Raw genomic sequence first — 72089 nt, forward strand, 5'->3', positions numbered from 1 at the left:
CTTGTCTGGAAGCAAGACATTGGTGTCCGTGATGTGGCTGGTTTTCCCTTTGTAGTCTGTAGACCCTGCCACATCTGTCTTGTGTCTGACATGCTGACCACACCGCTTGCGTAGCGTGCACGAGCTTTGCAAAATAAATGTACACATACATGTTATCCAATCATTGCTCCAACACTGCTCGCGAGTGTCTGCGTAGCCAGGCTCTAAAATAGAACTTTGTTCTATTTGTGGCGCTTGACACGCAAGTCCCGCCTCTCCCATCTCCTCATTGGTTTTTAGGAGCATATACACACGTGCCATCTTCTCATTGGTTTTTAAGAGCATATACCCATGTGGGTGATTGAAAGATGAACTGAGGTCCACAATCCAGTCCAGTTGGTAGTGCACCTTAAAACTGTCTGTCAACCGCCATATAAAGTCCAAAAAAGAAGAAGCCCGAAGGAGGAGAGATTACTAGAAATTAACTGTGGGATTAATTGTAGAGGATTAGAGGACCTTGTGCATTTCAGGTAAAATAACAACCCGATGTTAATATCCCAGGACAAATTAGCTAACAATAGCAAGCAGCTAGCTAAATTGCCATACATGTCTTTTTGAGCTGTCCCCAAATGAATATAGCTGGTTCACAGTTCGTTTTGACATTTCAACCTGTGTCCTGATCGCGTCTGGTGTTGGTAGACAAAATCAAGAAGCGCGATGGCAGAGGCACGAGAGCGGTCAAGTCAGCGGTTGAATTGCGACTCCAATTTGTCTCTAATGATCATGAATATTTATAAATACGCCTATTTCAGTAAGTAACTGTGATGATTGGACTATACCAAAGAAAATCTTCCATCAATCTAGAAAGGAGGTGTGACCATTGAGTCGGTGTAGCGTATGTCTGCGTAGAAAGAGGCATTTCAGTTCATTTCAGAAGAGCCCGCTGTTAGTAATCAAATTGAACGGGATGGACGAGGAACAAATGGGGCCACAGACCTTTCTCTATGGTGAGATGTTTTTTTTTTAAGTAACATTATTTGGTGTTTTCAGTATAGTTTCAATTCCATGTCAACTATTTAGGAAGAAAAAGAGCTGTTCATCAGACACCAACATCGCACGAGGTAGCTACATAGCCAGCACAATGGCTAGCTACAGTAACTAACGTTAGTTAGCTAAAATTAATTGGGTAATGTGAGTTTCGTCAATGTATGGTTCAATAACGTTACGATTTCTGAATAGAATGTTATTAGTCACAATGCTTGGGAATGGAAATAATGTACCCAGTTGTCAGCTTGGTAGTTATCCACGAGACATGGACGGTATTATAGTAGTTAGCTTGCAAACCATCTTGAGACCTTTTTAAGTAGTTCGCTAAATTGAGCAAAATATGGGTAATGCTTTTAGCATATTGGTTCCCTGGTTGATTTAATTTGTTGTGGTAGTTGGGCCAGACTGATATGTTCACATTGCTCGACAAAGTTGACATTTACAGGCGAGGTTCCACAAACTACCGGGCTAGCTAGTTGGCCCTCCATGCGTCTGAACACGTGTTTTAAAGATGGCGCACAAGGCCGTCTAGAAATGTGCTCGTGCAGCAAGATGTTAACTTCTTCAGGCTGCAAGCCCGACATCGGGATCAATATGACAACAGCCTGTCCAAGTGCAGAGCGCGAAATTCAAAATCTATTTTTGTAAAATATTTAACTTTCACACATTAACAAGTCCAATACAGCATTTGAAAGATAAACATCTTGTCAATCCAGCCAACATGTCCGATTTTTTAAATGTTTTACAGAGAAAACACCACATATATTTATGTTAGGTCACCACCAAATAAAAAAAGACAGAAAGACATTTTTCACAGCACAAGTAGGCTGCATTTAGCATGCACAAGCCAACCTAACTAACCTAGAACCAACCTAAATAACCTAGAAAAAACTACCTCAGATGACAGTCCTATAACATGTTACACAATAAATCTATGTTTTGTTCAAAAAAAATGCATATTTTAGCTATAAATCAGTTTTACATTACTGCTACCATCATAGTTACAGTAAGAAATCGCACGGGAGTAGCCAGAGAAAATACAGACACCAACGTCAACTACCTTATTACACTTCAGAAAACATTTCAGAGAAATATATGGTGGATAGCTAATGAAAGAGAAAGATCTTGTGAATACAGACAATATTTCAGATTCTTTAAATGTTTTACAGCGAAAACACCACATATATTCATGTTAGCTCACCACCAAATACAAAAAGAGAGACATATTTTTCACAGCACCGGTAGCATGCAGCTAGCATGCAGCTAGCATGCAAAGCCAACCTAACTAACCTAGAACTAACCTAAATAACCTAGAAAAAACTCCCTCAGATGACAGTCCTATAACATGTTACACAATAAATCTATGTTTTGTTCAAAAAAAATGCATATTTTAGCTATAAATCAGTTTTACATTACTGCTACCATCATAGCTACAGTAAGAAATCGCACGGCAGTAGCCAGAGAAAACAGACACCAACGTCTACTTCTAATTTCACATCAGAAAAGATTTCAGAAAAATATATGGTGGATAGCTAATGAAAGAGAAAGATCTTGTGAATACAGACAATATTTCCGATTTCTGAAGTGTTTTACAGCGAAAACACAATATATCGTTATATTAGCTTACTACAATAGCTAGCACACAGCAGCATTGATTCTAGTCAAACGCTAGCGATAGCACAGTTCGACAGATATATGAAAAAGCATCCCAAATTGGGTCCTTATCTTTGTTGATTTTCCATCAGAATGTTCTCCAAAGGGTCCTTTGTTCAGAACCGTGTTCATTTGGACCTAGAACGAACGATGTCCCTGTTGAATTAGCATGACACACTGGCCATGCCATGCTAACCTCTCCGTCTTGACAAAATTCTTGCGTCGCATCACGTCTAAAGTCCAGAATAAATTTCAATAATATAATTAAAGTATATTGAAAAAACATACTTTAGGATGATTTTGTGACATGTATCAAAGAAAATCGAAGCTGGAGGTCATATTCACCTATAACGAGTGTTTTCCAGGAGCGCGGTCCAGTTCCTACTTCGCGCCCAGAAAAAATTATAAAGTGCGCACTTATCACTCAAAGAGGTTCCTTTCAGTCCCTGACAGAGATAATCAAGTCCTTTTTTCTCTCACTTCCGCATGACAACCAGGGGAAGATGTGTGACGTGTTTGTACAGTCCCAAGTGCCAAGGCCTTTTATAGAGAGTATCTTGAAGAGAGACATAGCTTCTTGGAAAATTCACTTTTTCCAGAAAATGGGCTGTAAAAAGAGTTATGTTTCACTTAGAGAAATAATTAAACCTGTTTTAGAAACTAGAAGGTGTTTTATATCCAAAGGTAATAAATAATATGCATATTGTACGAGCAAGAATTGAGTACGAGGCCGTTTGAAATGGGCACCTTTTTTCTGGCTACTCAATAATTTCCCTTGCAGCCATAAGAGGTTAACGTTGCCTAAGTTGCTAGTTTTGGCTAAAGCTGTTTTAACTAGTTACCTGTGATAATTTATCCACTTTCATTAAGTTACATGTTATTGTTCGACTTGGCATTAACTGCTAGATTATAATGGTGATTGGACAATTAAAATAATACGTGAATTCCAAATGGTACATGTGATGTTTTTGTAAGTAGTTTGACTCGCATAATCTGTTCATAGCAGCATGTCTAAGAGCTAGTTAGTTGCATTGAACACGTTCCCTTTGTCAGGCTTCACAACTCTTCCAACCACGTGAGTATGTGACCCATATTTTGGCCTCACCTCAGTCAGATCTATCTGGGAGATGTCCAGTAATGGGCAACCTTATCCACAAGTTACCGGTTTGGGTGCATGCTTTTCCTCCAGCCAAAGCAGAAACGCAAGTGTTTCAACATAGCATAGTCTTCAATTGAGTCGTTATTAGTTGCATCAGTCGTTTTACTGGCTGGAGAAACGCCTGAAGACCCACCATTTTTTATTACAGGATAATAAATCGCCCAGCATTATCCCTTAGTTGACGGCAATGTAGTATTTCCTCATATGTAATTGACCCGTTTTTTTCAATAGGGTGCGAGTTGAAATCTGGAAAGGATGTTGTCTTCAACCCAGAAGAGGATGACTTTGAGCACCAGCTAGACTTAAGGATGGTGAGTTACTGGTGCTTATTTTATATAATATGAGTTGATGGAAATATTTCTCTGTTTAACCATTTCTAGTTATAGGTATGATAAACAATTTATGAACTTGGTGTCTCCTGTTGATTGGTCTTAGGTGTGTGTGGACCCCAGCACCAAGGATGAGCTGCATGTTGTGGAGGTGGAAGGACAGGATGCAGAGGGTGAGAAGGTGAAGGCTGTGCTAGCTGCACTGAAACCCTCCACCTTGCCAAGTGTGAGTAGTCAGTCGTCAATAGTTCTAGTCTATCCCTGAGTGGGAGATGGTGGTTGTATGGTCTGTATAGAGTTCATGCCTATTGAACAGTTAATTGTGTGTTGCAGGTGTGTCTTAGTGGGTTCGCAATCACATCCCCAGCAGTTTTCCGTCTCAAGGCTGGTTCTGGTCCAATCCACATCAGTGGCCAGCACCTTGTCAGTGAGTATGGCTAATCTCAGGACTGTGTTACTCCCATGGTATCTTTGGTGCTGCCATGGCCTCTGTAGTCAGATGATACTTGTTGAGATTTACTCATGTGTTTTCAACACTGCATACCAAAAGACAGACTGAGAAATGTCAATTGCAGATAATTATTTGATTAAAAAATATATATCTTTATTAAAGTTGTCATATTCTATCTACTCAAAGTTAACTTGTTGTTTTTCCACCAGTGATGGGAGGAGACCAAACTTTCGATGAGGACGATGATGAAGAGGAAGGGGTACAAACATCCAAGAAAAGGGCTGCATCATCAGTACCAGCACTTAAATCTCAGGTTGGTCCCGGATAATGGCCTTTGATCCAACACGCCAACTGGGAAATAACCTGCGTTACAAAATGTATATATCTGGTGCCCTAATATCGCATGGCCTCCCTAGTCAAAGATGATCTTTGTTGAGCTGATTTACTGATGCATTTTCAACACTGCTTACCAAAAGACTGAGACTGAAGAGGGTCATGTCCATTTCTGAATGTTATCCACTCTTGCTTCACACATCCTCAACTTATGACACTTACCATGTCCTTCCCTTTCTCCTTCTCACAGAAGAAGATGAAGATGGATGACGATGAGGAGTAAGTGTAGTGTTTGACTGACTAACCAATGTTCCATGGTGAGGTTTAATCTAAAGAGTTGATTTGTAACATCTCTTTAGGGATGATGATGATGAGGAGAGTGAGGCTGAAGAAACTCCTGTTAAGGTGAGTGCATTTATTTGCGCAATTGTAATGTCTACCACTTCTCTCTCCCGGATCCGGGATCCTCCTCAAAAAAGCTGACTAGCCTAGCCTAACGGGACAGGGATATCATATAATATAATTTTCATGAAATCACAAGTCCAATACAGCAAATGGAAGATAAACATCTTGTGAATCCAGCCATCATTTCTGATTTTTAAAATGTTTTACAGCGAAAACACAATATGTATTTCTATTAGCTAACCACAATAGCCAAAGACTCAACCGCATATTTTCACCATGTTTCTACTGCATGGGTAGCTATCACAAAACCGACCAAATAGAGATATAATTAGTCACTAACCAAGAAACAACTTAATCAGATGAGTCTTATAACATGTTATACAATAAATGTATGTTTTGTTCGAAAATGTGCATATTTGAGGTATAAATCATAGTTTTACATTGCAGCTACCATCACAAATAGCACTGAACCAGCCAGAATAATTACAGAGAGCAACGTGAAATACATAAATACTCATCATAACATTTATGAAAAATACATGGTGTACAGCAAATGAAAGAGAAACATCTTGTGAATCCAGCCAATATTTCCGATTTTTTAAAAGCGTTTTACAGCGAAAACACAATATAGAATTATATTAGCTTACCACAATAGCCAAACACACAAATGCATTTATTCAACGCAAAAGGTAGCTATCGCAAAAACCAGCAAAAGATATAAAATTATTCACTAACCATGACCAACTTCATCAGATGACAGTCTTATAACATCAGGTTATACAATACACTTATGTTTTGTTTGAAAATGTGCATATTTAGAGCTGCAAACCGTGGTTATACATTGTGAATATGTAGCATCGATTCACCAGAACGTCCGAAGCTATTTTGGACACTCACCTAATCTGACCAAAGAACTCATCATAAACTTTACATAAAAATACTTGTTGTATGGCAAATGAAAGATACAATGGTTCTTAATGCAACCGCAGTGTTAGATTTTTAAAAATAACTTTACCATAACAAACAGCTTGCGTTATTGCGAGACGGCGCTCGCCAAAACGGCAGAGAATAGGAGTCAACATTTTCCACAGAAATATGAAATAACATCATAAATTGTTCTTACTTTTGCTGAGCTTCCGTCAGTATCTTGTACAAGGAGTCCTTGGTCCAGAATAAATTGTTGTTTGGTTTTAGAATTAGCAACCTTAGCTAGCCATGTGGCGCGAACATGCCCATCTCGTCTCTTGACGCATAGAACGGAAAATTCCAAAAGTCCCAATAAAAGTTGAATAAACTGATAAAACTCGGTTGAAAACCTACTTCATGATGTTATCACATGTATCAAATAAAATCAGAGCCGGAGATATCCGCCGTGTATGCCGAACGCTTATCAGAAGACAATGTCGACGTACTTCGCGCGCCAGAGAAGACAAATTTCCGGACCTGTCACTCCAAAAGCTCTTGTTCAGCCTCAGATCAAGCTAGACACCCCATTCCACCTTCCACTGCCTGTTGACATCTAGTGGAAGGCGTATGAAGTGCATGCATATCGATAAATATAAGGCAATTGAATAGGCAGGCCCTGGAACAGAGCATCGTTTTGAGATTTTTCACTTCCTGTATGGAAGTTTGCTGCAAAATGAGTTCTGTTTTACTCACAGATATAATTCAAACGGTTTTAGAAACGAGCGTGTTTTCTATCCAATAGTAATAATAATATGCATATTGTACGAGCAAGAATAGAGTACGAGGCCGTTTAAATTGGGCACGATTTTTCCCCAAAGTGAAAATAGCGCCCTCTATCCTCAACAGGTTAAGAAGACTCCGTCCAAACCTCAGACTCCTGCCCAGAATGGAAAGGGCCCTAAAGCCAACACACCAGCTGGCAAACAGGTAGTCCTCTTTACACATCTTCTGCCCTACAATCACATCGTTTCTAGTCGAAGATGATATTTGTTGAGCTGATTTACTGATGCATTTTCAACACTGCTTACCAAAAGACTGAGACTGAAGATGGCCACTCCTGTATCTGAGTATTATTGTAGTGATGTATGTTAGTCATAATACATGTCTTGTCTAACAAGTTCTCTGATTTTCAGTCAAAGATGCCTGATGGCAAGGGTGACAAAAATGGCCAGACCCCCAAAGCTACCCCTAAAACACCTCAGACCTCCAAACCAGTCCTCACCGTCCCTGAGCTGAAGGCCAAGATGAAGGCGACTGTGGAGAAGGTATGTGTTCTGTCTTTATGTATATGTTTTTATCTGGAAATACACTTGCCTAAAATGGAGATTGGATGAACTGATCTAGCTGATGTATGTTAAAGAACTGTTAACCAAGAGACTGGCCGAACACAAGACTAAAGGGACACATCTGAATACCTATAGTAATGTCATATATTATTTCAGGGAGTGAACCTGCCTAAACTCCAGCCCAAGTTCGAGAGCTTTGTGAAGAACAGCTTCAGAGTCACAGATGCCAAGGTATGGTAATGCTCCTCAGGAACGTTGTGAAATTTGACCTGTCTAGAACGCAATGTGGTTCAATTGGATGTTTGTGAAATGACAACCATAGTGCTGTCGGAAAACATCCCTGAAGAGCAATGAAGACAAACTTAGTTTTGATCAGCAGTGAGAGAAACACCAGTACCTCTAAGAACTTCTGAGCTCTCGCGATGACATTATGATTTATGCTTTGGTCAATGTTTTCCCATCTTTTTTCAGGCAATAGCTGAACTGTGGAAGTGGAGACAGACTGTGGAAGACAAAAAATAAATATTTTTGTTAAACCTTTTTTGATTTGTTATTTTGCAACACCCCCCCCCCCCCCCCCCACCAACTTTGACCTGCTCTGGCCTCTCCTGGCCCTTCCCATGTCTGAATCAAACTTCTGCAGTCCGTCCAGTCCCCGGTGTACTGCTGTGGCACACTGACTAGTATGGCACTAATGACTGAACCCCCATCACCCCTGACCCTACCAGCACCATGACCCTCTCAGAGGGTGGGAGGGGTGATACTATTCCAGCTCTCATGTGGGTGGACCTGGGAAAACCCACTTGGAACATAACATTTTGTAAATGTGTAAAATGCATCCTTGCTACTGTGTTGAATGTAGCATTTTAAAGTCTGGTCAGTTGGTTTTGAAGGACTGTCCCTCTGGCAGTTTGGAAGGTATCTGTTCATGCATGTTCTTTTTGGGGGTATGTTTGTAAATGGGTCAAGTGACTTGGTGGCAGTTCATGTCATCCATAAACTGTTGGGTGTCGATGCTCCTGTCCTTCCAGAGGGTAGATTCCTCAGGTTCTGAGATGTTAACATTGAACACTTAAATTAAGACAATGACTGGTCCAATCAGGTTTTAAGTAATGCTCACGGTTTTATTATTTTGCCGTAGAGTGAAGCAGCTAACGCACCGGTGTCAAATGTCATCTGAAAGTTCATAAATAATTATATTGTATCATACCTGCTTTGTGACCTTGTAACTTCTGTTCTATTGAATTGCTATACAATGTAAAATTTAACAGCTCTAGCCACATGAAATATTGTGATCTGCAATAAAAAATATTGGGGGAACACTTGCCTTTTATTGACTACATGGTACAATATTGTGACCCCTCTATCTGCATGGCTGTTAATGAGCATAAGGATTAATGATGTGGATGGTGTTCCAGTTTAATACCATAAAGACTTAGTCTGAATTACAAAATACATTATGGTTGATAAACTATTGACAGTTGCCTTTTCTTTGTTGGGGAAGCCTGCCCATAGCAACCGCAGATAACTACGCAATTTGTGATTTCGGCTTTTTATTAGTTCTGTATGAGCAGGGAAACTCTTTAGCACCCCCACCCTAGATCATGGTCTGCACTGTCTCACTAGGGGGGGGTCTGTGCTAGGTCTCAGTTGGTTTTCTGCATACACCATCACTTGTCACGTCCTCAAAAGGTCTCCACTGTTATGCAGATGGTTTCCAACTTTGTCTCACCTCAGGCTAAATGTCAATCTGTGTCTGGCAGACATTGCTGAGACTAGACAGCGCTGCTATTCCTTGAAGGCCTGCCACCTCCAGGACCTCTCCATTACCTCACCACCATGGCCTTTTTTTGCCTTTACCTCCCTTATCTTACCTCATTTGCTCACATTGTATATATACTTTTCTGCTGTATTGACTGTTTATTCCATGTGTAACTTGTGTGTCGAATTGCTATGCTTTATCTTGGCCAAGTTGCAGTTGCAAATGAGAACTTGTTCTCAACTAGCCTACCTGGTTAAATAAAGGTGAAATAAAATTGTGTCCACCTCCCTGACTGAGGGATGACACCCTTTACTGGACAAAGTCAGTAAGTTTGTAGGTTTGGGATGTCAGTCTCATTCCCCTACGGGTCAGTATTGACTCTGGCCAGCAAAGGGGCTAGTGTACAAATCATCCCTTTGCCCGGCAGCCTTGGTTGTTGCATCCTTGGTTGTGTTGCATCCCCCCCAGACCTGGAGACTTCCTGTATTAATTAACCTTAGCAGTTACCTTGACAGCTGCTTTGCACACTTGGCATTCTCTTAACCGGCTTCACCTGGAATGCTTTTCTAACAGTCTTGAAGGAGTTCCCACATATGCTGGGTACTTGTTGGCTGATTTTCCTTCACTCTGTGGTCCAAAACGTCCTCAATTGGCTTGAGGTCAGGTGATTGTGGAGGCCAGGCCATCTGATGCATCCCTCCATCACTCTCCTTCTTGGTCAAATAGCCCTTACACAGCCTGGAGGTGTGTTGGGTCATTGTCCTGTTGAAAAACAAATGACAGTCCCACTAAGTGCAAACCAGATGGAATGGTGTATCACTGCAGAATGAGGTGGTAGTCATGCTGGTTAAGTGTGCCTTGAATTCTAAATCAAATCATATTTTATTATTCACATGCGCCGAATAAAACAGGTGTAGACCTTACAGTGAAATGCTTACTTACGAGCCCCTAACCAACAGTGCAGTTTCAAAAAATACAGATAAGAATATGAAAAATAACAATATATACAGGGGGGTGCCGGTATAGAGTCAATGTGCGGGGACACCGGTTAGTTGAGGTAGTATGTACATGTAGGTAGAGGTAATTAAAGTGACAATGCATAGATGACAACAGAGAGTAGCAGTGGTGTGGAGGGGGGGGGGGGGGCAATGCAAATAGTCTGGGTATTCATTTGACTAGATGTTCAGGAGTCTTATGGCTTGGGGGTAGAAGCTGTTTAGAAGCCTCTTGGACCTAGACTTGGCGCTCCGGTACCGCTTGCCGTGTGGTAGCAGAGAGAACGGTCTATGACTAGGGTGGCTAGAGTCTTGGACAATTTTTAGGGCCTTCCTCTGACACCGCCTGGTATGGAGGTCCTGGATGGCAGGAAGCTTGACCCCAGTGATGTACTGGGCCGTTCGCACTACCCTCTGTAGTGCCTTGTGGTCGGAGGCCGAGCAGTTGCCATACCAGGCAGTGATACAACCAGTCAGGATGCTCTCGATGGTGCCGCTGTTGAACCTTTTGAGGATCTGAGGACCCATGCCAAATCTTTTCAGTCTCCTGAAGGGGAATAGGTTTTATCGTGCCCGCTTCACGACTGTGATGGTGTGCTTGGACCATGTTAGTTTGTTGGTGATGAGGACACCAAGGAACTTAAAGCTCTCAACTTGGTCCACTGCAGCCCCGTCGATGAGAATGGGGGCGTGCTCGGTCCTCTTTTTCCTGTAGTCCACAATCATCTCCTTTGTCTTGATCACGTTGAGGGTGAGGTTGTTGTCCTGGCACCACACGGTCAGGTCTCTGACCTCCTCCCTATAGGCTGTCTCGTTGTTGTCGGTGATCAGGCCTACCACTGATGTGTCATCGGCAAATTGAATGGTGGTGTTGGAGTCGTGCCTGGCCGTGCAGTCATGAGTGATCAGGGAGTACAGGAGGGGGCTGAGCACGCACCCCTGAGGGACCCCTGTGTTGAGGATCAGCGTGGCGGATGTGTTGTTACCTACCTTTACCACCTGGGGGCGGCCCGTCAGGAAGTCCAGGATCCAGTTGCAGAGGGAGGTGTTTAGTCCCAGGGTCCTTAGCGTATTGATGAGCTTTGAGGGCACTATGGTGTTGAACGCTGAGCTGTAGTCAATGAATAGCATTCCCACATAGGTGTTCCTTTTGTCCAGGTGGGAAAGGACAGTGTGGAGCGCAATAGAGACTGCATAATCTGTGGATCTGTTGGGTCGGTATGCAAATTGATGTGGGTCTAAGGTTTCAGGGATGATGGTGTTGATGTGAGCCATGACCAGCCTTTCAATACACTTCATTGCTACAGACGTGAGTGCTACGGGTCGGTCGTCATTTAGGCAGGTTACCTTAGTGTTCTTGGGGACAGGCACTATGGTGATCTGCCTAAAGCATGTTGGTATTATAGACTAGGACAGGGAAAGGTTGAAAATGTCAGTGAAGACACTTGCTAGTTGGTCAGCGCATGCTCGCAATACACGTCCTGGTAATCCGTCTGGCCCTGCGGCCTTGTGAATGTTGACCTATCTAAAGGTCTTACTCACTCATCAGCTGCGGAGAGCGTAATCGCACAGTCTTCCGGTACTGCTGGTGCTCTCATTCATGTTTCAGTGTTATTTGCCTCGAAGCGAGCATAGAAGTTGTTTCGCTCGTGTCACTGGGCAGCTCTCGTCTGTGCTTCCCTTTGTAGTCTGTAATGGTTTGCAGGCCCTGCCACATCCGATGAGCATCAGAGCCGATGTAGTACGACTCGATCTTAGTCCTGTATTGATGCTTTGCCTGTTTGATGGTTCGTCGGACGGCATAGTGGGATTTCTTATAAGCTTCCAGGTTAGAGTCCCGCTCCTTGAAAGCGGTAGCTCTAGCCTTTAGCTCAGTGCGGATTCTGCCTGTAATCCATGACTTCTGGTTGGGGTATGTACGTACGGTCACTGTGGGGACGATGTCATCGATGCACTTATTGATGAAGCCAATGACAGATGTGGTGTACTCTTCAATGCCATTGGAGGAATCCCGGGAACATATTCCAGTCTATGCAAGCAAAACAGTCCTGTAGCTTAGCATCTGCTTCATCTGACCACTTTTTATTGATCTAGTCACTGGTGCTTCCTGCTTTAATTTTTGTTTGTAAGCAGAACTCAGGAGGATGGGATTATGGTCAGATTTGCCAAATGGAGAGCGAGGGAGAGCTTATTATGCATCTCTGTGTGTGGAGTATAGGTGGTCCAGAGTTCTTTTCCCTCTGGTTGCACATTTAACAAGCTGATAGAAATTTGGTAAAACTGATTTAAGTTTCCCTGCATTAAAGTCCCCGGCTACTAAGAGCGCCACCTCTGGGTGTGCGTTGTCTTGTTTGCTTATGGTGGAATACAGCTCATTCAATGCTATCTTAGTGCCAGCCTCTGACTTTGGTGGTATGTAAACAGCTACAAAGAATATAGATGTAAATTCTCTCGGTAGGAAGTGTGGTCTGCAGCTTATCATGAGAAACTCTACCTCAGGCGAGCAATAGCTCGAGACTTCCTTAGATATCTTGTTTGGGATAGGGGGCAGCATTTTCACGTTTGGATGAAAAACGTGCCCAGAGTAAACTGCCTGCTACTCAGTCCCAGAAGCTAAGATATGCATATTATTAGTAGATTTGGATAGAAAACACTCTGAAGTTTCTACAACTGTTTGAATGATGTCTGTGAGTATAACAGAACTCATATGGCAGGTGAAAACCTGAGAAAAATCCAACCAGGAAGTGGGAAATCTGAGGTTTGTAGTTTTTCAACTCTTGGCCTATCGAATACACAGTGTCTATGGGGTCATATTGCACTTCCTAAGGGTTCCACTAGATGTCAACAGTCTTTAGAACCTTGTTTGATGCTTCTACTGTGAAGTGGGGGTGAATGTGAGGGGATTGAGTAAGGTCTCTCCCAGAGTGAGACTAGCTGACCATGCGAGAGTTAGCTTGAGTTCCATTGCATTTCTGAAGACAAACGAATTCTCCGGTTGGAACATTATTGAAGATTTATGTTAAAAACATCCTAAAGATTGATTCTATACTTCGTTTGACATGTTTCTACGGACTGTAACGGAACTTTTTGACTTTTTGTCTGCTCCTAGTGATCGCGCGTCATGAATGTGGAATACTGGGCTAAACGCGCTAACAAAAAGGAGGTTTTTGGACACAAATGATGAACTTTATTGAACAAATCAAACATTTATTGTGGAACTGGGATTCCTGGGAGTGCATTCTGATGAAGATCATCAAAGGTAAGTGAATATTTATAATGCTATTCTGACTTCTGTTGACTCCAAAACATGGCGGATATCTTTATGGCTTATTTGGGCTCTGAGCGCTGTACTCAGATTATAGCATGGTGTGCTTTTTCCGTAAAGTTTTTTTGAAATCTGACACAGCGGTTGCATTAAGGAGAAGTATATCTTTAATTCTGTGAATAACACTTGTATCTTTTATCAATGTTTATTATGAGTATTTCTGTAAATTGATGTGGCTCTGTGCAAATTATGGCTCTGTGCAAATATATGAACTTGATTGAACAAAACATACATGTATTGTGTAACATGTTGTCCCGGAAGTGTCATCTGATGAAGAATATCAAAGGTTAGTGATTAATTGTATCTCAATTTCTGCTTTTTGTGACTCCTCTCTTTGGTTGGAAAATCGCTGTATGCTTTCTGTGACTAGTTGCTGACCTAACATAATGATATGTTCTGCTTTCGCCGAAAAGCCTTTTTGAAATCGGACACTGTGGTTGGATTAACGAGAATTGTATCTTTAAAATGGTGTCTAATACTTGTATGTTTGAGAAATTTGAATTATGAGATTTCTGTTGATTGAATTTGGCGCCCTGCAATTTCATTGGCTGTTGGCGAGGGGTTCCGCTAGGTCCTAGACAGGATATCGTGCACCAGCTGTTGTTTACAAAAATACATAGATCGCCGCCCCTTGTCTTACCAGACGCCGCTGTTCTATCCTGCCGGTACATCGTATAACCAGCCAGCTGTATGTTGATATTGTCGTCGTTCAGCCACGACTCCGTGAAGCATAAGATGTTACAGTTTTTAATGTCCCGTTGGTAGTTTAATCTTCCCAATATCTCGTCCATTTTATTGTCCAAAGATTGCATGTTTGCTAACAGAATTGAGGGGAGTGGGGGTTTATTCAATCGCCTCCGACTTCTCAGAAGGTAGCCCGCTCTCCGGCCTCTCTTTCTCCGCCACATCTTCATGCAGATCACTGGGGTCAGGGCCTGTTCCCGAGGGAGCCGTATATCCTCCGCCTCAGGCTCGTCAGATTCGTGAAAGAAGAAAAAGGATTCTGCTAGTCCGTGGTGAGTAATCGCAGTCCTGATGTCTAGAAGTTATTTTCGGTCATACGAGACAGTAGCGGCAACATTATCTACATAATGAGTAAAAAAATAAGTTACAAACAACGCAGATAAACAAACAAAAAAACAAAATAAATCACTGACAGTGTCACCAACAAAGCACACCCACACCATCACACCTCCTCCATGCTTTACGGTGGGAACCACACATGCAGAGATTATCCGTTCACCTACTTTGCGTCTCACAAAGACACGGCGGTTGGAACCAAAAATCGCAAATTTGGACTCATCAGACCAAAGGACAGAATTCCACAGGTCTAATGTACATTGCTCGTGTTTCTTGGCCCAAGCAAGTCTCTTCTTCTTATTGGTGTCCTTTAGAGTGTTTTCTTTGCAGCAATTTGAGCATGAAAGCCTGATTCACACAGTCTCCTCTGAACAGAGGAGGTTGAGATGTGTCTCTTACTTGATCTCTGTGAAACATTTATTTGGGCTGCAATTTCTGAGACTGGTAACTCGAATGAACTTTCCTCTGCAGCAGAGGTACAGTTGAAGTCGGAAGTTTACATACACTTATGTTGGAGTCATTAAAACTCGTTTTTCAACCACTCCACAAGTTTCTTGTTAACAAATTATAGTTTTGGCAAGTTGGTTAGGACATCTACCTTGTGCATGACACAAGTAATTTTTCCAACAACTGTTTACAGACAGACTATTTTACTTATCATTCACTGTATCACAATTCCAGTGGGTCAGAGGTTTACATACACTAAATTGCCTGTGCCTTTAAACAGCTTGGAACATTCCAGAAAATTATGTAATGGCTTTAGAAGCTTCTAATAGGCTAATTGACCTCATTTGAGTCAATTGGAGGTGTACCTGTGGATGTATTTCAAGGCCTACCTTCAAACTCAGTGCCTCTTTGCTTGACATCATGGGAAAATCAAAAGAAATCAGCCAAGACCTCAGAAAAGAATTGTAGACCTACACAAGTCTGGTTCATCCTAGGGAACAATTTCCAAACGCCTGAAGGTACCATGTTCATCTGTACAAACAATAGTACGCAAGTATAAAAACCACGGGACTACACAGACGTCTACTGCTCAGGAAGGAGACGCGTTCTGTCTCCTAGATATGAATGTACTTTGGTGCAAAAAGTGTAAATCAATCCCAGAACAACAGCAAAGGACCTTGTGAAGATGCTGGAGGATACAGGTACAAAAGTATCTATATCCACAGTAAAACGAGTCCTATATCGACATAACCTGAAAGGCCGCTCAGCAAGGAAGAAGCCACTGCTCCAAAACTGCCATAAAAAAGCCAGACTACGGTTTGCAACTGCACATGGGGAGAAAGATCGTACTTTTTTAGAGAAATGTCCTCTGGTCTGATGGAACAAAAATAGAACTGTTTGGCCATAATGGCCATCGTTATATTTGGAGGACAAAGGGTGAGGCTTGCAAGCCAAAGAACACCATCCCAACTGTGAAGCACAGGGGTGGCAGCATCATGTTGTGGGGTGCTTTGCTGCAGGAGGGTCTGGTGTACTTCACAAAATAGATGGTATCATGAGGCAGGAAAATTATGTGGATATATTGAAGCAACATCTCAAGACATCAGTCAGGAAGTTAACTTCTTGAGTATCATTGGGAAGCTACTGTCCCACCTGGCCAACATCCGGTGAAATTGCAGAGCGCGAAAAAAGCATTACATACATTTTCAACCAAGCAGAGGCATCATGAAAGTCAGAAATAGCGATAAAATAAATCACTTACCTTTGAAGATCTTCATCTGGTTGCAATCACAAGGGTCCCATCTACATAACAAATGGTCCTTTTGTTCGATAAAGTCCTTCTTTATATCCCAAAAAGTCAGTTTCATTGGCGCGCTTGACTACGTAATCCACCAGGTTCCCTCGTTCAAAATGCATACAACTGAATCACGTAAGTTACCAATAACGTTCCTAATCAATCCTCAGGTATCCTAATATGTAAATAAATGATACAATTTAAGACAGAGAATACCGTCTTAATAAGACCATTGCCGGAGATAAATAACGAAGTGCACGCCCTCACCAGAACGTGCAACAAACACTACAGCCAAAATGAGAGCCACTTAGAAAAACTACAAATTCTAGCTAATTTTTCAAAAAACAAGCCGAAACTCTTTCTAAAGACTGATGATATCTAGTGGAAGCCCTAGGAACTGCAATCTGGTGATCTTCCTTTTATATCCCCATTCCCAGCCCTTCTAATCAGTGGTGAGCTGAAAAACAAAATCTGGATGGATTGTCCTCTGGTTTTCACCTGCCATATCGGTTCTGTTATACTCACAGACATTATTTGAACAGTTTTGGAAACTTTAGAGTGTTTTCTATCCAATACGAACAGTTATATGCATATTCTAGCTTCTGGGCCTTAGTAACAGGCAGTTTACTTTGGGCACCTCATTCATCCAAACTTCTGAATACTGCCCCCTAGCCCGAAGAAATTAAAGCTTGGTCGCAAATGGGTCTTCCAAATGGACAATGACCCCAAGCAGACTTCCACAGTTGTGGCAAAATGGCTTAAGGACAACAAAGTCAAGTAAATTAGTAAATTACCCATCACAAAGCCCTGACCTCAATCCTATGGAAAATTTGTGGGCAGAACTGAAAAAGTGTGTGCGAGCAAGGAGGCCTACAAACCTGACTCCGTTACCCCAGCTCTGTCAGGAGGAATGGGCCAAAATTCACCCAACTTATTGTAGGAAGCTTGTAGAAGGCTACCCGAAACGTTTGACCCAAGTTAAACAATTCAAAGGCAATGCTACCAAATACTAATTGAGTGTATGTAAACTTCTGACCCACTGGGAACGTGATGAAAGAAATATAAGCTGAAATAAATAATTCTCTCTACTATTATTCTGACATTTCACATTCTTAAAATAAAGCGGTGATCCTATCTGACCTAAGAGGGAATTTTTACTAGGATTAAATGTCAGGAATTGTGAAAAACCGAGTTTAAATGTATTTGGCTGAGGTGTATGTAAACTTCTGACTTCAACTGTAACTCTGGGTCTTCCTTTCCTGTCGCGGTCCTCCTGAGAGCCTGTTAAATCATAACGCTTGATGGTTTTTGCAAAAGCACTTGATGAAACATTCAAAGTTCTTGAAATTCTCTTCTTATTTGAGCTGTTCTTGCCATAATATGGATGTGGTCTTTTACCAAATAGGGCTATCACCCCTACCTTATCACAACACAACTGATTGGCTCAAACACATTAAGAAGGAAAGAAATTCCATAAATTATGAAGGCACACCTGTTATTTGAAATGTGTTCCAGGTGACTACCTTTCATCTTTATTTAACTAGGCAAGTCAGTTAAGAACAAATTCTTATTTACAAGGACAGCCTACCCCGGCAACGCTGGGCTAATTGTGCACCGCCCTATGGGACTCCCAATCATGGCAGGATGTGATGCTGCCTAGATTTGAAGGTACTGTAGTGACCCCTCTTGCACTGAGATGCAGTGCCTTAGACCACTGTGCCAATTGGGAGCCCAAAGAGAATGGTTGAGAGAATGGCAAAGCTGTCAGAGTGTGCAAAGCTGTCATCAAGGCAAAGGGTGTCTACTATAAAATATATTTAGACTTTTTTGGTAACTACATGATTCCATATGTGTTATTTCATAGTTTTGATGTCTTCGCTATTATTCTTCAATGTAGAAAATAGTAAAAATAAAGAAAAACCCTGGATTGAATAGGTGTGCCCAAACTTTTGACTGGTACTGTATGTTATAATTTTGTTTGGATCACATTCATAATGGACACAACACTCAGACCTATCCATCTCCCTCAGGTCAGCTGAATGTGAGTCAGCAGCACTCAGGGAGAGGGGCTTGAATGGGGAGAGTCTTTTTATGGTCTCTGTGGATCTCCTCACCCCCTGTAAGTGCCTTAGATCTGTCGAATAGGCAAAATCTGCCCTGGTCAATGTGTTGTGTCCAAGAGAGCGTTAGTGATATGGATCTTTATGGTGCAGTTCAGTTTGCATTGTAGTTGTGTGTAATGACCATGTTGTGCAGATATTACATTGTATATGTAAACAACACAGTAGCTATGGAGACCAATAGAACGACACAGGAAAATAAAGAGAGTGATTCAAAGCAAAAACAAGATAATACTTTTTTGTCATTAGGTTTTGGTTAGTTATTTACATATTTATCAAATACAATGTATAATACATAGGGAGGCATCCTGTTATCATCCATCTATTGCACTACCTCAAACATTCTCAGATGTCTCATAGGACTCAGGTCTAGTATGCCACCCTCATGCCCGTCCCAGTGAATGGGTCTAGCCTGACATGAATTAAACAGCTTCCTCTTACTGGATTGCTTCTTGCCCCGCTGGCAAATGTTATTCTTCTAAAATAGCCCTTGAGCTGTGTATTAACCATTCAATTAAATATATATATTTATCTATATATGTATTGCTAGTGTTCCGGGTGGATCCTGTTTAAGAAGGTAGGGGTTATCTAGTTTTGGATGTCCAGACAAGCAGTCGATCCTACAAAATCTCACTTGTAGATATCTGGTTTTATAGTTTCCCTTCTTATTTAAATGTAATCACTGTATGACCCCTAATTGAGCTTTAGAGTGATAATAGATTGGAATTGAAGCCTGTACGTGTACCTACATTCAGTGGCTTTCTAGGATCAGTGTTGCCTATTTCCGCCAATACAAAAATCCTTCTTACTAGCAGTCCAGAGAGGAAACAATTAGATTTATTTCAAGATGGAAAAGGAGCGGATGATTAGATTGATTCCATGCAACAACAAAGGTTTATATATTCTCAAAATATTAGTGTATTCTCACTCTCTCTCTCCATTTCCCATCAATTCTCTCCTTTGCAGACTGGTCAGCTTTTAGATGTAAGGGCACAGAGATGGTAGTGTAACTAGTGGTGAATGAACAGATGGGACGTGGGAGGAAGAAATTTTCCAATCTGTGCTGCGTCAGTCAGTCAATATGTCCATTTGGAATTATGGGGCTGGCTCAGTGATGCGTGTCACATTCATCGCCACAGGTCATAAGCTACCACCCATGACTTATCTGACACAAGGGCCCATGCAGCGTACGTTCTGCATGGCCAGATCATATCAGGGTAGGAAACTACAGAGTTTTTGTTTCATCTTCAGACTCACTTTGGCTATGTTCTGGAAGGACAATAATAAATTACTCAGTTCACTTTGCTCACCGGTCAGTCACCTTGGTGCAGTTTCTTAGATATCAGTCAGTAAGCTTTTGGGCAAGTCAGAGTGTGTAATGTCCAGAGGGCCCCACCCTGTCCCTGTCAAACTAGAGCGGTGACACGGCCCATCTTTGCTGCTTCCTCAGAAGCCCACGGCTGCAGGTTCTGCAGTGCGAACAGGGAGGAGTTGTGGATGCAGAGTGGATCGGATGGAACTGAGTCGCTCAGGGACTTCTGAAAGGCATCATGCTGCAGCTGGATAATCAGCCGATTGGCCTGCTGACGCTCCGCTTCCCTCTCCTCGGCCGTCTGTCGCCTGGCAACGAAGACAGGGCGGGTAGGGAGAGGATAGGGACAGACGCAGACAGGACACTTATTAAGATTCACTGTTAGAGAACTTGGCTATACAGAGAGAAAATGTGAGGCTCCCAGAGACATCAGAATAGGGACAGTGATGACAACCACCTGTCAGCAGCTATCACATGGTTGGTACAGTACAGCAGGAGAGACACCACACTGGCATGAGCCATAATGACACATGGGAGAAACCAGAGAGAACACTAACCAATGTTGCCAAACAAAACCAGATTGCACATGATTGCACTCAAGATGGAGCCACTCTTGCAGACAATCTTGCAGATAATATTTGTAACAGAACTTTTCAGTGAATATCAAAAAAGTAACATATAGGTGTTATCCTTATTTTTGGGAAAATTTGCAAACATCAAATTGGTATGCCTCATTTATAATTTGTTGTTTGACCTTTGACACGTTCCAACAGCAACCTGGTGTAGGTAAAGTAGCTGGACTAGGCTACAGTATCATCGCATTAATAATCACTTGTTTCTGAAAATATAACAATGGTTGGTGTATTTCAGTACAATAAGTCTCACTGCAAATTGTTTCATAATACGCCTACAACGTAAATGCTAGGTTAGGATATGTTAAACTACGTTTCATAATGATATTACCCTAAAATAGGCTAGTTACACTTGTTGGCTATATAACCTATGGTTTTCTTTGTCGAATAGAAATAATAATGCAGATACAGTGGCAAGACAAAGCATGTGAACCCTTTGGAAATACCTGGATTTCTGCATAAATTGTTCATAACATTTGTCTGATCTTCATCTAGGTCACAACAATAGACAAACACAGTCTGCTTAAACTAATAACACACAGACAATTATACGTTTTCATGTCTTTATTGAACACACAGTGTAAACATTCACAGTGCAGGGTGGGAAAAGTATGTGAGCCCTTGAATTTAATAGCTGGTTGACCCTCCTTTGGCAGCAAAAACCTCAACCAAATGTTTTCTGTAGTTGCGGATCAGACCTGCACAACGGTCAGGAGGAATTTTGGACCATTCCACTTTACAAAACTGTTTCAGTTCAGCAATATTCTTGGGATGTCTGGTGTGAACTGCTTTCTTGAGGTCATGCCACAGCATTTCAATCGGGTTGAGGTCAGGACTCTGACCAGGCCACTCCAGAAGGCGTATTTTGTATGTCCTCCCATGAACACCATTCTTGTTTTACACATCGTAGACTCGTCAACAGAGATGTTAGCATGTAACCAGAGATTTCTGTAAGTCTTTAGCTGGCACTCTAGGATTCTTCTTAACTTCACTAGGGTAGGGGGCACTATTTTCACTTCCGGATGAAAAGCGTGCCCAAAGTAAACTGCCTGCTACTCAGGCCCAGAAGTTAGGATATGCATATAGTTGGTAGATTTGGATAGAAAACACTCTATAACACTCAAACTGTTCAAATAATGTCTGTGAGTATAACAGAACTGATATGGCAGGCAAAAACCTGAGAAAAATCCATCCAGAAAGTGGGATTTTTTCTATTTTTGTAGTTTTCTATTGAATGCCATTACAGTATCCATTGACTTAGGACTCAAATTGCACTTCCTATGGCTTCCACTAGATGTCAACAGTCTTTAGAAATTGTTTCAGGCTTGTATTCTGAAGAATTAGGGAGTAAGAGCACTCTAAATGAGTGGACACTGCAGTGGCCCAGAGCTTTTTCATGCGCGGGACCGAGAGCGCACCTTTCTTGTTTACCTTTTTTATTGACTACGTTATTGTCCGGTTGAAATATTATCGAATATTTAGGCTAAAAACAACCTGAGGATTGATTATAAACATAATTTGACATGTTTCTACGAACTTTACGGATACTATTTGGATTTTTCGTCTGCCTGTTGTGACTGCGTTTGAGCCTGTGGATTACTGAACAAAACGTGCAAACAAAACTGAGGTTTTTGGATATAAACATGGACTTTATTGAACAAAACTAACATTTATTGAGTAAATGGGAGTCGTGAGTGCAACCATATGAAGATCATCAAAGGTAAGTGATTAATTTTATCACTATTTCTGACTTGTGTAACTCCTCTACTTGGCTGGTTACGGTTTGTAATGATTTGTCTGCTGAGCGCTGTCCTCAGATAATTGTCAGATTTTGAAATCTGACACCGTGGTTGGATTAACAAGAAGTTCATCTTTAAATCGATGTATAACACTTGTATGCTTCATGAATTTTTGTAATGAGTATTTCTGTTTTTGAATTTGGAGCTCTGCAATTTCACTGGATGTTAGCCAGGTGGGACGCTACGGTCCCACGTCCCCTAGTGAGGAACCTCACTGAGCATTCTGCGCTGTGCTCTTGCAGTCATCTTTGCAGAACGGCCACTTCTAGGGAGAGTAGCAACAGTGCTGAACTTTCTCCATTTATAGACAATTTGTCTTACTGTGGACTGATGAACATCAAGGCTTTTAGAGATATTTTTGTAACCCTTTCCAGCTTTATGCAAGTCTACAATTCTTAATCTTAGGTCTTCTGAGATCTCTTTTGTTCGAGGCATGGTTCACATCAGGCATTGCTTCTTCTGAATAGCAAACTCAAATTTTGTGAGTGTTTTTTATAGAGCAAGGCAGCTCTAACCAACATCTCCAATCTGGTCTCATTGATTGAACTCCTGGTTAGCTGACTCCTGACTCCAATCAGCTTTTGGAGTGGTCATTAGCCTAGGGGTTCACATACTTTTTCCAACCTACACTGTGAATGTTTAAATTATGTATTCAATATAGACAAGAAAAATACAATAATGTGTGTGTTATTAGTTTAAGCACACTATGTTTGTCTATTGTTGTGACTTAGACGAAGATCAGGTCAAATTTGATGACCAATTTATGCAGAAATCCAGGCAATTCCAAAGGGTTCACATACATTTTCTTGCCACATAACATACATAGATGAGTCCTAGCCCAGCATAAGATAGACTATAGGCAAAACGTGTTTTGGCATGAGTCAATTGGTTGGCCTACTGCAGTACATCTTACTTACTCAACAAATCAAACAGATGATACTAGAGCCATAGCAATAGTTGGTGAAACTCATAAACCTAGCCCTATCAAACTAACTCTCTTAACATTGTTTATTGTATTCTGGTTTATTGCATTTGTTCCAAAAATGCTCTTTCCCCGATATAACATCACATTTTATTGTGTTGCCTACATTACATGTTATTGTGTAGCCTGCCCTGCAGTGTGTGTGTGCAAGTGATCCAGTTCATATTTGATAAGCTATTAAATCTGAATGTTTTATCGCCAACACTGTCAAGAGATATTTTCCATATACCACAAACTCTTTGATCCAAACACTTAGACAAATATTAATGACACTCTATAGAGCTGAATGAAAGGTGTTCGGAAAAGTACAATCCATGGACTGTCCCCAGACTTCTGTTCTGACTTTAGACGGTTATGGAAGGTAAAGACAGGTTGGGTTGTTGAGGCTGAGCTGTCAGTGACATAAAGGCTGTGAATATTCCTGTTAGGTGAGTGCACATGAATTATTGGGTGCCCCATTAGCATTGATAAACAGTTATCTAGGGCCTTAGCACACCTCTATAACAGGTATTAGAAATCTAAGTTACTGGTGATATTGCAGTTTTATTCAAACTATAATTCTCAAAATTGGAAACTGACATTAGAAACTGGTAACTGATGATGTGCTGTTGTGTTAGCCACTGACAGAGAGTAAACCCAGACTAGATCCTCCTCTTTCTCCAGAGAAACCACTCATCCTCATCTCTCTTCCTCCCCTCTCCTTCTCCAGCTCAGTGTCTCACCTCCACTTGGTCCTGCGGTTCTGGAACCAGGTCTTGACCTGTGCGTCGGTCATCTTGAGGGTCTTGGCGAGAGCAGCCCGCTCAGCGCTGGCTAGGTACTTCTGTCTGTGGAAGCGTTTCTCCAACTCACAGATCTGCACCCGGGAGAAGGATGTCCGCGGCTTCTTCCTCTTCGGAGGGGTGCGGTTCTGGTAGGGGTGACCAATTCGCCGGGCCACTGTGAATGGCGTCAGTGCAGCTATGTGTGTGTAGGTGTGCGTGTGTGAGGAAGGGACATTGGACAAACAAAGAGAGCAGGTCATGCACAGGTTAACAGGATCTTGTGTTGTGTTCAGTTTGTTGAAGGACATTACATTCCGCATTGCAATCTCTACATGTGATCTAAAATCTAAATAAATTCACACGCTCATTGGTTTGACCTACTAATATACCCCCTCCTCTCTGTCATAGAGCTGGAATGTTTGAGTGTTTTATGGGTCTTTAGAGGCCTATTTTTTCCCATTGGATAACGATATTCTAATTCTATTCCAAACAAAATCCATGTTCAACATATTTTTTAAGTATTATCTATTTTTTCTTCAAACAAAATTATAAATTCTGTCTAAGTCCATGGTTAGTTAAATACAAGTCAAAATCCAGATCTTTCATTTCCTCTTATACAATGGGTTTTTATAGTAGTTTATAGTAGCAGACAGATTGCTGTAATAGTGGTGTAATATTCTGAATATTTATAGGCCTATACATTGACAGTTAATTATGCTGAGGATGTCGATGAACAGAGGTGAGTGTTTTCCCCATTCATTTCTGATGTGGAGAGCTTCTTGCTTTTGTCACAAAATGCGGACAGACAATCATATATAACCCCCCCTGCAATTTTAATGACACTTTACATCGTCATAGTTCCCCCCCAGAAGTAAACAAAGGTGCTGAAAAATATTACAGGCCACCCACTGGAACACAGAATGGGAAACATTTACGTTCCAGATGAAGAGGTTCTCACCTTTTTATTTTTTGGAGTGTCCCGATTATTTTATTACAACTTGACAATAAAATAACGGATAAGGCAAACAGTAGGCTACCATATTGGCCAATTATGTTTTTTAGAATACATTTCTGTTGAAAATAATAAGTAGTTGTAACTTAATAAGAATCATCTACTCTCAGTTACTCTAGATGTTCCATGTAAACATTTAGTTGAAATAAATATAAACAGAAATCAAAAAAGCAAATTGATTAATTGTGTTAGGCTATACCACGTTATATAATAATAATACACTTATAATTGTAAAATTTCCCATTTAGCAAAACACGCCCACTAATAACGGGGACTGTGAAGAAACACACACACACAGGCACAGACAGTCGCATACACATACACGCGCTAACACACGCACTCTACACACACCTACACATGGATTTTGTATTGTAGATATGTGATAGTAGAGCAGTGGCCTGAGGGATGATATGTGATAGTAGAGCAGTGGCCCGAGGGAACACGCTTAACGTTATTAATGTGTTATGAAAAGTGTTATGAAATGTAACGTAATGTAACATTTTAAATTGTATATAACTGCCTTAATGTTGTTGGACCCCAGGAAGAGTAGCTGCTGGAGCTAATGGTGATCCTTAATAAATACAAATACACACACACACACACACACACACACACACACACACACACACACACACACACACACACACACACACACACACACACACACACACACACACACACACACACACACACACACACACACACACACACACACACCTGTTCCTTGAGTAGTAGCCGAATATAATTAGGTTAAGTTGCGGGAGACAAGTGGTGTAGCTAATAGCCAATATAAAGATGTCTGAAACACTTGTGCAATGTATCATAGCAATTTCGATAAGAGCGCATCCTATCGATTTAATCAATCGAAATAAAAGCGAAATAATTATTGTTCAATGCGAGTCTACAATTTGTGTTTATTTATTAGAATTACACTGGTTGCAATTTGATATTTGTGATCAGTTGATATTTGCTTGTTACATTTTGTGGTAAACCTGTAAGAAAGTTGTGTCTTACGGTACATTAATTGGCATAGTTTTAATGGTGCAAATTGCAGGTATTGTAACTTGTGCCAAATGTACCGCTTTGAGAGAACAGCCCTAATTCAGCGAGTATTTCTACAGGCCTACTCCACATTTAAAAGTATTTTTTATTGTTTTATGTCAAATAAAATATAATTATATTCGTCACATGCGCCGAATACAACAGGTACAACAGGTATTTTACTTACTTACAAGCCTTTAACCAACAATGCAGTTTTAAGAAAAATAAGGGTTAATTAAAAAATAGATAGGTAAAAAATACAAAATAAAAGTAACAAATAATTAAAGAGCAGCAGTAAAATAACAATAGTGAGGCTACATACAGGGGGTTCCGGTACAGAGTCAATGTGCCGGTTAGTCGAGGTAATTGGGGTAATATATACATGTAGGTGGAGGCTTTATCCTTTGAGTTAAACCTTACTTTGAAATATTACATAATATGATGAATAATTAAATGTTTAATTATTTATATCTGTTTTTCATCAAATATTCGTTTTTATGCTATGCTATTGTTGATTTTATTTATGTGAACATGTAGTCCAGGCATACACATTTTCCCTCAAAATAGAGATTTCAGAATTAGACTAAAATGCAAGTTCATCCGGTGAACTGATTAGACTAGTCCAGTGTACTTTATTTGTGGACCAGTTCCATTCCGTTTCAACTCCATGAGTGAAATGAAAATTCATCTTTGAAAAATAATAGGCTAGCATACGAAAACCCTGAATTTACCGATTTAAAATGGAAATGACCACATCCTGGTGAATAGGCCGACCTACTGACCTACATCCCAACTAGCCAATATGCTTTTATGGCCGGGTTCCCAGACATTAAGCCTAGCTGCTCCTGGAGTAAAATACACTTTGAATGGAGATAGTTTACCTGCGAATCTTTCCTTTGCGAATCTTTGGCTGCTCTCCATCCAGGGGAAGCTGATGCTCCCTAGCCCTGGTACCGCGCTGGCTATAGAAGGAGGCACTGCGGCGGCCAGCGGCCTGTGCGCCGGGACGCGTATCACCCCTCCTGGGGTGAAAGTCAAGTTCACTCCGTATGCACTTGATTCCTCGTATGATGATGCAAGGCCATGAAAAGAACCGGAAAGCGAAGTGAAGGGCGCTGCACTGGCTCCAGTTGGACTATCGAGGTGGTAACCTCCTCCACTTGTGGAGTTGCCAGTTACCGAACCACTCCGGGTTGTGTTCTGTGATCCTTCCTGGTCGGTACCACTGAGAATCTGGTCAATGCCGAAACTAATAGGTTCATGCTGAGCAGGTTGTGGGGGCTGACTTACGCCGCTGGGGCTTGTGCTTGGCGCCCGCTCCATTCTCGCTCCCAGAACCTTTCCAGCCCCTTTATGCAGTCCTCCGTCAGAGCCGATGATGTAAAAGGAACGACGTGTACAAGTAAAAAGTGCTTACGTTGGTTAAGCATCTAGCTCGTTCCCTTTTAAAGCTCGTTTTGGATTATGCTTTCTATGGCCTTCTATGGCAGCGAGTTTTCCACCATCCTTCGCGGCTCTGAAGGATCCGTCCATCTGAAATTTGATGAAGTTCTAGACGTCGATTTTGCTGTGCAGGGCAGTCGCTGCTTGGGACAATTCTCCTCTGCCCACACCCCGCCGCAATAATGTTTCCTCTTTCCCTCTTCCTATTGGTTGGAGGAGCTTTTCCGCCACATTATTGGTTGAAGTATTAACTTTAATTTGCTGAATTTAATGCGATCTAAGGGAACATTCCAAAGTGACATACTTTCTTAAAAAGGGCATATTGTGGCGGATTCATTAATATCTTTATTGTCTGTATAGTCGACTATCAATGATGCGTTGTTATAGTGTATCATAAACACGGTTTATAAAAGCAGATTTAATGACGCTGCATAATGATTATGCATGCATTCCTAATTAGACTAGATCTACATTAGTGGTTTATCCAAATTCTGATTTGTATCATTTGAGTTTCTACTTTAAAAGTTCATAGCCTATTTTGTGTTTTGATAGGCTATGGGTTTATTTTACAAACGTTATGCATTTGCTTTGGATCGAAAATAATGTAGGACTATTAATTACAATTAAGTGGAAGCCTACACAAAATGACAATAACAAAACGCTTTCATGCCACCTCCTATAAAGGAGGCATCATATTGGCATCGTCCCACACACCATTGGTGGTGGTGGCATGGTGACGATGTTCAAATTCCGAATGAAATAAGAATGCAGGCTTCTGCTTAATTGAGAAACATCGACACAGAGGCAACTGAGGGCTGCAGAATTCATTATCACTCGCCAATAGTCGTGGATTGGACACAACATAGGCTAAATTAACTTATTTACAGACCCTGTGCGTTGGCTTTTTACTGCTGCAGCGGTTATCTTGATTATTTTTTATTTATTTAACTAGGCAAGTCAGTTAAGAACAAATCATTATTTACAATGACGGCCTATCGAGGAACAGTGGGATAACTGTCTTGTTCAGGGGCAGAACGACAGATTTTTACCTTGTCAGCTCGGGGATTCGATCAGATTCATATATCAACAGCGAATTTGAGCTTTGAGCTCGCAAGTCGAATTTGGGCAATGTACGCATCGGTTATAGTCGTTGATAGGCTGCTGATGAAGTTTAAATTCCACTTCAACGAAGTGGCTGGTCGTTTCAATGCTAAATATTAGGCTACGCATGAAGAAGGCATATGATAGCCTATAACTTGTATTCACCCTAATATGTACAAATTGATGGGCACGTAGACTATGGCTTTGTGCGTAAAAGCCATGGCTTCTTTTAGTTTGAAAATAACTAGACTATTAAAAATCACATGCATCGCAACCGTTTATTATGCCAATGTTTTACGTTAGGCTATATGCTAGAATTAGGCCTGGTCTATTTGATTCATAGAAAAAGATTGCAATTTATCCTAATGATTCGTTCGTTATGCGAGTTCATTTTAAACGAAGCTCATGTTTGTTTAGTTTTTTAAGATTTCGTGGCTTTACTTTGTGCGGCTGGTCAAGAGTGGCAGTGGGACACTTTATTTCCACTCCACGCGCCAAATGAATGGGGAGCACAGGACCTACGATCTGCTGACATAGGATCTAAGTGGCTCCTTGTAATCTGCCGAGTAAATGCGATTATGCTCCTTGGGCCTGGTCGCGGCGTTTGATTAGCTTCAGGGGATTGGAGCTGGCCGAGGAAAAATCAGTTTACTTCGAAGTAGTTGATAGTTTAAAGACTATTAGTAAGTGCTGATGTCAACCCGTGGCGTTTAGTGGTTGACATGGATAACCCTTCATGGCCAGTCCAGAGCCCTCCCTGACCCTTGCTTTATGTGCATATTTTAAGAATTTCCATTTATTGTTTCCAATGCATATTGCATAAACCTCCAATTTTAGTTTAATGTATTATGTATAGCGATTTACAGGAGCGTTTAGGATTAAGGATCTTGCTCAAGGGCACATCGACAGATATTTCACCTAGTCTGGTCCTTCTATGTAGGGCATTGAAAATGCCTTGGAATAAATAGGAGGAACAATTGAAGGACGAGGGAAAAGCATGTCACATTCTGTATACTCGGCCTCAAATCCCTCAGTAAAATGAACTATTTGACAATCTGACTGCACACAGCAGAAGGCACACAGGACGCACAATGTAAACTAAATTAAAAGCTGCTCCATTAAATGCCAGAAAATAATATGGTAGAGAACAACAAGAAAACCCAAGTCAACCGAAACCTAAGAAAGGGCATTCAACTTTAGAGTTTTATATACAAACGTAGTTAATATTTCATAAGAGGAGACAAGAGTGCCGCAGAAAAATAGTGAGAGACGGTAAACTTTCATTAAGCAGGTTATTTGGCTGGGAGGGAATTTCGGCTCTTTTCTCGTCCATTCCTTTTATTGCATTCATACTGATATCTCTCTCACTCCAACCCCTCCTCATTCAACCCATTTCCCGCGCTCCGTCTCCCTTGTTCTGTGCTTTTTAAATCTTAGTAATAAAAACATACTAGATCCTTTCTAAATGCACTATTACTTATCATAGCCTTTTCATATTGTACCATCACAGGGGTTTTAGAGGCGCTATAAAAGCGCATCATTTATTATTCAATAGCAGTGTAGTCTTTCTGCATACTTGTCTGCTGCGCTTTAGCTGCACGCCTGCCAGACTTCCCATTACCCATGCTTGGAGAAACTTGATAAAGGCAGACACACGCAATAAAAACAGCGCCAGGGGCGATCTAGCACGCGCACCCTCATATGCAGATCGCAGTAATTAGGCTACTCTAACATCTTGAATGCACCTATTCTTTTATTTGTTTTTTGAAAGATGGATGGATTTCATGCTTTTAATTTATTTAGGTCAATCCATCGGTTTGATCCCCCATTAGTCAGTGGGTTTCAAAAGATGTTCAGACTATATGTGTCGCACACGTGCACCCAGGGTTACACAGTTTGGCATGCTGGAGGTATGAGGTGACATCAACATGTGTTATAATGTAAATTAATGTGTGTTTGGCTTGAACTCAGGATTACATTACCACCCAACACAATGACATGCAGTTCTGTAATGTTAACATTATTAAACCGAAAAAATCTCTGTTTCTTTCTGTGTCCGTGTGTGTGAATATTGTCCCTTTCTTTTACCACAGCTTGTGTTAGCTTGTTACATTGGTGGCAAGTGTCAACACCACAATATAATTAAATGTAGAAATGGAACAGAGCTAAGGATTTGAACAGAGCTATACTTTTCCTTGCAGTCAGCAGATGAGAAAGGACATAGAGAACTGATTATGTTGACAGTTGCTGCATTTGCTGACTCTAAGTCGCTCTAAAATGTCAAATGTAAATGTAATGAAGGAAAGTTGTTGTCAATTAACTCCTGTTATGGACATGCACAAACACATGCTCACTTACTCCTCTCTTTCACACACACACACACACACACACACACACACACACACACACACACACACACACACACACACACACACACACACACACACACACACACACACACACACACACACACACACACACACACACACACACACAGTTGTTCAAACAGCATCTGCTCTAAAAATGTTGCATCCATTCCTTATTAATGGACTACAAACAGCATGCAAACTAACCAAAACAAACATTTACAAATCTTTTGTTCATCTGTCTCTGAGATTCTGAGAGTAAAACCAATCTAAGAGGTGAGTTTATGGAGGGGTTTGAAAATAATATGACACCTCAAGGATCTGCAGCAGGAACTCAGAAATGTTCATACCAATAATTTCTCCAATGCATATGCAGTCCTAGGTATACAGTGCCTTCGGAAAGTATTCAGACCCTTTCACCTTTTCCACATTTTGTTACATTACAGCCTTATTCTAAAAAGTATTAAATTGTTTTAAAAAACAGAAATACCTTATTTACATAAGTATTCAGACCCTTTGCTATGAGACTCAAAATTGATCTCAGGTGCATCCTGTTTCCATTGATCATCCTTGAAATGTTTTTACAACTTGATTGGAGTCCACCTGTGATAAATTCAATTGGTTGGACATGATTTTGCACACACCTGTCTATATACAGTGAGGGAAAAAAGTATTTGATCCCCTGCTGATTTTGTACGTTTGCCCACTGACAAAGAAATGATCAGTCTATAATTTTAATGGTAGGTTTATTTGAACAGTGAGAGACAGAATATCAACAAAAAAATCCAGAAAAACGCATGTCAAAAATGTTATGAATTGATTTGCATTTTAATGAGGGAAATAAGTATTTGACCCCTCTGCAAAACATGACTTAGTACTTGGTGGCAAAACCCTTGTTGGCAATCACAGAGGTCAGACGTTTCTTGTAGTTGGCCACCAGGTTTGCACACATCTCAGGAGGGATTTTGTCCCACTCCTCTTTGCAGATCTTCTTCAAGTCATTAAGGTTTCGAGGCTGACGTTTGGCAACTCGAACCTTCAGCTCCCTCCACAGATTTTCTATGGGATTAAGGTCTGGAGACTGGCTAGGCCACTCCAGGACCTTAATGTGCTTCTTCTTGAGCCACTCCTTTGTTGCCTTGGCCGTGTGTTTTGGGTCATTGTCATGCTGGAATACCCATCCACGACCCATTTTCAATACCCTGGCTGAGGGAAGGAGGTTTTCACCCAAGATTTGACGGTACATGGCCCCGTCCATCGTCCCTTTGATGCGGTGAAGTTGTCCTGTCCCTTTAGCAGAAAAACACCCCCAAAGCATAATGTTTCCACCTCCATGTTTGACGGTGGGGATGGTTTCTTGGGGTCATAGGCAGCATTCCTCCTCCTCCAAACACGGCAAGTTGGGTTGATGCCAAAGAACTCCATTTTGGTCTCATCTGACCACAACACGTTCACCCAGTTGTCCTCTGAATCATTCAGATGTTCATTGGCAAACTTCAGACGGGCATGTATATGTGCTTTCTTGAGCAGGGGGACCTTGCGGGCGCTGCAGGATTTCAGTCCTTCACGGCATAGTGTGTTACCAATTGTTTTCTTGATGACTATGGTCCCAGCTGCCTTGAGATCATTGACAAGATCCTCCTGTGTAGTTCTGGGCTGATTCCTCACCGTTCTCATGATCATTGCAACTCCACGAGGTGAGATCTTGCATGGAGCCCCAGGCTGAGGGAGATTGACAGTTCTTTTGTGTTTCTTCCATTTGCGAATAATCACAGAAACTGTTGTCACCTTCTCACCAAGCTGCTTGGCGATGGTCTTGTAGCCCATTCCAGCCTTGTGTAGATCTACAATCTTGTCCCTGACATCCTTGGAGAGCTCTTTGGTCTTGGCCATGGTGGAGAGTTTGGAATCTGATTGATTGATTGCTTCTGTGGACAGGTATCTTTTATACAGGTAAGAAACTGAGATTAGGAGCACTCCCTTTAAGAGTGTGCTCCTAATCTCCGTTCGTTACCTGTATGAAAGACACCTGGGAGCCAGAAATCTTTTTGATTGAGAAGGGGTCAAATACTTATTTCCCTCATTAAAATGCAAATCAATTTATAACATTTTTGACATGCATTTTTCTGGATATTTTTGTTGTTATTCTGTCTCTCACTGTTCAAATAAACCTACCATTAAAATTATAGACTGATAATTTCTTTGTCAGTGGGCAAACGTACAAAATCAGCAGGGGATCAAATACTTTTTTCCCTCACTGTAAGGTCTCACAGTTGACAGTGTATGTCAGAGCAAAAACCAAGCCATGAGGTCGAAGGAATTGTCCGTAGAGCTCTGAGACAGGATTGTGTCGAGGCACAGATCTGGGGAAGGATACCAAAATATTTCTGCAGCATTGAAGGTCCCCAAGAACACAGTGGCCTCCATCATTCATAAATGGAAGTAGTTTGAAACCACCAAGACTCTTCCAAGAGCTGACCACCCAGTCAAACTGAGCAATCAGGGGAGGAGGGCCTTGGTCAGGGAGGTGACCAAAAACCCGATGGTCACTCTGACAGAACTCTAGAGTTCCTCTGTGGAGATGGGAGAACCTTCCAGAAGGACAACCATCTCTGCAGCACTCCACCAATCAAGCCAATATGGTAGAGTGGCCAGATGTGTCATGTTCGTCATATGAATCGGACCAGCGTGGTATGCGTACATTCTTTATTATATTAAGAATGAACACTGAACAAACTAACCAAAATAACAAAACGAACCATGAAGCTATACAAAAGAGTGCTGACAGGCAACTACACATAGACAAGAACCCACGAACACAAAAGGGAACATGGCTACCTAAATATGATCCCCAATCAGAGACAACAATAAACAGCTGCCTCTGATTGGGAACCATATCAGGCCGCCATAGACATACAAATTACCTAGACCTACAAAACCCCTAGACATACAAAAACCCTAGACAATACAAAAACTAGCATACCCACCCTCGTCACACCCTGACCTAACCAAAATATAAAGAAAACAGAGATATCTAAGGTCAGAGCGTGACAAGATGGAAGCCACTCCTCAGTAAAAGGCACATGACAGCCTGCTTGGAGTTTGCCAAAAGGCACCTAAAGACCTTCAGACCATTAAAAACAAGATTGTCTGGTCTGATGAAACCAAGATAGAGCTATTTGGCCTGAATTCCAAGCGTCACGTCTGGAGGAAACCTGGCACCATCCCCATGGTGAATCATGGTGGTGGCAGCATCATGCTGTGGGGATGTTTTTCAGTGGCAGGAACTGGGAGACTAGTCAGGATCGAGGCAAAGATTAATGGAGAAAAGTACAAAGGGATCCTTGATGAAAACCTGCTCCAGAGCGCTCAGGACCTCAGACTGGGGTGAAGGTTCACCTTCCAACAGGACAATGACCTTAAGCACACTGCCAAGACAACGCAGGAGTGGCTTCGGGACAAGTCTCTGAATGCCCTTGAGTGGCTTAGCCAGAGCCCGGACATGAACCCGATCGAACATCTCTGGAGAGACCTGAAAATAGCTGTGCAGCGTCACTCCCCATCCAACCTGACAGAGCTTGAGAGGATCTGCAGAGAAGAATGGGAGAAACTCCCCAAATACAGGTGTGCCAAGCTTGTAGCGTCATACCCAAGAAGACTCGATGCTGTAATCACTGCCAAAGGTTCTTCAACAAAGTACTGAGTAAAGGGTCTGAATACTTATGTAAATGTAATATTTCAGTTGTTTATTTTTAATAAATCTGCACAAATTTATAAAATCCTGTTTTGCTTGTCATTATGGGGTATGGTGTGTAGATTGATGAGGGATTTAAGAAATATATATATTTTAGAATAAGGCTGTAATGTAACAATATGTGGAAAAAGTCAAAGGGTCTGAATACTTTACGAATGCACTGTAGCTAGCAACAATACTTAAATTTGTGTTTTGAAACATTCATTAAGTAATTGTATGATTCATCAAATATAATAGAAATAGAATGTCTGTAAAGCAAAGGGAAGGCTTTAAATAGAAACACCAGTTGTTTTGTTTTACAGCTGTCGTGTCAGTCTGATTACCTGTTGATATTAGGCATTGGACAGTATTCAAACTCATTTGGTAAAATAGGGACATAGTGCCATGTTATTGTTTGTGTATAGTTATTTGATTGTAATAAAAGTTAAATGAAAATAAAATGAAAAGGAATGTTTTTGACCACAATTACTCAGGGAAATTGGAATATAAAGGTCATGTACACTGCAGTGCGTTCCCCAATCTTATCAAATTTAAGTTTACCCTGAAATGATGAACCTAAAATGTAACTTTCTCAAGAAAGCAGAAATGTGATTTTGATTAGGAACAAGTCTGTTTTCACCGGGGTTAAGAAAAGGAACAATGTTGACCATTACCCTGGAAGTTTACAGAGTAATTCAATTACAGTGACTGTGATGGTTCAATGGACAAAAACTAGTAAATGTACATCGTAGTAATGCAGTCTTCCTCTAACAGTCTTCTAACCATCCCACGGCAAAGGCAGAGGAGGAAGAGGGAATAAGAGGATGCAGACCTCAGCATTCGTGGCCACCAGCAGAGTTCAGTCTGACTGTTAGTGTTGCAGAAATGCCTGCTGCACTTGATGATGGAGGCTGAAAGAAAAAAAGTAATCGCTACATAGTGGAAGGGAGACAGATAATGGTAGTGTGACTGACAGCTGTATAAGACAATGGGCCATGCTTCAGAGTAACCTGCTCGTTGGGAGTATTTAAGGAACAAAGAGCAGAAAGAGGATCTGCCTGAGGGAGGGAATGGATACCCTCTCTGTCCCACTACCCCCTGGAGAGATCCCCAGCTTTTCTCTCTCTCTCTCTCTCTCTCTCTCTCTCTCTCTCTCTCTCTCTCTCTCTCTCTCTCTCTCTCTCTCTCTCTCTCTCTCTCTCTCTCTCTCTCTCTCTCTCTCTCTCTCTCTCTCTCTCTCTCTCTCTCTCTCTCTCTCTCTCTCTCCTGTCTCCTGTCTCCTGTCTCCTGTCTCCTGTCTCCTGTCTCCTGTCTCCTGTCTCTTGCTCTGTGTTGCGGCAGGGTACGAGGGTTGGTGGAGTGGAGATTGACAGGCAGACAGACTAACAGTTGAGTCATGTTTACAGGGCTGAGTTTGTGTGTGTGCATCACATTACCAAGCTGAACCCCCTTTGTCCCCATCAGCAGAGCCATGCTCCATTGAGCCCAGTTTAGCACGCCACGCTCTGTGGAGACGAGCTGCAATCGGAAGCGATCTCTGTGTCTCCCTCATGGCTGCTCGTGTGTCTGTAACCTTACTTAACACAGTGGTACATGGCTTTGGTTTCGCTGAATGGCCCGGTCGCCTGAGAGAGCTTAGCACGTCACTCTGCAGACTGATGACACCAACGCAGGGTCGGGATTTGGATAGTTGTCTTTGTAGTTTTCTGCTTCTTGTCGTTGGGGATTTGTGCCCAAGGGTAGTGTGTGTTATTGGGTAGAGTATGATAGTGGAGATTGGAAGTATTTGTTTCATGTTTGAGTGTCTCTGAGCTCTAGAACACAGTAGAACACGGAGGAGAGACGGGAGGGGTGTTTTAGGGCTGTAAGGCAGGGTATAGCACGACAGTGAGAATGATGAGAGGCACCATATGAGATGTACAGTGTTGACATGAAAATAAATCCTTAGCTCATATGTTTTTAAGGAAAGGCTTTGCATGAAAATGCAGATTTCATTTTCATGATTTGTTTTCTAATATCTAGATTTGGATCGAATAAAGAGTAGGGAGTTAGATTTAGGTAATTATAGATGACAGGTTAGTGAAGGACATGGTGCAGATCTATGATGTTAAGTGCTGTGGAGTGCAGAACCGCTCACTTGATGGCTGAACGCGTGGCTGCTTACCATGCTAATGAAAAAGAGGAAGAAGGGATGAGGGGTCGTGGGTCGGGGTGGGGTGTGGTGTTGAAAAGCAAAAGGGGAGGAAGGGTCATACTGACAGATATGGACCAATAATGTGTGTTACTTTGTGTGTGCTTGCGTGCTTGTGCATTAGTGTGTGTGCGTGTTATTGTGTGTGTGTGTGCGTTCGTGTGTGTTTTGCTCACGCCCGCCCACTGGGCAAGGTATGTTTGTGTGTGTGCTGTCAGTGTCGCCAGCACTGTGTGCCTTGTCAACGGCACTCAATAAAAGACGATTATCCTCTCTTGTCGCTGTGCCTCCCTTTGTCCTCCTAACGACTGGCTTTTGACCTTCTCACCCTGCCTGCTGCCTGCTGGTGGGAGGGGGGGGAGCCAGGACCAGCTGCCACCAGCAGCGGCCTCCCTCTCCTTGGCAGCAGCGTTACTCCAGCCCCCTGCTTACTCCTGGCCTGCTGGGCCCTCAGGGTAGAGCAAGCTGTTGAGCCACCAGTCTCCCCTTGCTGTCCCACCTGCCCTGCCTGGGGGCAGCAGCCCACTGAGCACAGAGCTCTGCCCTCTGTCTCTCCTGCCTCCATCCCCTATCTGAGTGCCTCGCCTGGGGTGACCAGCATCCCATCACCTCCCTCATCCATCCATCTCTCTCATGTCTTTCTCTCTCGTCCTCCATCTACTCATTCCAACTCATAAATGCTCTCTTTATTCCACCCTTTTTTAGCACTTTGTTTGACTATATCACTCATCCATCTCTTTCTCTCCTTTTCCCTCTCTCATAACTCTCCATTTTTCATCTTAGCTTGAAATTCCCCTCAGAGGGATGGATAATATATCTGATAGAAGCAAGGTACTGTCAGTCCATCCAAACACTATGCATTTTGTGTGTGTGTGTGTATGTACAGTGGGGCAAAAAAGTATTTAGTCAGCCACCAATTGTGCAAGTTCTCCCACTTAAAAAGATGAGAGAGGCCTGTAATTTTCCTCATAGGTACACTTCAACTATGACAGACAAAATGAGAAAAAAAATTCCAGAAAATCATTGTAGGATTTTTAATGAATTTATTTGCAAATTATGGTGGAAAATAAGTATTTGGTCACCTACAAACAAGCAAGATTTCTGGCTCTCACAGACCTGTAACTTCATTTTTAAGAGGCTCCTCTGTCCTCCACTCGTTACCTGTATTAATGGCACCTGTTTGAACTTGTTATCAGTATAAAAGACACCTGTCCACAACCTCAAACAGTCACACTCCAAACTCCACTATGGCCAAGACCAAAGAGCTGTCAAAGGACACCAGAAACAAAATTGTAGACCTGCACCAGGCTGGGAAGACTGAATTTGCAATAGGTTAGCAGCTTGGTTTGAAGAAATCAACTGTGGGAGCAATTATTAGGAAATGGAAGACATACAAGACCACTGATAATCTCCCTCGATCTGGGGCTCCACGCAAGATCTCACCACGTGGGGTCAAAATGATCACAAGAACGGTGAGCAAAAATCCCAGAACTACACGGGGGGAACTAGTGAAGGACCTGCAGAGAGCTGGGACCAAAGTAACAAAGCCTACCATCAGTAACACACTACGCCGCCAGGGACTCAAATCCTGCAGTGCCAGACGTGTCCCCCTGCTTAAGCCAGTACATGTCCAGGCCCGTCTGAAGTTTGCTAGAGAGCATTTGGATGATCCAGAAGAAGATTGGGAGAATGTCATATGGTCAGATGAAACCAAAATATAACTTTTTGGTAACAACTCAACTCGTCGTGTTTGGAGGACAAAGAATGCTGAGTTGCATCCAAAGAACACCATACCTACTGTGAAGCATGGGGGTGGAAACATCATGCTTTGGGGCTGTTTTTCTGCAAAGGGACCAGGACGACTGATCCGTGTAAAGGACAGAATGAATGGGGCCATGTATCGTGAGATTTTGAGTGAAAACCTCCTTCCATCAGCAAGGGCATTGAAGATGAAACGTGGCTGGGTCTTTCAGCATGACAATGATCCCAAACACACCGCCCGGGCAACGAAGGAGTGGCTTCGTAAGAAGCATTTCAAGGTCCTGGAGTGGCCTAGCCAGTCTCCAGATCTCAACCCCATAGAAAATCTTTGGAGGGAGTTGAAAGTCTGTGTTGCCCAGCAACAGCCCCAAAACATTTACATTTACATTTTAGTCATTTAGCAGACGCTCTTATCCAGAGCGACTTACAGTAGAGTGCATACATTTTATTACATTTTTACATACTGAGACAAGGATATCCCTACCGGCCAAGAGCAGACGCTCTTATCCAGAGCGACTTACAGTAGAGTGCATACATTTTATTACATATTTTTATTTTTATTTTTTATTTTTTGTTATTATTATTTTTTTTTTTACATAGGATATTAGGATATCCCTACCGGCCAAACCCTCCCTACCGGCCAAACCCTCCCTAACCCGGACGACGCTATGCCAATTGTGCGTCGCCCCACGGATCTCCCGGTTGCGGCCGGCTGCGACAGAGCCTGGGCGCGAACCCAGCCCAGCCTGAGCGCGAACCCAGAGACTCTGGTGGCGCAGATAGCACTGCGATGCAGTGCCCTAGACCACTGCGCCACCCGGGAGATATCACTGCTCTAGAGGAGATCTGCATGGAGGAATGGGCCAAAATACCAGCAACAGTGTGTGAAAACCTTGTGAAGACTTACAGAAAACGTTTGACCTCTGTCATTGCCAACAAAGGGTATATAACAAAGTATTGAGATAAACTTTTGTTACTTTTGTTATTGACCAACTACTTATTTTCCACCATAATTTGCAAATAAATTCATAAAAAATCCTACAATGTGATTTTCTGGATTTTTTTTCTCATTCTGTCTGTCATAGTTGAAGTGTACCTATGATGAAAATTACAGGCCTCTCTCATCTTTTTAAGTGGGAGAACTTGCACAATTGGTGGCTGACTAAATACTTTTTTGCCCCACTGTATGTGTGTGATCAGCCATGAACTCCATTGATATTTTTTTGTAAATGCAAGATATCATCTGATATCACCTGCTTTTTGTGTTTGAAGGCACACACAAATATACTGTCATACTTACACGCTGCTATTTCTAGAACACACACACTTTCATATCAGGAATGGAGAGGACCCCCACCCCTCATCACACACGCAAGCAGATACGCGTACACACACAAACACATACACGCACACACGCTCACATGCACGCACACACACACGCACTCACACACGCACTCACACGCACGCACTCACACACACACACTCACACACAATGCACACACACCTAGTCCTGTCTCACTCTCCTCTCCTCTCCTCTCCTCTCCTCTCCTCTCCTCTCCTCTCCTCTCCTCTCCTCTCCTCTCCTCTCCTCTCCTCTCCTCTCCTCTCCTCTCCTCTCCTCTCTTCTCCTCTCTTCTCCTCTCCTCTCCTCTCTCACACAACCATGATGGATGGGTCTCAAACACACACTTTATGAGCTCTGGATTCATCTGGAGTCAGAGCACTCCGATAGAGGGAGGGAGAGGGATGTAGCGGTGAATGGAGGAGTAAGGACTTAGGGAATGGCCTGAAAGATTAGTGGATTTAATACAGAATCACAATTAGGTAAAGTAAAATTCACGAAAATGCAGAAAGAAAAACGTATATGAATTTTGGCCTCATACATCAACAAGCTCTCACAGTCTCACTGCAGCATCCGACATTTGTTCTAAACGTCACATTACAAAGTTTAAGTTTAGGCATTCATTCTGAATGGTTAAGGTAAGGGTTAAGGTTCGGGATAGGGAAAAACACGTGACCCTCAGAGCCGCTCCACAACCCCCTAGCAAACCCATAGTGGCTGGTTTTTGAAGTAATCTCCCAATGTCCTTCTTACCTGGACGGATGTCAAATTTCGCAATGGATGATGAGCGACCTGGCTGCATACATAAAAATTAAATCCTAAAGACGCACTTAATATACTGAGACTATCCGTTTCCCTGGTGTGTCAGAGGCCTTGTGTAACATGTCCTGTTTGACTCCTCATTATCTGAGCCACTGAACTTTACCAGAACAAAGTTTAATCTAGTCTCCGCCACACAGGGTCTCAGAGGCTCGAACAGGCAATAAAACCTCAGTTACTGTTGGTTACAAAGGACCTGAGAGACCTGGGTCTTGTAGTCCGCTGCTGATTCAACGAACGTGCGTGTGTGTGTTTGTGTATATGTATGTGTGTGTGGTTGGGGGGGTAGTCTCTCCTACTCACACTCTCCTTCCTTCCTCTCTCTCCTTCCTCTCTCTCCTTCTCTTCCTTTATTTCTCCCTCCCTCTCTCCCTCTCATAGCGATTAACGCCTGGAGAAAAATACAATAAATCAAGGAGGTGCTGAATGAACGTCATTCATCATATTCATTTTCCTGTCGATACAATTATGAAAAGCCTCTGGCCTTTTTATCTTTCTCTGGAACTCAATTCTGCTTTGGGAAAACACAATTAGATTGTGAGGAGTGGGAGAGGAATATCTCCCAAAAAATTGAAATTCCACATAGGTTGGAAATACCTTGTGTGAATATTGTCAGGGTGTATCTTTTGATGCAGAGTCTTTTCCACCCTGTCCCACCAGTGTCAGCCCCTCATCCTGTGGATATGTGGCGCAGAAAGCAGAGTACTGCCCCAGACAGACTGACACCCACTGGTCTAATGCAGTATTGCAGTAAGTGCTAAGGTTTCCTCTCCAAGGCATGTCAATATGAATTGAGTGTTATGTGGAGCTCTCTCTGTGTTCTCTGTCAGCTACTGCATCCTAGCTTGTCAATTAGTGTGTTTGTCAATGGGTCAGTAAATCTCTGAGAATTTAAGTGAATATCACCCAGTAATGGCCTGAGTGATCAATACCATCTTAAGCCAACGAGAGAGAGAGAGAGAGAGGGGGGGGGAGAAAGATAGAGAGAGAGGGGGGGGAGAAAGATAGAGAGAGAGAGGGGGGGAGAAAGATAGAGAGAGAGAGAGGGGGGGAGAAAGATAGAGAGAGAGAGGGAGAGAAAGATAGAGAGAGAGAGGGAGAGAAAGAGAGAGAGAGAGAGAGAGAGAAAGATAGAGATAGAGAGAGAGAGAGAGAGAGAGAGAGAGAGAGAGAGAGAGAGAGAGAGAGAGAGGGAGAAAGATAGAGAGAGAGGGGGGGCAGAGGGCCAAAGTCCTGAACTCTGACCACAGATTATACTGTACCACCTGTTCATGCAGCTGAATGCACTTTACAAATGTATGATACAAGCTGTGTTATAGTTACTGTGAGATGCATCACATAGGAACATGCTGTATGAATGAGAACTGTAGATGTGGGATGAGAAGCGATGAAAGGAAGGGAAAGGAATGAGAGGCTGAAGTAAATCAAGGACATGGGGAATTCTGGAAGTCCCTTTGCATTCCCTTTGCAAGCTAAATTATTTATTCCTCAGTTTATGCAGAGAGAACGAGAGAGAGAAGAGGAAAGATAGATGGTGGAATGAGAGAGTGAGAAATGGAAAGAGAGATGGGAAGAAGAGGAGGGTGGGTGGGGCCAAGTAATAAAAGAGGTGACTCCAGGCCCTCTAGCTGTCCTATTTAACATTTATTATCACACATCTGTAACTGGTTTCAATTGTAGTTTCAGCAGCAATAAAGACCAAGCGTTCCTTAAGCCTCTTTAGCTATCTCTCTCACGTTCACCCCTCCTCTGTCTTCAAGTCTTCTTCTCATCTCAGGTATTTCATGAGGGCCACACTATGACTCTATACTTCAATATAATTTCCCTCCTCTGTCATAATATTTAGCTCTTTCATACCATTATTAATAAAGGCAGAGATGGACGGAAGGATGAAATAGAGACATTGTAAACAATTGAAAAGACAGATGAGAAAAAGTAGATATAAAGAGAGGGAGGAAAAGATGCAATACTGATAGAGTGGGGGATGAGAACAATACTTATACAGTAAGGGGGATGAGAACAATACTGATACAGTGGGGGATGAGAACAATACTGATACAGCGGGGGATGAGAACAATACTGATACAGTGGGGGATGAGAACAATACTGATACAGTGGGGGATGAGAACAATACTTATACAGTAAGGGGGATGAGAACAATACTGATAGAGTGGGGGATGAGAACAATACTGATAGAGTGGGGGATGAGAACAGTACTGATACAGTTTGGGGATGAGAACAATACTGATACAGCAGTGGGATGAGAACAATACTGATACAGTGGGGGATGAGAACAATACTCATACAGTAAGGGGGATGAGAACAATACTTATACAGTAAGGGGGATGAGAACAATACTGATACAGTGGGGGATGAGAACAATACTGATACAGTAAGGGGGATGAGAACAATACTGATAGAGTGGGGGATGATAACAATACTGATACAGTGGGGGATGAGAACAATACTTATACAGTAAGGGGGATGAGAACAATACTGATACAGTGGGGGGATGAGAACAATACTGATTCAGTAAGGGGGATGAGAACAATACTGATACAGTGGGGGATGAGATGAATACTGATAGAGTGGGGGATGATAACAATACTGATACAGTGGGGGGATGAGAACAATACTGATACAGTTTGGGGATGAGAACAATACTGATACAGCAGTGGGATGAGAACAATACTGATACAGTGGGGGATGAGAACAATACTCATACAGTAAGGGGGATGAGAACAATACTTATACAGTAAGGGGGATGAGAACAATACTGATACAGTGGGGGATGAGAACAATACTGATACAGTGGGGGATGAGAACAATACTGATACAGTAAGGGGGATGAGAACAATACTGATACAGTGGGGGATGAGAACAATACTTATACAGAAAGGGGGATGACAACAATACTGATACAGTGGGGGGATGAGAACAATACCGATACAGTGGGGGATGAGAACAATACTGATACAGTGGGGGATGAGAACAATACTTATACAGTAAGGGGGATGAGAACAATACTGATACAGTGGGGGGATGAGAACAATACTGATACAGTGGGGGATGAGAACAATACTTATAAGGTAAGGAGGATGAGAACAATACTGATACAGTGGGGGATGAGAACAATACTGATACAGTGGGGGGGGTGAGAACAACACTGATACAGTGGGGGGTGAGAACAACACTGATACAGTGGGGGATGAGAACAATACTGATACAGTGGGGGATGAGAACAACACTGATACAGTGGGGGATGAGAACAATACTTATACAGCAGGGGGATGAGAACAATACTGATACAGTGGGGGATGAGAACAATACTTATACAGTAAGGAGGATGAGAACAATACTGATACAGTGGGGGATGAGAACAATACTGATACAGTGGGGGGGTGAGAACAACACTGATACAGTGGGGGATGAGAACAATACTGATACAGTGGGGGGATGAGAACAATACTAATACAATGGGGGGGGGGGTGAGAACAATACTGATAGAGTGGGGGGTGAGAACAATACTGTCACGCCCTGGCCTTAGTATTATTTGTTTTCTTTATTATTTTAGTTAGGTCAGGGTGTGACATGGGGTATGTGTGTGTTTTGGGTGATTATATGGTATAGTTGTAGTGGTTGGTTGTAGTGTATGGGTTTGTGTTGAGTGTATGTGTCTAGGTATGTCTATGGTTGAGTGTAGGTGTTTAGGAAAGTCTATGGTTGCCTGATTTGGTTCTCAATCAGAGACAGCTGGTTATTGTTGTCTCTGATTGGGAGCCATATTTAAGGTAGCCATAGGCTTTAGGTGTTTGTGGGTAATTGTCTATGTTGAACGTAAGTAGCTTGTGTGTGCACTTTCGTTTGTAGCTTCACGGTCGTTTGTTGTTTTGTATAGTTTGTATAAGTGTTTCGTTTCGTGTTCATCTTCGTCGTTCTAATAAAAGAAGATGTATTCATATCCCGCTGCGCCTTGGTCTGTCTCTCCTCCACACGATCGTGACAAATACTGATACAGTGGGGGATGAGAACAATACTGATACAGTGGGGGATGAGAACAATACTGATACAGTGGGGGATGAGAACAATACTGATACAGTGGGGGATGAGAACAATACTGATACAGTGGGGGATGAGAACAATACTGATTCAGTGGGGGGATGAGAACAATACTGATAGAGTGGGGGGGGGAGAGAACAATACTGATAGAGTGGGGGATGAGAACAATACTGATAGAGTGGGGGGGGGGGTGAGAACAATACTGATAGAGTGGGGGATGAGAACAATACTGATAGAGTGGGGGATGAGAACAATACTGATACAGTGGGGGATGAGAACAATACTGATACAGTGGGGGGATGAGAACAATACTGATACAGTGGGGGATGAGAACAATACTGATACAGTGGGGGGATGAGAACAATACTGATAGAGTGGGGGGGGGGTGAGAACAATACTGATAGAGTGGGGGATGAGAACAATACTGATAGAGTGGGGGATGAGAACAATACTGATAGAGTGGGGGATGAGAACAATACTGATAGAGTGGGGGATGAGAACAATACTGATAGAGTGGGGGATGATAACAATACTGATAGAGTGGGGGATGAGAACAACACTGATACAGTGGGGGATGATAACAATACTGATACAGCGGGGGGATGAGAACAATACTGATACAGTGGGGGATGAGAACAATACTGATACAGTGGGGGATGAGAACAATACTGATACAGTGGGGGGATGAGAACAATACTGATAGAGTGGGGGGGGTGAGAACAATACTGATAGAGTGGGGGATGAGAACAATACTGATAGAGTGGGGGATGAGAACAATACTGTTAGAGTGGGGGATGAGAACAATACTGATAGAGTGGGGGATGAGAACAATACTGATAGAGTGGGGGATGAGAACAATACTGATACAGTGGGGGGGTGAGAACAATACTGATACAGTGGGGGATGAGAACAATACTGATACAGTGGGGGATGAGAACAATACTTATACAGTGGGGGGATGAGAACAATACTGATACAGTGGGGATGAGAACAATACTGATAGAGTGGGGGGATGAGAACAATACTGATACAGTGGGGGGATGAGAACAATACTAATACAGTGGGGATGAGAACAATACTGATAGAGTGGGGGGATGAGAACAATACTGATAGAGCGGGGGGATGAGAACAACACTGATACAGCAGGGGGATGAGAACAATACTGATACAACAGGGGGATGAGAACAATACTGATACAGTGGGGGATGAGAACAATACTGATACAGTGGGGGATGAGAACAATACTGATTCAGCGGGGGATGAGAACAATACTGATACAGTGGGGGATGAGAACAATACTGATACAGTGGGGGATGAGAACAATACTGATACAGCGGGGGGATGAGAACAATGCTGATAGAGTGGGGGATGAGAACAACACTGATACAGTGGGGGATGAGAACAATACTGATAGAGTGGGGGATGAGAACAATACTGATACAGTGGGGGGATGAGAACAACACTGATACAGTGGGGGATGAGAACAATACTGATTCAGCGGGGGATGAGAAGAATACTGATACAGTGGGGAATGAGAACAATACTGATACAGTGGGGGACGAGAACAATACTGATACAGCAGGGGGATGAGAACAACACTGATACAGTGGGGATGAGAACAATACTGATACAGTGGGGGATGAGAACAATACTGATACAGCGGGGGGATGAGAACAACACTGATACAGTGGGGGATGAGAACAATACTGATACAGTGGGGGATGAGAACAATACTGATACAGTGGGGGATGAGAACAATACTGATACAGTGGGGGGATGAGAACAATACTGATAGAGTGGGGGGGGGGGGGGTGAGAACAATACTGATAGAGTGGGGGATGAGAACAATACTGATAGAGTGGGGGATGAGAACAATACTGATAGAGTGGGGGATGAGAACAATACTGATAGAGTGGGGGATGAGAACAATACTGATAGAGTGGGGGATGATAACAATACTGATAGAGTGGGGGATGAGAACAACACTGATACAGTGGGGGATGATAACAATACTGATACAGCGGGGGGATGAGAACAATACTGATACAGTGGGGGATGAGAACAATACTGATACAGTGGGGGATGAGAACAATACTGATACAGTGGGGGGATGAGAACAATACTGATAGAGTGGGGGGGGTGAGAACAATACTGATAGAGTGGGGGATGAGAACAATACTGATAGAGTGGGGGATGAGAACAATACTGTTAGAGTGGGGGATGAGAACAATACTGATAGAGTGGGGGATGAGAACAATACTGATACAGTGGGGGGGTGAGAACAATACTGATACAGTGGGGGATGAGAACAATACTGATACAGTGGGGGATGAGAACAATACTTATACAGTGGGGGGATGAGAACAATACTGATACAGTGGGGATGAGAACAATACTGATAGAGTGGGGGGATGAGAACAATACTGATACAGTGGGGGGATGAGAACAATACTAATACAGTGGGGATGAGAACAATACTGATAGAGTGGGGGGATGAGAACAATACTGATAGAGCGGGGGGATGAGAACAACACTGATACAGCAGGGGGATGAGAACAATACTGATACAACAGGGGGATGAGAACAATACTGATACAGTGGGGGATGAGAACAATACTGATTCAGCGGGGGATGAGAACAATACTGATACAGTGGGGGATGAGAACAATACTGATACAGTGGGGGATGAGAACAATACTGATACAGCGGGGGGATGAGAACAATACTGATAGAGTGGGGGATGAGAACAACACTGATACAGTGGGGGATGAGAACAATACTGATAGAGTGGGGGATGAGAACAATACTGATACAGTGGGGGATGAGAACAATACTGATACAATGGGGGGATGAGAACAACACTGATACAGTGGGGGATGAGAACAATACTGATTCAGCGGGGGATGAGAAGAATACTGATACAGTGGGGAATGAGAACAATACTGATACAGTGGGGGACGAGAACAATACTGATACAGCAGGGGGATGAGAACAACACTGATACAGTGGGGATGAGAACAATACTGATACAGTGGGGGATGAGAACAATACTGATACAGCGGGGGGATGAGAACAACACTGATACAGTGGGGGATGAGAACAATACTGATACAGTGGGGGATGAGAACAATACTGATACAGTGGGGGATGAGATCAATACTGATACAGTGGGGGGATGAGAACAATACTGATACAGTGGGGGGTGAGAACAATACTTATACAGCAGGGGGATGAGAACAATACTGATACAGTGGGGGATGAGAACAATACTTATACAGTAAGGAGGATGAGAACAATACTGATACAGTGGGGGATGAGAACAATACTGATACAGTGGGGGGGTGAGAACAACACTGATACAGTGGGGGATGAGAACAATACTGATACAGTGGGGGGATGAGAACAATACTAATACAATGGGGGGGGGGGGTGAGAACAATACTGATAGAGTGGGGGGTGAGAACAATACTGTCACGCCCTGGCCTTAGTATTATTTGTTTTCTTTATTATTTTAGTTAGGTCAGGGTGTGACATGGGGTATGTGTGTGTTTTGGGTGATTATATGGTATAGTTGTAGTGGTTGGTTGTAGTGTATGGGTTTGTGTTGAGTGTATGTGTCTAGGTATGTCTATGGTTTAGTGTAGGTGTTTAGGAAAGTCTATGGTTGCCTGATTTGGTTCTCAATCAGAGACAGCTGGTTATTGTTGTCTCTGATTGGGAGCCATAATTAAGGTAGCCATAGGCTTTAGGTGTTTGTGGGTAATTGTCTATGTTGAACGTAAGTAGCTTGTGTGTGCACTTTCGTTTGTAGCTTCACGGTCGTTTGTTGTTTTGTATAGTTTGTATAAGTGTTTCGTTTCGTGTTCAACTTCGTCGTTCTAATAAAAGAAGATGTATTCATATCCCGCTGCGCCTTGGTCTGTCTCTCCTCCACACGATCGTGACAAATACTGATACAGTGGGGGATGAGAACAATACTGATACAGTGGGGGATGAGAACAATACTGATACAGTGGGGGATGAGAACAATACTGATACAGTGGGGGATGAGAACAATACTGATACAGTGGGGGGATGAGAACAATACTGATAGAGTGTGGGACGGGTGAGAACAATACTGATAGAGTGGGGGATGAGAACAATACTGATAGAGTGGGGGATGAGAACAATACTGATACAGTGGGGGATGAGAACAATACTGATACAGTGGGGGGATGAGAACAATACTGATACAGTGGGGGGATGAGAACAATACTGATAGAGTGGGGGGGGGTGAGAACAATACTGATAGAGTGGGGGATGAGAACAATAATGATAGAGTGGGGGATGAGAACAATACTGATACAGTGGGGGATGAGAACAATACTGATACAGTGGGGGGATGAGAACAATACTGATACAGTGGGGGGATGAGAACAATACTGATAGAGTGGGGGGGGGGGTGAGAACAATACTGATAGAGTGGGGGATGAGAACAATACTGATAGAGTGGGGGATGAGAACAATACTGATACAGTGGGGGATGAGAACAATACTGATACAGTGGGGGGATGAGAACAATACTGATACAGTGGGGGATGATAACAATACTGATAGAGTGGGGGATGAGTACAACACTGATACAGTGGGGGATGATAAAAATACTGATACAGCGGGGGGATGAGAACAATACTGATACAGTGGGGGATGAGAACAATACTGATACAGTGGGGGATGAGAACAATACTGATACAGTGGGGGGATGAGAACAATACTGATAGAGTGGGGGGGGTGAGAACAATACTGATAGAGTGGGGGATGAGAACAATACTGATAGAGTGGGGGATGAGAACAATACTGTTAGAGTGGGGGATGAGAACAATACTGATAGAGTGGGGGATGAGAACAATACTGATAGAGTGGGGGATGAGAACAATACTGATACAGTGGGGGGGTGAGAACAATACTGATACAGTGGGGGATGAGAACAATACTGATACAGTGGGGGATGAGAACAATACTTATACAGTGGGGGGATGAGAACAATACTGATACAGTGGGGATGAGAACAATACTGATAGAGTGGGGGGATGAGAACAATACTGATACAGTGGGGGGATGAGAACAATACTAATACAGTGGGGATGAGAACAATACTGATAGAGTGGGGGGATGAGAACAATACTGATAGAGCGGGGGGATGAGAACAACACTGATACAGCAGGGGGATGAGAACAATACTGATACAACAGGGGGATGAGAACAATACTGATACAGTGGGGGATGAGAACAATACTGATACAGTGGGGGATGAGAACAATACTGATTCAGCGGGGGATGAGAACAATACTGATACAGTGGGGGATGAGAACAATACTGATACAGTGGGGGATGAGAACAATACTGATACAGCGGGGGGATGAGAACAATACTGATAGAGTGGGGGATGAGAACAACACTGATACAGTGGGGGATGAGAACAATACTGATAGAGTGGGGGATGAGAACAATACTGATACAGTGGGGGATGAGAACAATACTGATACAATGGGGGGATGAGAACAACACTGATACAGTGGGGGATGAGAACAATACTGATTCAGCGGGGGATGAGAACAATACTGATACAGTGGGGAATGAGAACAATACTGATACAGTGGGGGACGAGAACAATACTGATACAGCAGGGGGATGAGAACAACACTGATACAGTGGGGATGAGAACAATACTGATACAGTGGGGGATGAGAACAATACTGATACAGCGGGGGGATGAGAACAACACTGATACAGTGGGGGATGAGAACAATACTGATACAGTGGGGGATGAGAACAATACTGATACAGTGGGGGATGAGATCAATACTGATACAGTGGGGGGATGAGAACAATACTGATACAGTGGGGGGTGAGAACAATACTTATACAGCAGGGGGATGAGAACAATACTGATACAGTGGGGGATGAGAACAATACTTATACAGTAAGGAGGATGAGAACAATACTGATACAGTGGGGGATGAGAACAATACTGATACAGTGGGGGGGTGAGAACAACACTGATACAGTGGGGGATGAGAACAATACTGATACAGTGGGGGGATGAGAACAATACTAATACAATGGGGGGGGGGGGGGGGGGTGAGAACAATACTGATAGAGTGGGGGGTGAGAACAATACTGTCACGCCCTGGCCTTAGTATTATTTGTTTTCTTTATTATTTTAGTTAGGTCAGGGTGTGACATGGGGTATGTGTGTGTTTTGGGTGATTATATGGTATAGTTGTAGTGGTTGGTTGTAGTGTATGGGTTTGTGTTGAGTGTATGTGTCTAGGTATGTCTATGGTTGAGTGTAGGTGTTTAGGAAAGTCTATGGTTGCCTGATTTGGTTCTCAATCAGAGACAGCTGGTTATTGTTGTCTCTGATTGGGAGCCATATTTAAGGTAGCCATAGGCTTTAGGTGTCTGTGGGTAATTGTCTATGTTGAACGTAAGTAGCTTGTGTGTGCACTTTCGTTTGTAGCTTCACGGTCGTTTGTTGTTTTGTATAGTTTGTATAAGTGTTTCGTTTCGTGTTCATCTTCGTCGTTCTAATAAAAGAAGATGTATTCATATCCCGCTGCGCCTTGGTCTGTCTCTCCTCCACACGATCGTGACAAATACTGATACAGTGGGGGATGAGAACAATACTGATACAGTGGGGGATGAGAACAATACTGATACAGTGGGGGATGAGAACAATACTGATACAGTGGGGGATGAGAACAATACTGATACAGTGGGGGATGAGAACAATACTGATACAGTGGGGGGATGAGAACAATACTGATAGAGTGGGGGGGGGTGAGAACAATACTGATAGAGTGGGGGATGAGAACAATACTGATAGAGTGGGGGATGAGAACAATACTGATACAGTGGGGGATGAGAACAATACTGATACAGTGGGGGGATGAGAACAATACTGATACAGTGGGGGGATGAGAACAATACTGATAGAGTGGGGGGGGGTGAGAACAATACTGATAGAGTGGGGGATGAGAACAATACTGATAGAGTGGGGGATGAGAACAATACTGATACAGTGGGGGATGAGAACAATACTGATACAGTGGGGGGATGAGAACAATACTGATACAGTGGGGGGATGAGAACAATACTGATAGAGTGGGGGGGGGGGTGAGAACAATACTGATAGAGTGGGGGATGAGAACAATACTGATAGAGTGGGGGATGAGAACAATACTGATACAGTGGGGGATGAGAACAATACTGATACAGTGGGGGGATGAGAACAATACTGATACAGTGGGGGATGAGAACAATACTGATACAGTGGGGGGATGAGAACAATACTGATAGAGTGGGGGGGGGGGTGAGAACAATACTGATAGAGTGGGGGATGAGAACAATACTGATAGAGTGGGGGATGAGAACAATACTGATAGAGTGGGGGATGAGAACAATACTGATAGAGTGGGGGATGATAACAATACTGATAGAGTGGGGGATGAGAACAATACTGATAGAGTGGGGGATGAGAACAATACTGATAGAGTGGGGGATGAGAACAATACTGATAGAGTGGGGGATGAGAACAATACTGATAGAGTGGGGGATGAGAACAATACTGATAGAGTGGGGGATGAGAACAATACTGATAGAGTGGGGGATGAGAACAATACTGATACAGTGGGGGGGTGAGAACAATACTGATACAGTGGGGGATGAGAACAATACTGATACAGTGGGGGATGAGAACAATACTTATACAGTGGGGGGATGAGAACAATACTGATACAGTGGGGATGAGAACAATACTGATAGAGTGGGGGGATGAGAACAATACTGATACAGTGGGGGGATGAGAACAATACTAATACAGTGGGGATGAGAACAATACTGATAGAGTGGGGGGATGAGAACAATACTGATAGAGCGGGGGGATGAGAACAACACTGATACAGCAGGGGGATGAGAACAATACTGATACAACAGGGGGATGAGAACAATACTGATACAGTGGGGGATGAGAACAATACTGATACAGTGGGGGATGAGAACAATACTGATTCAGCGGGGGATGAGAACAATACTGATACAGTGGGGGATGAGAACAATACTGATACAGTGGGGGATGAGAACAATACTGATACAGCGGGGGGATGAGAACAATACTGATAGAGTGGGGGATGAGAACAACACTGATACAGTGGGGGATGAGAACAATACTGATAGAGTGGGGGATGAGAACAATACTGATACAGTGGGGGATGAGAACAATACTGATACAATGGGGGGATGAGAACAACACTGATACAGTGGGGGATGAGAACAATACTGATTCAGCGGGGGATGAGAACAATACTGATACAGTGGGGGATGAGAACAATACTGATACAGTGGGGGACGAGAACAATACTGATACAGTGGGGGGATGAGAACAATACTGATACAGTGGGGGATGAGAACAATACTGATTCAGCGGGGGATGAGAACAATACTGATACAGTGGGGGATGAGAACAATACTGATACAGTGGGGGACGAGAACAATACTGATACAGCAGGGGGATGAGAACAACACTGATACAGTGGGGGATGAGATCAATACTGATACAGTGGGGGGATGAGAACAATACTGATACAGTGGGGGGTGAGAACAATACCGATACAGTGGGGGGTGAGAACAATACCGATACAGTGGGGGGTGAGAACAATACCGATACAGTGGGGGGATGAGAACAATACTGATACAGTGGGGGGTGAGAACAATACCGATACAGTGGGGGGTGAGAACAATACCGATACAGTGGGGGGTGAGAACAATACCGATACAGTTTGGGGGTGAGAACAATACCGATACAGTGGGGGGTGAGAACAATACCGATACAGTGGGGGGATGAGAACAATACTGATACAGTGGGGGGTGAGAACAATACCGATACAGTGGGGGGTGAGAACAATACCGATACAGTGGGGGGTGAGAACAATACTGATACAGTGGGGGGATGAGAACAATACTGATACAGTGGGGGGGATGAGAACAATACTCATACAGTGGGGGGGGGGGGGGGGTGTGTGTGAACAACACTGATACAGCGGGGGGGGGGGTGAGAACAATACTGATACAGTGGGGGGGAGAACAATACTCATACAGTGGGGTGGGGGGGGGGGGGGGGTGAGAACAACACTGATACAGCGGGGGGGTGATGAGAACAATACTCATACAGTGGGGGGGGGTGAGAACAATACTGATACAGCGGGGGGGATAAGAACAATAAAGATACAGTGGAAGGATGAGAACAATACTGATACAGTGGAAGGATGAGAACAGGAGAACAGATGGAAGGGATCTGTGAGGAGACGGCGAGAAACAGAGGAGGATGAATCCGAAGAAAGTGAAGTGAGGAGCTGTGTGGAGGCTTTGGGGGTGCTGAAGTGAGACAGTGTCCAGAGACTCCCTCACTGTGACAGGGCCACACTAGCTTTCCCTATTGGGCTGGAGCAGAACTGCCCCAACCCCAGACCTGCCCCAACTCAAGATCTGCCCCAACCCCAGACCTGCCCCAACTCAAGATCTGCCCCAACCCCAGACCTGCCCCAACTCAAGAACTGTCCCAACCCCAGACCTGCCCCAACTCAAGAACTGTCCCAACCCCAGACCTGCCCCAACTCAAGAACTGCCCCAAACCCAGACCTGCCCCAACTCAAAAACTGCCCCACCCCAGTCCTGCCCCAACCCCAGACATGCTCCAACTCAAGAACTGCCCCAACTCCAGACTTGTTCAAACCACAGATCTGCCCTAACCCAAGAACTGCCCCAACTCAAGAACTGCCCCAAACCCCGAAGTACCCCAACACCAAACTTGCCCCAACCCCAACCCCAGACTTGCCCTAACCCCAGAACTGCCCCAACTCAAGAACGGTCCAACCACAGATCTGCCCTAACCCAAGACCTGTCCCAACCCCAGCCCTGCCCTAACCCCAGAACTATCCCAATCCAACCCCAGCCCTGCCCTAACCCCAGAACTGTCCCAATCCAACCCCAGCCCTGCCCTAACCCCAGAACGGTCCCAATCCAACCCCAGCCATGCCCTAACCCCAGAACTGTCCCAACTCAAGAACTGTCCCAACCCAGCCCCAGCCCTGCCCTAATCTCAGAACTGTCCCAACTCAAGAACTTTAACCCCAGACCTGAATGGAAAAGATCTGGAAGTAGGTGATATATTTTTAAAATGCTATTATGGAGACAGTATGGATTGTAGATAAAATAGGTACATCTCAAACAAGGTGTTTAAATCAGAAGGCAATAACATGAAAAGTAGTTTTACTGGTTGAAATCAAAGTATCAACAGATCTGTTGATGTGACAGTGTGTACCAAGTGAATCAATGCATGTAGGAACACATGTGAAAGGAAACAGAGCAAAACAGAAACAAAGCCAAGAGTGTGTGCTATTTTTCGTGAGATTGTGTGTGTGTTTGGTAATTGGCTGAATAGGGAAGATAGTTTTGGTGCCGCCCTCACTTACATGGCAATAAAGCCCACTTAAGCAGCATTGTTAAGAAACACGTAGCTGAAAGGCACAGAGGGAATGGGAAATAAAAAAGGAAGCACTGAAAAATATCATACTTTTTCTTTGCTCTTTTTTTGTCTTAACAGTCCAAATGACCACTCAAATTGGGTAGTGCATCATTTTCTGTCAAGCTGGTGAAAGGGTGGTGGACAGCCCTAATTCATCATTTGGTGATTTAACAGCTCAGAAATATATTAAAATAATAAAAAGAAGGCTGAAATGTCCTGGATCTGCGGTGATAAATAGCCCTCCCGGTACTGATCGGATTAGGGGCGCTAACAGATATATTGCGGTCAAGATTCATGCAGGCACACGCGATTGTTTTCCAATATAAGTTGCATATTAAATTCCGACACAGAAGAGGAGGGGAGAGGTCCTTCTATCTCTAAACCGTCTCCCCATCTTGTGCTCTACAGCACACACACAGACACACACACAGAGACACACACACACAGACACACAAACACACACACACTTGTGTGTAAAGTGCTGTGTGGAGTCTCACTTCAGGGATAATAATATTCTAATTGTACAGACTCATCAGAATGTGCTTAATTGTAATTAATTAGCTAATTTGTTTATGCAAATGTATGCAATTAAGTTGTATAGTTCACTAAACAGATCATTGTCTAAATCAGTGAGGAATGCTGTGAAACTGAAAGCAAATGCTGTTCTGGTAATTAAGTCCATTAGTCAATAAGTGTAATTAACAGTTCATAATTAGGAGAATCTTCATTTCTGAGAAGATCTGATATGTATGGACTTCTCAGCTGAAGGCCGACAGACAGAGAGACAGTAAAAATAGTTACAAAGAAATAGGTGAAAAAGCTAATGTTTTCTATGACAAAATAAGGAATCTTTTGTCTTTCATATTATTGTTGTTAATGGGATATTAGTAGTATCAAATCAAATCAAACTTTATTATAGAGCACATTTCTTACAAGGGACACATATCAAAGTGCTTAACAAATACAAGTATAAAAGGTGAGAATACAATAAATGTTCTAAATGAGACAGATTAAAATAGCAAAACAATTACAGTGGACCTGAGAGACTATTGCAACAGCAGTAGTAATAGCAGTAGTAGCAGTAGTAGCAGCAGTAGTAGTAGCAGCAGTAGTAGTAGCAGTAGCAGCAGCAGTAATAGTAGTAGTAGTAGAAGAAATAGCAATAGCAGTAGTAGTAGTAGTAGTAGCAGCAGCAGCAGCAGCAGTAGTAATAGTAGTAGTAGTAGTAGTAGTAGTAGTAGCAGCAGCAGCAGTAGCAGCAGCAGCAGCAGTAGTAGTAGTAGTAGCAGTAGCAGCAGCAGCAGTAGTAGTAGTAGTAGCATTAGTAGTAGCAGTAGTATTAGCATTAGTAGCAGTAGTAGTAGTAGTAGTAGTAGTAGTAGTAGGAGGAGTAGTAGTAGTAGTAGTAGTAGCAGCAGTAGTAGCAGTAGTAGTAGTAGTAGTAGCAGTAGCATTAGTAGTAGCAGTAGTATTAGCATTAGTAGCAGTAGTAGGAGTAGTAGTAGTAAATCAAATCAAATCAAATGTATTTATATAGCCCTTCTTACATCAGCTGATGTATCAAAGTGCTGTACAGAAATCCAGCCTAAAACCCCAAACAGCAAGCAATGCAGGTGTAGATGCACGGTGGCTAGGAAAAACTCCCTAGAAAGGCCAAAACCTAGGAAGAAACCTAGAGAGGAACCAGGCTATGAGGGGTGGCCAGTCCTCTTCTGGCTGTGCCGGGTGGAGATTATAACAGAACATGGCCAAGATGTTCAAATGTTCATAAATGACCAGCATGGTCAAATAATAATAATCACAGTTGTTGTCGAGGGTGCAACAAGTCAGCACCTCAGGAGTAAATGTCAGTTGGCTTTTCATAGCCAATCATTGAGAGTATCTCTACCGCTCCTGCTGTCTCTAGAGAGTTGAAAACAGCAGGTCTGGAACAGTAGTAGTAGCAGTCGTCGTAGTTGTAGTAATAGTAGTAACAGTAGTATTAGTAGTAGTAGTATCAGCAGATGCAGTAGTAGTAGTAGTAGTAGTAGTAGTAGTAGTAGTAGTAGTAGTAGTAGTAGTAGTATATTGTACTGTATTATTATTGGTAATCAAAGTAATAGTGTGTGTGTGTGTGTGTGTGTGTGTGTGTGTGTGTGTGTGTGTGTGTGTGTGTGTGTGTGTGTGTGTGTGTGTGTGTGTGTGTGTGTGTGTGTGTGTGTGTGTGTGTGTGTGTGTGTGTGTGTGTGTGTGTGTGACTCTGAGGTCAGAGGCGTTGGCCACATAGGGGTTAAATCATTTTCATTATTACTTCTGAGATTGGCCTGAGGGGATGCAAGTATGAACGATTAGAGAAAGACAGAGAATGAGAGAGAGGAGGGAGGGAGGGAGAAAGAGAGCAAGAGGGTCTTATAAATCATAACAATCATAACCCCGGGACACACGATGACAAAGAGGGGGGAGAAAAGACACATTGCAGGAGGAAAGGAGAACCCAGAGAAAAGAAGGACGGATAGCGGAATGAACAGACCGTGAGCCATAGTGTTTTAGAAAGAGAAGAGAAAAGACTAGAGGGAGAAAGAAGGCAGAGGGAAGGGTCTTATTGTACTCCAAAGGATGCCAATTTGGGCGCAGACCATTCATATGGTTAATGTTGGTAAATAATCAGTAATAGTATCTGAGTTGTTCAGGAAGATAAAGAGACACCGATGATTTGTGCCAGTGTGTGTGTGTTTGTGTGTGTGTGTGTTTGTGAGAGAGAGGTATGCTCATATATGAGCTATTTCAAGCTTCAACTCAACCTAACATATCGTGATAAAAATATTTGCTGGAAAAGCACAGAGAATGGTGTTAGTGTGTTGTGGTTTATATGATGTGTGATAAAACACTGAACCAGGACAAAAGAATGGACATAGAGTATGACATTTAACAGTGTGTGGGGATTAATGTTTGTGAATATCTGGGGTAATAAGAGCAAGCACATTATTAGGACATTAAACAATATATGAGAATCTCTCTTCCTCATAATAGCAAATTAAATCAGAACAATAGTATGTAGGCAAAGCCTAAGAATGGTAGAGAACATACTTAATGTAGACTTTTTTACCACTCTCTTATAAGACTCCTTATCTCCAGACATCATCCATCCACATTAGTGAAGTGAAGAGGCCAATTTGATCCAAGCCAAGGACTTTAAGAAGAGGAATATGTAAATAGGGGGAGAGGATGTTATTGAAGAGGAGAGGAGAAAGGAGAAAAGAGTAAGGATGATGACTTGTTTTGGGACAGAGATCGACCCTGAAGGTATTTAGACAGGAGGATTTAATATGAGAAACAAGTGAACTGTTATGGAAACAGTTGGGAGATATGTAATGCTGAGAGAAGAAGTGGAAAATAGAGGTGTGTGTGCGTGCGTGTGCGTGTGTGTGTGTCCGTATGAAAGGGTTTGAGACGGACCAAAAGAAAGAACTGTGGGGATATGAGTGGTCAGACGTGGAGGTAAGGGTGTGATTGTGGCGTCTTACTCTAATTGTTTTTTAGTTTTAATACAAATAAGGCAGTTCTATTAGCAGTAAGTAGGTTGCTGTAATAAGTTTCTGTGACCTGCAGGAATTCTTCATTGCTTGAGTACAAGCTAATGACCTTGCTCTCTTAAATGGTTATTAAGATCATCAGTCTCTCTCTCTCTCTCTCTCTCTCTCTCTCTCTCTCTCTCTCTCTCTCTCTCTCTCTCTCTCTCTCTCTCTCTCCTCTTGTTCATCATGCATGTAGTGTGTGTGTGTGTGTTTGTGTGTATGCCTAGCTGCTGACTCGTCCCTTCCTACTCTCTCTCCCTCTCTTAAGACAAAGCTAATGAAAGCAGCCATTTGTGAGAGCAGTGTCTTAATTGCTATTCCCATCATCGCCAGCCAACCGGGGGGTAGGAAGGTTGGCGGAGTGGTGATGGGGGGTGGAGGAGGGTAGAAAGAGGGGAGGAGGGTAGAGTAGAGGAGGAGGGGGGTAAGAGAGACAGCTGATAATGACATAAGAGGATTCATTAGAAACATACATTAGTGACTACAGTCCTGCTTATTGTCCATTTCCATCTTTCTCTTCATTCTATACTAAACAAAAATATAAATGCAACATGCAACAATTTCAACAAATTTACTGACTTACAATTAATATAAGGAAATCAGTCATTTAAAATAAATTCATTAGGCCAACATTAGGCCAACAATGGATTTCACACTTTCAACTTTATTTTTGTTCAGTATATATCCTTCAATTTCTTTATTTGTCTGTGTTTTTCTCCATCATACTTTTTCTTCTGCGCTATATGAACAATTCATCCAGGCTTGCCATCTATTCTGAATGTTTGACTCACAAAGATAAAAGCTCAGTCTTGGGCTCTCATCTGATGTGTTACACACTTCTCTGTCCCCCTCTGCTGGTGATTTAAGGACAACACAAATATCCCTCGCAATCAGTCATATTTCTCTGATACAGTATTATGTTGAATACATTGTTTCATAGAATATTTAGCAGTCATTAACTGATTATGTTTTTACCCTGCCATAAAATAGGGAACTTGAAAATGGGTGTAAAATATGTGGTTGACATTACATTAAAATTCTCACAGGCCAGAGTGATCCCAAGCGAAAAAAAAATGTATATTTTAATATTTTACAAGTATATTAACGTATACTTAAATGTACAAAAATTTCAAACAATATACTTCAAATGCAAGATGTAATTGTCTAGTATATCTTAATGTATACTATAAATATACTATCATTACACTTCAACACACTTATTAAAAGTGTACTTTATATTTGTTGTTTTTCAGTCTTTAAGTATACTATATGTTCTCTATCATTAAACTTAAACACACTAATTAAAACTGTATTTTAATTTAAAACGCTTTAATTCTAATTTAGTATAAATCATTCAAAATACACTTCTAAAGTATTGATTTTTCTTAACACTTCTTGCCACTAGGTGGGTGCTATTTCGACATAGCACAAATGTGTATCCAATGTAAACGGTCTCCTACTCAATTCTTGCTCGTACAATATGCATATTATTCTTACTATTGGATAGAAAACACTCTCTAGTTTCTAAAACCGTTGGAATTATGTCTGTAAGTGAAACAGAACTCGACTTAGAGCACTTTTCCTATGTCTGTGTGAGAATGGGAAATTTTATCATCTGCTTTGAGACCTGTCTTTAACTTTGCCTGTCTTCTATTGGTTGAGATGCACTGCATACGCCTTCCCCTGGCTGTTAGCGAATAGGGAGAGTTGAAATGACGTGGCTACGTATTTCCCAAAGTTTTTAAATTGATTGGAACCGAGGTGTCCGACCTTTTGGGACTTCGCGCTGACGCAAAGAGGGTCTTGGCATGTCTTTTTAGAACGTCTGGTTTTAGCTCCTAGAAGTATCCGGCTCTGTTTTTATTCGCTATAGGCTTTAAAGACATCATAATCTTGTTATTTTGAACCGAATTATACCAGTTTAGGTCAGTATATTGCGATTTTCAGGTATTTATTTCCATGGCGCTGTAGAAACGTGGGTGTCTCTCTCTCGAATGCCATTCTGTACTGCTAATTGCAACGTCGAGGGAAACATTCTCCAACCCAGCAACGATTCTTTTGGCCAACCTTTCACAAGATTCTGATGGGAGTTCAGCTAATAGTAGGTACTATTTATGCTGATAAAACGTTGTTCTGTTGAAAAAGAAAAATGTATTAGACGCCATTATTTTCCATGTAGCGTTGCGCTATCGCACCCTGTATTGTACCCAGTATTGCGCAGTAAGGTTAATTTTAAAAATGTAATTCAGCGATTGCATTAAGAACTAATTTATCTTTCAATTGCTGTCCAACCTGTATTTTTTTAGTCAAGTTTATGAATAGTTTTCGATAAGATTAGGTGCCTTTCCAAAATGGCGCCGGACAGATTGCTTGATTTTTTGCCCACTAAACACGTTGTGTAACCACGAATTGTGCGGCTAAATATGCACATTTTCGAACAAACTATATGTATTGTGTAATATGATGTTACAGGACTGTCATCTGAAGAATTCTGAGAAGGTTAGTGAAAAAATTAATAGCGTTTGGTGGTTTATAACGTTATTGCTATTTTTGGCATGAATCAATGCTACTGTGTGACTGACTTGTAGTAAGCTAAGATAACGCTATATTGTGTTTTCGCTGTAAAACACTTAGAAAATCTGACATATTGGCTATATTCACATGATCTGTGTCTTTCATCTGCTGTACGCTGTGTATTTTTAAGAAATGTTTTATGATGAGTAATTAGCTAATACACGATGGTTTCTGTAGTTATTCTAGTCATTTTAGTGATAGTTGTAATGGGGGCTGCAATTGTAAACTATGATTTATACCTGAAATATGCACATTTTTCTAACAAAACCTATGCTATACAATAAATATGTTATCAGACTGTCATCTGATGAGAATTGTTTCTTGGTTAGTGGCTATTTATATCTTTATTTGGTCGAATTTGTGATAGCTACTGATGCAGTAAAAAAAATGGTGGAGTAAAAAAAGTGGTGTCTTTTGCTAACGTGGTTAGCTAATAGATTTACACATTGTGTCTTCCCTGTAAAACATTAAAAAAATCAGAGATGATGGCTTGAATCACAAGATCTGTATCTTTCATTTGATGTCTTGGACTTGTGATTTCATGAACATTTTATTTTATGATATCCCTGTAACTTTAGGCTAGGCTATGCTAGTCAGCTTTTGTGATGGGGGGGATCCCGGATCCGGGTTTGTGACTCGTGAAAGGTGTCACGACTTGTGTCACGACTTCCGCCGAAGTTGTTCCCTCTCCTTGTTCGGGCGGTGTTCGACGTCACCGACCTTCTAGCCATTGCTGATCCATTTTTCATTGGTTTTGTCTTCCATCACGCCTGGTTCCAATCCCATCAATTACATGTTGTGTATTTAACACTCTGTTCCCCCTCATGTCCTTGTCTGTGATTGTTTATTGTAAGTGTTTGTGTACGTCTGTACTGGTGTGCGGCGGGTTATGTTACCCATTGATTTGTATTATTATGTTTTCCGGTGGGGTTTTTTGTAAATAAACTGCGCCGTTGGAAACAGTTATTTCTCTCCTGCGTCGGACTTCTCTGCCGCCAGTTAAACACCCCTTACATAATGAAACTCTGCTTGTGAGTGACCAAGTACACAATGCAAGTATTCATACCCCTTGTATTTCTTCACATTTTATTGTGTTACAAAGTGGGTTTAACATTTATTTAAATGTCATTTGTTGTCATCAATGAACTCAAAACACTCTGTAATGTCAACGTAACAAAAAAAGTAAGATTAAGGATCCGCCCCTCTTAAGGATCCGCCCCTTTTCCCGAATGTCTCATAAAATGACATTCCCAAATCTAACTGCCTGTAACTCAGGCCCTGAAGCAAGGATATGCATATTCTCGGTACCATTTGAAAGGAAACACTTTGAAGTTTGTGGAAATGTGAAAGGAATGTAGGAGAATATAACACAATAGATCTGGTAAAAGATAATACAAAGAAAAAAGGAAACGTTCTTTTGTATTTTCTTTGTACCATCATCTTTGAAATGCAAAAGAAAGGCAATAATGTATTATTCCAACCCGGCAGCAATTTAGATTTTGGCCACTAGATTCCAGCAGTGTATGTGCAAAGTTTTAGACTGATCCAACTAACCATTGCATTTCTGTTCAAAATGTTGTATCAAGACTGCCCAAATGTGCCTAATTTGTTTATTAATAACGTTTCATGTTCAAAACTGTGCACTCTCCTCAAACAATAGCATGGCATTCTTTCACTGTAATAGCTACTGTAAATTGGACAGTGCAGTTAGACTAACAAGAATTTAAGCTTTCTGCCCATATCAGATATGTCTATGTCCTGGTAAATGTTCTTGTTACTTACAACCTCATGCTAATCGTATTAGCCTCAACCGTCTCATGGACGGGACACCGATCCCGAAGAATTAATTCAAATTTGATAACTAAAATATAGCCACCTTATTTCCAAGCATGGTCGTGCCTGCATCATGATATGGTTCAGTCTGCTTTCCAACAGACACTGGGAGAGGAATTCACCTTTCAGCAGGAAAATAACCTGAAACACAAGGCCAAATATACACTGGAGTTGCTTACCAAGAAGACAGTGAATGTTCCTGATTGGCCAAGTTACAGTCTTGACTTCAATCTGCTTGAAAATCTAGGGCAAGACTTGAAAATTGCTGTCTAGCCATGATCCTCAACATCTTGACTGAGCTTGAAGAATTATGAAAAGAACAAGGGCTGATATTGTACAATCCAGGTGTCTAATGCTCTTATAGACATTTCCAAGAAGACTCACCGCTGTAATTGATGCCAAAGGTGTTTATAACATGTATTGACTTATGGAGCTGAATATGTTTGCAACGACTATATTTTAGTTATTTAATTTCTATCAATCAAAAAATATATATAATTACAGCGTATTTTGTGTAGATTGTTGACCTTTTTTTTCATTAAATCTATTTTAATTCCACTTTGTAACAATAAATGTGAATAAATCCAAGGGGTATGAATACTTTTGCAAGGCACTGTAGTTTCAGTGGAAATAATGAGTTTTAAAGTACTTTCTGAATTCCTGTTCAGAAGAGTGTTGAGAAAGTTGACAATGATAATGATTGTTTATTTCACATAAGGAAACATGCACAGCTGAGGAACTCTCTTCCTGAGTACACTTTTCATAGCTCAAAATATACTTTCAAAAAGTATATTTAAAACTTCTTGAGAATACAGGGGGTGCTATTTTCCCATTAGCATAATTTGCTCTACAGATTAAACTGCCTCTTATTCAATTATTGCTCTTACTATATGCATATAAATAATACCATTGGAAAGAAAACAATCTCTAGTTTCTAAAACCGTTTCAATTTTGTCTCTGAGTGATACAGAAGTCATTTGACAGCACTTTCCATGACCAAGAAGAAAAAAGCAAGATGTGTATGCCAGCTTCAACGCTCTGCCTATATATGGTCGTGCCCCCTATGACCCGAAACACACCTCATTGGCCTTCCTCTGGGTGTCAAGAGGACGTCAGAGGAAAAATATCTTGTTTATCTGGGACTGACGTGAAATGAGAGCTAATTCTTTGGCGTGACCGACAACTTCCGGTTGTCTAAATCGTGCGACTTGTAGCTGCGATTGTCTTCCGTTGTGCGGCCATTATGGATGAAAACTATCTCCGTCTCGAAGTTTGTTTGATACATGTGACCAGATCATCGTAACATATGTTTTTTCAATATAGTTTAATCAGATTATTTGAATTTTTTCGGGAGTTTTGTGGTGTTCCGTTGTCTGAATTTATTTACGTTTGAGAGATCCATGCCACTCGACCGGTACCTGTGCTAAATGGAGTGGGAAAGGAACAATTCTGAACGGAACCAACGACTCATCTTGACAAAGGACACTTTGATCAACATTCTGATGAAAGATCAGCCATAGTAAGACCCAATTTACGATGTTATATCATATCTGTTGTGCATGTGAACTGGCCGTGGGCGCCTAGCCGAATCTGCCTGGTATAGCTATGCTAATTTAGCGCTACATTTTGTTTTCGTTATAAAACATTTCATAAATCTGAAATATTGTTTGGATTCACCAGATGTTGGGCTTTCAATATCTGTACGCTGTGTATTTTTCTGAAATGTTTTAAGATGAGTAATTCGTTATATGACGTTGGTCTCTGTAATTGTTCTGGCTGGGTCAGCACTATTTCAGATTGCAGCTGCAATGTAGAACTGTGATTTATACCTGAAAAATGCACATTTTTCCAAAATAAAACTATGCTATACCATAAATATGTTATCAGACTGTCATCTTATGAAGTTGTTTCTTGGTTAGTGGCTATATATATTTTTATTTAGTCGAATTAGTGATAGCTACTGACGCAGGAAAAAGCTGTTGGGAGTAAAAATATCGTGTCATTTGCTAACGTGGTTAGCTAATAGATTTACATATTGTGTCTTCCCTGTAAAACATTTTAAAAATCTGAAATGGTGGCTTTATTCACAAGACCTGTATCTTTCATCTGGTGTCTTAGACTTGTGATTTAATGATATTTAGATGCTACAAGTTACTTGTGACGCTATGCTAGCTATGCTACTCAGTGGGGTGGGGGGTGGGGGGTGCTACCGGATCAGGGTTGGTGACTCGTGAGACGTCCACAAAATACATTGAAAGTATACTTTCAAAAACACATTTGCAACTTTTTTGCATATAACCCAGCATCCCTTTCTGCAGTTTTGATTTATAATATGATATTGTTCCTCATATTTAGCTAATTCTAATGTTTTTATGTTCATTTTCCCAAACTGAATAATGTTCTATCTTTACTCACACAGTACACACTTTATTGAAATGTTAATTTATCACCGTAATCTGAACAACTAAAGTGTGAAATCCCACTAGAGCACAGTTATGCACAGTTATCAAAAGCTTTACTTGTAATTTGAGGCTCCAACAACAACTGCTTTGAAAATAGCGTATTGGTTGAGTTGGTTGAGAAGATGCTTTGGTCAATCAAGGTAGCATTTATATGGCTAATTACAGTAGTTAATGTGGTTACTGAGTAGAAGTGTATTTGTGAAAGTATACTTGAAACATTAAAAATACACTGTTTTTGTAAAGAAAATACAAAATACATTTGTCTCATATACCATTTTAGTATATTTCAAATTTATGAGAAATGTGCAAAACATGTGCTTAAGGTTTAATCAAAGTATATTTGTTTTGCTCTTTATCTAATATACTAAGTAGGTTAGCTTCAAGTTTTAATGTCAAATGCACAAGTACAGTGAAATGCCTTTCTTTCTAACTCAAAACCCAACAATGCAATAAATAATAGCAATGTATTACCAGAAAAAAACACAAGAAATAAGAATAAGATAAATTAAATACACAATAAAGTAAGTAAGTATGAAGGTAAGCATACTATATACTGGAAATACTTTTTAAAAGTCAGATACAATACAATATTTACAATGTACAGGGATACTGGAGTGATGGAGGTACAGTTGAAGTCGGAAATGTACATACACTTAGGTTGGCGTCATTAAAACTCGTTTTTCAACCACTCCGCAAATTTCTTGTTTAACAAACTATAGTTTTGGCAAGTCTGTTAGGACATCTACCTTGTGCATGACACAAGTAATTTTTCCAACAATTGTTTACAGACAGATTATTTTACTTATCATTCACTCTATCACAATTCCAGTGGGTCAGAAGTTTACATACACTCAATTGACTGTGCCTTTAAACAGCTTGGAAAATTCCAGAAAATTATGTCATGGCTTTAGAAGCTTCTGATAGGCTAATTGACATGATTTGAGTCAATTGGAGGTGTACCTGTGGATGTATTTCAAGGCCTAAACTCAGAATAAAAAATTGCAGACCTCCACAAATCTGGTTCATCCTTGGGAGCAATTTCCAAACACCTGAAGGTACCACGTTCATCTGTACAAACAATAGTACGCAAGTATAAACACCATGGGACCACGCAGCCGTCATACCGCTTAGGAAGGAGACGCGTTCTGTCTCCTAGAAATGAACATACTTTTGTGCGAAAAATCAATCCCACAACAACAGCAAAGGACCTTGTGAAGATGCTGGAGGAAACAGGTACAAAAGTATCTATATTCACAGTAAAAACAAGTCCTATATCGCCATAACCTGAAAGGCCGCTCAGCAAGGAAGATGCCACTGCTCCAAAACCGCCATAAAAAAGCCAGACTATGGTTTGCAACTGCACATGGGGACAAAGATTGTACTTTTTGGAGAAATGTCCTCTTGTCTGACAAAACAAAAATATAATTGTTTAGCCATAATGACCATCGTCATGTTTTGAGGAAAAATGGGGAGGCTTGCAAGCCGAAGAACACCATCCCAACCATGAAGCACGGGGTGGCAGCATCATGTTGTGGGGGTGCTTTGCTGCAGGAGGGACTGGTGCACTTCACAAAATAGATGGCATAATGAGGAAGGGAAATTTTGTGGATATATTGAAGCAACATCTCAAGACATCAGTCAGGAAATGGGTCTTCCAAATGGACAATGACCCCAAGCATACTTCCAAAGTTGTGGCAAAATGGCTTAAGGACAACAAGTCAAGGTATTGGAGTGGCCATTACAAAGCCTTGACCTCAATCCTATAGAAAAATTGTTTGCATAACAAAAAAGTGTGTGTGAGCAAGGAGGCCTACAAACCCGATTCAGTTACACCAGCTCTGTCAGGAAGAATGGGCCAAAATTCAACCAACTTATTGTGGGAAGCTTGTGGAAGGCTACCCAAAACATTTGACCCAAGTTTAAATTGTTTTAAGGCAATGCTACCAAATACTAATTGAGTGTAGCTAAATTTCTGACCCACTGGGAATGTGATGAAAGAAATAAAAGCTGAAATAAATCATTCTCTCAACTATTATTCTGACATTTCACATTCTTAAAATAAAGTGGTGATCCTACTGTCAGGAATTGTGAAAACCTGAGGTGAAATGTATTTGGCTAAGCTGTATGTAAACTTCCGACTTCACCTGTATATAAACTCAGCAAAAAAAGAAACGTCCCTTTTTTCGGACCCTGTCTTTCAAAGATAATTCATAAAAATCTAAATAACTTCACAAATCTTTATTGTAAAGGGTTTAAACACTGTTTCCCATGATTTGTCAATGAACCATAAACAATTAATGAACATGCACCTGTGGAACGGTCGTTAAGACACTAACAGCTTACAGACGGTAGGCAATTAAGGTCACAGTTATGAAAACTTAGGACACTAAAGAGGCCTTTCTACTGACTCTGAAAAACACAGAAATAAAAATGCCCAGGGTCACCGCTCATCTGCGTGAACGTGCCTTAGGCATGCTGCAAGGAGGCACAAGGACTGCAGATGTGGCCAGGGCAATAAATTGCAATGTCCGTACTATGAGACGCCTAAGACAGCGCTACAGGGAGACAGGACGGACAGCTGATCGTCCTCGCAGTGGCAGACCACGTGTAACAACACCTGCACAGGATCGGTACAGTCAAACATCACACCTGCGGGACAGGTACAGGATGGTAACAACAACTGCCCGAGTTACACCAGGAACGCACAATCCCTCCATCAGTGCTCAGGCTGTCCGCAATAGGCTGAGAGAGGCTGGACTGAGGGCTTGTAGGCCTGTTGTAAGGCAGGTCCTCACCAAATCAAATCAAATCAAATGTATTTATATAGCCCTTCGTACATCAGCTGATATCTCAAAGTGCTCTACAGAAACCCAGCCTAAAACCCCAAACAGCAAGCAATGCAGGTGTAGAAGCACGGTGGCTAGGAAAAACTCCCTAGAAAAGCCTAAACCTAGGAAGAAACCTAGAGAGGAACCAGGCTATGAGGGGTGGCCAGTCCTCTTCTGGCCGTGCCGGGTGGAGATTATAACAGAACATGGCCAAGATGTTCAAATGCTCATAAATGACCAGCATGGTCAAATAATAATAATCACAGTTGTTATTGAGGGTGCAGCAAGTCAGCACCTCAGGAGTAAATGTCAGTTGGCTTTTTTAGCACGTCTGGTGAACAGGTCAGGGTTCCATAGCCGCAGGCAGAACAGTTGAAACTGGAGCAGCAGCAAGGCCAGGTGGACTGGGGACAGCAAGGAATCATCATGCCAGGTAGTCCTGACGCATGGTCCTAGGGCTCAGGTCCTCCGAGAGAGAGAAAGAAAGAGGGAAGGAGAGAATTAGAGAGAGCATACTTAAATTCACACAGGACACCGGATAAGACAGGAGAAGTCCTCCAGATATAACAAACTGACCCTAGCCCCCCGACACATTAACTACTGCAGCATAAATACTGGAGGCTGAGACAGGAGGGGTCAGGAGACACTGTGGCCCCATCCGATGATACCCCCGGACAGGGCCAAACAGGAAGGATATAACCCCACCCACTTTGCCAAAGCACAGCCCCCACACCACTAGAGGGATATCTTCAACCACCAACTTACCATCCTGAGACAAGGCCGAGTATAGCCCACAAAGATCTCCGCCACGGCACAAACCAAGGGGGGGCGCCAACCCAGACAGGAAGATCACGTCAGTGACTCAACCCACTCAAGTGACGCACCCCTCCTAGGGACGGCATGAAAGAGCACCAGTAAGCCAGTGACTCAGCCCCTGTAATAGGGTTAGAGGCAGAGAATCCCAGTGGAGAGAGGGGAACCGGCCAGGCAGAGACAGCAAGTGCGGTTCGTTGCTCCAGAGCCTTTCCGTTCACCTTCACACTCCTGGGCCAGACTACACTCAATCATATGATCTACTGAAGAGATGAGTCTTCAGTAAAGACTTGAAGGTTGAGACCGAGTCTGCGTCTCTCACATGGGTAGGCAGACCATTCCATAAAAATGGAGATCTATAGGAGAAAGCCCTGCCTCCCGCTGTTTGCTTAGAAATTCTAGGGACAATTAGGAGGCCTGCGTCTTGTGACCGTAGTGTACGTGTAGGTATGTACGGCAGGACCAACTCGGAAAGATAGGTAGGAGCAAGCCCATGTAACGCTTTGTAGGTTAACAGTAAAACCTTGAAATCAGCCCTTGCCTTAACAGGAAGCCAGTGTAGGGAGGCTAGCACTGGAGTAATATGATAATTTTTTGGGGTTCTAGTCAGGATTCTAGCAGCCGTATTTAGCACTAACTGAAGTTTATTTAGTGCTTTATCCGGGTAGCCGGAAAGTAGAGCATTGCAGTAGTCTAACCTAGAAGTAACAAAAGCATGGATTAATTTTTCTGCATAATTTTTGGACAGAAAATGTCGGATTTTTGCAATGTTACGTAGATGGAAAAAAGCTGTCCTTGTTAAAACCGCTTACAATTTTCTCTAAGACATGGCTTCAAAAGTTATATCGGGCGCCTTACATACACCCAATTGATGATATAGTATTTGTACAAAAACTAGGACTACAAATAAATCTCTAAAACTAGCTAAAAACAAACTTAAACGATTACGTTTCGTTACATGGGACAGCTTCATTTCTCACAGGCTCTCACTTTAATTTTTTCCCACTTGTCTTTGATTAAAAACACACCAGACATCACCGGCAACAACATCGCCTATGGGCACATCCACCGTCACTGGACCAGACAGGACTGGCAAAAAGTGCTCTTCACTGAGGAGTCGCGTTTTTTTCTCACCAGGGGTGATGGTCGGATTCACGTTTATCGTTGAAGGAATGAGCATTACACCGAGGTCTGTACTCTGGAGCAGGATCGATTTGGAGGTGGAGCGTCCGTCATGGTCTGGGGCGGTGTGTCACAGCAACATCGGACTGAGCTTGTCATTGCAGGCATTCTCAACGCTGATGGAGGGCATAGTATGCTTGCTTGTGGGTAGAATAGCAGTGGTCTAGAACTTTATCGCCCCTAATGGCGTAGGAGATGTGTTGATGAAAGTTGGTCATCACGTGTCTTAATGATGCTGAACTAAAATAGTTGGCAACCGGAAAGGCAGCCTCTGGGTGTAGGTTTTCCTGCTTGTTTATAGCCTTGTACAGTTCATTAAGGGCAAGCTTCATATTTGTATTGTCTTGAGGTGGAAGGTACAATACATTCGGAAAGTATTCAGGCTCCTTGACTTTTTCCACATTTGTTACATTACAGCCTTATTCTAAAATGTATTAAATAGTTTTTCCCCGTCATCAATCTACACACAATACCCCATAATGACAAAGAAAACAATGTTTTTTTAAATGTTTGCAAATATAAAAAGTAAAAAAGTATAAAAATACTGAAATATTACATTTACATAAGTATTCAGACCCTTTACTCAGTACTTTGTTGAAGCACCTTTGGCTGAGATTACAGCCTTGAGTCTTCTTGGGTATGATGCTACAAGCTTGGCACACCTGTATTTGGGGAGTTTCTCCCATTCTTCTCTGCAGATCCTCTCAAGCTCTGTCAGGTTGGATAGGGAGCGTTGCTGCACAGCTATTTTCAGTTCTCTCCAGAGATGTTCGACCGGGTTCAAGTCCAGTCTCTGGCTGGGCCACTCAAGGACATTCAGAGACTTTTCCCGAAGCAACTCCTGCATTGTCTTGGCAGTGTGCCTAGGCTCGTTGTCCTTTTAGAAGGTGAACCTTCGCCCCAGTCTGAGGTCCTGAGCGCTCTGGAGCAGGTTTTCATGAAAGATCTCTCTGTGCTTTGCTCCGTTCATCTTTCCCTTGATCCTGACTAGTCTCATAATAATTTCATCCATTTTAGAATAAGGCTTCAAAGTAACACAATGTGGAAAAGTAAAGGGGTCTGAATACTCTCCAAAGGCACTGTATACAGCAGTCACAATAACAGCTGAAAACTCCCTTGGGAAGTAGAAGGGTCGACATTTGACCATCGGGTATTTCAAGACGGGTGAACAGTGGGTCGACACTTCCACCGCGCTGGAATTAGCACACCAGTTGGTGTTGATGAAGAGGCACCCCCCTCCCACCCCACTTTATTTCTCGACTCCACTGTCCAGTCCACCCGGTGAATGGAG

The 72089-nt window shown here is 42.2% G+C and overlaps 2 protein-coding genes across 4 annotated transcripts; one reads left to right on the forward strand and one right to left on the reverse strand.

Moving 5' to 3' along the window:
• Positions 1-732: 732 nt before the first annotated feature.
• LOC139552449 (nucleophosmin-like) lies at positions 733-8928 on the forward strand. 3 transcript variants are annotated; one of them, XM_071364206.1, is made up of 11 exons: positions 733-986; positions 4070-4149; positions 4274-4393; positions 4501-4594; positions 4828-4931; positions 5202-5231; positions 5315-5356; positions 7169-7249; positions 7456-7587; positions 7765-7839; positions 8080-8928. In XM_071364206.1, exons 1-11 carry the CDS (start codon positions 947-949, stop codon positions 8128-8130), a joined length of 849 nt encoding a protein of 282 aa, XP_071220307.1. In that variant the 5' UTR covers positions 733-946; the 3' UTR covers positions 8131-8928. The 3 variants fall into 3 exon arrangements, with proteins under 3 accessions (XP_071220307.1, XP_071220308.1, XP_071220306.1); XM_071364207.1 differs by having other exon boundaries at positions 5318-5356; XM_071364205.1 differs by having other exon boundaries at positions 5202-5230; positions 5311-5356.
• A 9914-nt stretch (positions 8929-18842) lies between these two features.
• On the reverse strand, positions 18843-27783 carry LOC139552451 (T-cell leukemia homeobox protein 3-like). The gene is made up of 3 exons (XM_071364211.1): positions 27055-27783; positions 24079-24316; positions 18843-20251 (listed from the first exon to the last, which is right to left on the reverse strand). Exons 1-3 carry the CDS (start codon positions 27494-27496, stop codon positions 20038-20040), a joined length of 894 nt encoding a protein of 297 aa, XP_071220312.1. The 5' UTR covers positions 27497-27783; the 3' UTR covers positions 18843-20037.
• Between the last annotated feature and the right edge of the window lie 44306 nt (positions 27784-72089).

This window comes from Salvelinus alpinus, chromosome 24 (assembly GCF_045679555.1).
Source record: "Salvelinus alpinus chromosome 24, SLU_Salpinus.1, whole genome shotgun sequence".
In the NCBI taxonomy this organism is placed as follows: domain Eukaryota; kingdom Metazoa; phylum Chordata; class Actinopteri; order Salmoniformes; family Salmonidae; genus Salvelinus; species Salvelinus alpinus.

What these genes read in the sequence shown, in the direction of transcription:
- LOC139552449 (XM_071364205.1), top strand. Translation starts at nt 947, where the DNA reads ATGGACGAGGAACAAATGGGGCCACAGACCTTTCTCTATG. An exon ending in GCCACAGACCTTTCTCTATG is followed by an intron (nt 987 to 4,069) that starts GTGAGATGTTTT and finishes TTTTTTCAATAG; the next exon opens with GGTGCGAGTTGAAATCTGGA. An exon ending in CTGAAGAAACTCCTGTTAAG is followed by an intron (nt 5,357 to 7,168) that starts GTGAGTGCATTT and finishes TATCCTCAACAG; the next exon opens with GTTAAGAAGACTCCGTCCAA.
- LOC139552451 (XM_071364211.1), bottom strand. Translation starts at nt 27,496, where the DNA reads ATGGAGCGGGCGCCAAGCACAAGCCCCAGCGGCGTAAGTCAGCCCCCA. An exon ending in CGCAAAGGAAAGATTCGCAG is followed by an intron (nt 24,317 to 27,054) that starts GTAAACTATCTC and finishes ACACACACATAG; the next exon opens with CTGCACTGACGCCATTCACA. An exon ending in AACCGCAGGACCAAGTGGAG is followed by an intron (nt 20,252 to 24,078) that starts GTGAGACACTGA and finishes CTTCGTTGCCAG; the next exon opens with GCGACAGACGGCCGAGGAGA.